Raw genomic sequence first — 62,797 nt, forward strand, 5'->3', positions numbered from 1 at the left:
ATGGTGCGAGCGTAGAGCTCAAATGTTTGTTATTTTTTGTAAAGTGTATGTTCGTTTGATGCCTTTGTTTTCGATTTGTTGTTAGTGTTGGAGTTTGTGTGAAGTAACCCACACAAAGCGGTCAGAGGGCCTGTCAACCCCCTGGGTCCGCTTTAGGCAATTTCCGAGCCCATAGACTCGTTCTCGAAGGTAACCCACACTAGGCAGTTGTGGAGTTTGGAGGCCTATTAACTACGAAGGCTCGTTCCCGGAGGTGACCCGCTAGTAGTGGTTATGCACCATGGTGAGTCTAGAGACTCGGCTTGTGGCACGAAGGTCGGCAAGTAGAGGGACTAGTGCCAGACTGGCTGTGAAGGGGCAAAGCTCGAAGGCCCTGGCCTTTAGCATCGTGGCCAGCCGAGGGACTGGGTTATGGTGCACGAAGGTCGGCAAGTCAAGGGACTTATGTCCGACTAGCTGTGAAGGGGAAAGCTCGGGAGGCTTTGGCCCTTAGCCAATGCATCGCGACCTTGCATTGCACTAAGATCGGCGAGCTAAGTGACTCGTGTCCAACCGGTTGCAAAGGGGTAGAGGCCAGGGGGCTCTGGCCTTTAGCCAATGCATCGTGGCCAGCCGAGGGACTGGCTTGTGGTGCGAGGCGCTTGTCCATGTTGAATTACTTTGCCGGAGCATAGCGAAGGTTGGAGATGTGTTACAGTTGAGGCTTGACTAAAATAGTCCGGATGTGCCCACTGAGTAGAGTCCGGACGTGCCTGTTGGGGAAAGTCCATGCATGCCCGTTGGTCCAGCATATGCCCACTAGCTGAGTTTGGGTGAGCTCGCTGGGAGAGCCCGAGTGAGCCCATTGGGAATGTTCGTTGGGATAGTCCACTGGGTGAGCCCCATGGGAGAGTTCATTGTGTTCAACCGTTGCGTCGCGGCGAGTCCAATGACTCACTTCGGTCACCGCCGTCCCTTCATAGTAGCTAGGGCCTGCTTCGTAGCGATAACGGTCTTTCTCATCGGTTATGCCGCGGACCTCAGCCACCTCTTCGGCGACCATGTGGATAAACCCACAAGATCCCATGCCATCACCTTCTTCATGGTAGGCTTTTGGGTTCTTGACGTCTCCAACAACATGTTGCAGGGCCCTTGCCACGCCCTCCTGGCTAATCTCTACAACAACATGCACAAACCTCAAGAGTTGCTTCTTCCTTTCCATTGTGCTGCTCTAAGCGATAACCATCATGGCTCTCACTTCAGTGAAAGCAAGAGCGCTTTCTTCACAACCAAAGCCGAAGAATGTCACCGAAGAGGAGGAGGAAAGGGTGATGGAGTCAGCTGGGGTACCCTTTTTTGGTGAAATGTGAAGCACTTTCAAGGGGTTACAGAGGCCAATGAGGATTCTACTTCTGGTGACGTGTCTCAATTGGATTGCATGGTTTTCGTTCTCGTTGTTCGACACAGATTCGATGGGGAAAGAGGTGTATGGAAGGATGATCGAGAAGGGTCCGGAGGAAAAATTGTACGATCCAAGGGTGCTAAGCCCGGAATACTAGATTCCCACCGAGCTTAAAAACTCACCAATTGTCATGCCTCAAGCCTCGCTTGTTTACATATGAAATGAAAAATAGTAAATGATAGTAAAATAATTTAAGTAAAATATTTTATGAGAATTTAAAAAATGAGAAGAAAAAAAATTAAATAAAATAATTATAAAGTTAAAAAGAATTAAAGTATAATTTTAACACTCGAGAATACTAGATTCCCTCCGAGCTTAAAAATTCCCCAATTGTCATGCCTCAAGCCTCGCTTGTTATACATATGAAATGAAAAAATGATAGTACAATAATTTAAGTAAAATATTTTATGAGAATTTAAAAAATGAGAAGAAAAAAAATTAAATAAAATAATTATAAAGTTAAAAAAAAAATTAAAGTATAATTTTAACACCTCGAAATACTAGATTCCCTCCTAGCTTAAAAACTCACCAATTCTCATGCCTCAAGCCTCGCTTATTATACATATGAAATGAAAAAATGATAGTACAATAATTTAAGTAAAATATTTTATGAGAATTTAAAAAATGAGGAGAGAAATTAAATAAAATAATTACAAATTTAAGAAAATTAAAGTATAATTTTTTAACGTTTAATTTTGTTTTAAAAATTTTGAAAAACTAAATTATTTTTTATATTTTATTAGAAAGTTTTAAAAACTATAATAATTAATTATCTAATAATTTAATAAAAAAATTAGAATTAAAAAATATTTAAGGTTTTTTTATCCTTTTATGCATGAGAAAGGAAGAATTCAATCTTTGATTCTCTCAGTGAGAAACCAAAATGTTGCCAATTAATCAAAAGGATATTCACGAAAAATATTTATGTTCGAATGGTGTTCAAATATTGAAATAAGATAAGATGAAATAAGATGGAACGAGATAGTTTCCAAGATTTGAAAAATCAAACCAGACCGAACAATTTCATGTCATCACACACTTCTTATGGAGACTAATTTGGATCCTGAGATATAAAAGGAGTACCACCGATACAAGTCATAATCAACAATGAACATTGAATGGTCCAGGTAAATCAGGTTCACAAGCCAACTCAAAGAAACAAATAAAAAAGGGGACAAAAACTGCAAAGACTCGCAAGACAATCTTAAGGATAGAAATAGAACATTCTTCTTCCACCACCACCAGCAGAACATACTACTAACACTATACTCCCTGTAAAGGTGGATGAAAATGAAGATTGAGGTTAACTGGAAGGCTGCGCATCATATTGTCAACCCTGTTCTAAACCCTTTTTTTTTTTTTTTTTTTTGGGTTATAAAAGAAGATAATTTTCATTAGGGTTTTTGGTGGGAGACAGACTGATCACTTGGCCATCATCACCTTGACAAACTCCTCATAGTTTATCTGGCCATCACCATCTACATCAGCCTCCCTGATCATCTCATCGACTTCCTCATCAGTGAGCTTCTCCCCAAGATTGGTCATCACATGGCGCAGTTCAGCAGCAGAGATGAACCCATTCTGATCCTTGTCAAAAACCCGGAAGGCCTCTTTAAGCTCCTCCTCTGAGTCAGTGTCTTTCATCTTCCTGGCCATGAGGTTTAGGAACTCAGGGAAGTCAATGGTCCCATTGCCATCGGCATCAACCTCATTGATCATGTCCTGGAGCTCTGCTTCAGTTGGGTTCTGGCCGAGCGACCTCATCACAGTCCCAAGCTCCTTGGTAGTGATGCAACCTGCAAATCATTAAAGCTCAAAGATAAATTTCAAATTATTCTTGTCAGATTATCTACCACCAAACTCAGAGGCTAACTTGCCAATCACCCATACCACTGTCTGAAATATACCTACCATTTTCAACACCTAATAGAAGTTTCAAAACATAATACAAGTGAAATTTAACAAGAACACCAGTCATCCAAAGTGTAAAGCAATGAAATTGAAAGCGCAAGATCACACGTGCCCTTGAATTATTCATCAGAAAGAGGCACCCAATCGATCATGGAACATCAATTTTTTATGCACAACATCACGCCCGTGAGCGTGTTGTTAAAAATAAATGTATCAGGTTACGCAGTAGATGAATCTGTGAAAATGAAAAACATGCAGCAAGAACAAGGCAGATCACAGTCTCTTCAAATCTTTCGAACACTGCTATATATCAATAAACCACAATACAACAAATCTCGACAGCATAGGAAAAACATGGGTACACTGGCAGATCTCATGTTCCTATAACCGCATGATCTCCGCAACTCTTTCCTCTTTTAAAGAACAAATGCCGAAGTGTCGGCTGATTAAAACCTTTTAGAAAATTGTTCTTCCAAACAATAAACACATCTGAGATTCAATCTCTTACATCGTTGATCTCTTTTATTCACACTCAATTTTTCCCCCAGCTAGCAAACGATGAATAATTATCAATTAAAAAAGCTCAGATCAGACACGGTACAAGAAAGTGAAACATAGAGAAACGAAGAGAGAGAAATCCTTAAGACGGAAATAAAAATTAAGGTTTATTACTATGGAGCCGAATAAAATTAAGGTTAAAAAAAAAAGATAAAGAACATAGACACGAAAGATACATGATACAAAGCGCAGATAAAACGAGATCCACATAAATCCTTAGAAACAACGAACAAGTTCATAAGAACTAGATCTGACACAAACCAAAATGAAATAAACATCAGATTCATCCATACAGGGAGAGAGAAAGAGACCGACCGTCGCCATCCTTGTCGAACAAGCTGAAGGCCTCCTTGAACTCAGAGATCTGGTCATCGGTGAGTTGGTCCGCCATTCTTCTTCTGGAAAATTCGGTGCTTTCTTGTCTTTTTGTAAGGCGGAGGATATTTCTAATAGATGGAAAAGAAAGGGAGGATGAAACTAGAAAAGCTGCCGTTTTATATGCACAAACAGAGAGTTAACGTTTTCATCAACAAAGTATTGACGAAAAGATCTACTAGATGCTGCCACGTAGAAGATCAAGAATGATCAAATAGATCCGAGACCCAGAAGCGTAGGGTTCATGAATGGCCTGTGCACCCTTGGGTATAGTATTATATGCATCATTTACAGTTTCCTTTCGTTCATAAAGTGTAAGAATATATTTTTTTTATAGAATATAAAGATAAAGATATGAGATATTAAATAGTAATTAATGAAAAGAATTTTTTATTAACAAAAAAAATTATCGTTTTTGTGGAAACAGAGCAGCAATTCGCGTTGCGCCTTCTGTTCTTTCGTTTGTTTTTTAACCGTTTCGTTTTGTTTTCGGTATTTATTAGTAATAACGATGAAATTGAAAAGAAAACACGGTTCGTACGCTGTTTGGACGCGTAGAGAGTGGCTCGTGATCTCCCTGTTCTGTCTCGTTGACTGGCACCTTCAGGGCAAGTGGAAGAAGACAGATGTTATGAGAGAGAGATATCTGAAGTCTGAAGTTTTTGCGCATATAAATATATATTTAAAAAAATAGATAAATATAGAACAATAAAAAAAAATTATTTTTATAAAATAAGATTGACTAGGGTTTTTTTTTATATATATAAAATAAGATATTCTGCTCTATCGAAAACAATTATTTTTAAGATTATTTGAATATTTATAATATCTCAGAATATCTGTAAATAGTAATAAAATTATTTGTGAATAGTAATAAAATAGTTTGAATTAACATGTTTTTATTATATTTTGCAAAATGAGAAAAAATAAGTTGAATAAAAATATTATAAAGTTAAAAAATTATTCAAAAATTATTTTTAATATTATTTTTATTTTGAAATTTGAAAAAGTTATATTGTATCCTATATTTTGTTTAGAAGTTTGGAAAATTTACAACGATTAGATGAAAAAGTTGAAGATTTAAAATTAAAAATTATTTTGTATTTAAATAATGTTTGGAAAATAAATATTTATAAATATTTGAAAATATCCAAAAATACTTGTATTCCCGAACTAGCTTAATTGTGGATTTAGGCCAAGCTTGGACACAGTTATTTTCATATTTTTCTTCCCAAACATCATTAAAACACAACGTTTTTCAATTTAAGGTTTTTAACTTTTTTATATAATCATTACCTATATCCCAACACAAAACTCAAGTTACTCCATACAACTTTTTTAAACTTCTAAATAAAATATAAAAAAATAATATAACTTTTTCAAATTTTAAAACAAAAGTTATATTGAAGAATTATATTCAAATAATTTTTTTTAACTTTATATTATTTTTATTCAATTTTTTTCCTCTCATTTTTCAAAATGCAATAAAGCATTCTAATTCAAGCTATTTCACTTCAATTCATAGATATTTATCATAAGTTCCCAAACGAGCCCTTAGTTATTTTTAAAAAAACACAGCATCCTAATTTATACACAAATCATTTTTCTTTTATAAATTGGTATATGAGGCTAAACTTTAAAATGTTTCGAATTAGTAGTTAGGGCTAAATTTCAAATGATATATATTAGTGTAAATTAAAAAAGGTTTATCTTTGGTATAATTGTGTAAATTAAAAAAACACGTGGTGATTATGCCAATTTTACAATAAATTAAAAGAAAATGATAGTATAATTTTTAAATGTGTCTATTAAATATGTTCACTTATATATATTTCTTTTATATATTTTTTTTTTCTGAATAGTTAATGATGTTTACAAATTGTTTAAAAGAAAAAGGAAAAAAAAAACAAAGAGAAAAAAATCCATTTGCAATTGTCCTAATTTAAGCCACACTGAATTAAATTATTTTAAAAAAAATTTTCTTAAACTTTATAATATGAACCCTAAACTTTTAAAACCCTAATGCTAATTATTTAAACTTTTTTTAATTACTATTTGGACCACTGCTACCTTAAGAGGTTATTGCAGTCAAGGCTGGAAAAAATAACTCGATCAAGGTTGATTCAATCGATTCAAATTGAATTGGTAAGAAACCAAAATGATTTTAGTGAACTTTTTGAATTGTTCATTGAATCACTTCAATCGACCGATTCATGCCGATTCAGACCAATTGTAACCGATTGAAAATTGTATTTATTTTTATATTCTTTTACAACTGATTTTTTTTTTTTTAAATTTCTTGTACAAAATGTGAAAGAACTAAACATATATTAACTTTTTCATCATTGTGTTCAATAAGAATCTTAGAAAAATTAAAAGGTGAAATATGTAGTTGTTTATTTTCTTTAGTTGAACAAAAAAATTAAGAGATGAATGTGTATTTTATATTAAATTTTGTATTGTGCATAAAATACCACATTTGCCATGTGCTTATAACTTAATGGTCTTTAAAAATGTGAACAGTTGAATTTAGATTCATATCATATTTTTAAACTAGTTAATAAATTTATATTTTATACTCTTTTGTACATGATTTATAATGGTTGAATTTGCATTATATATGATTTTTAATATTTTTTTTTATCTATATTGAAGTAACCGACTCAAAATTATCATGAATCTTCTGATTGCTGAAACGAATCGCTTGATTCATTGAATCGGTCCTTATCCGATTCCAAACTTGATTCCAGTTTTTGAGTCTTGATTGGAGTTGGCAGTAAGTTGTATCATTCGGCAACCACCATCAAATTTTTAGAAACAAAAAGAAGTTTTGATTGTGTGAGTGATTTTTTATGATGAAAAAGTTAATTTCTTATCTTTGGGTTGGACGGTGCAAACATCTTAATTTTAGATTTTTCTTTTAAAAAATACACAGTCAACATATTAAATAGAAAATAATTTGAAAATAAAATAAAGTTACAAAATTAAAATAAACCAACTTAAAAAAAATAAGATTTTTTAAATAAAATCAAAAGATCTTTAAGAACACATAACTAAAAAAATTATAAAACCAATTTTTTTATTCAAAAAAATAAGTTTAGTTAAAAGTGTTAGAAAAAAAAAATAAACATATTAAATAACGTCAAAAATAAATTTAATTAAAATACAAAATAAATCAATTTATTAAAAAGGAGACAAATAAAGAAATGAGGTTGGCCACGCACAAGGGGTGGCCAGACATGCTCCCGAAGTGCGGCTGCCCAAGCGCCACCACCCTTGGTGGGAGCAACCCACATGATGGTCCTCCCATCTGCCACTTTGAGTGCTCCAGATCCAACGGGTTGGCTATTTGGGGATGGCCTTTGGTGCCCACCCATTGAGGCCCTTGTGGGTGGCCAGCCTCTTCCATTTTTCTTTATTCTTTTCTAAATAAGGCCCAGTTCGGAATTTAGACTCAGTTTAGTTTAATTTTAAGCTTAGTCTAATATCTAAACACTAAATTCTCAAATCACTAAACTCTTTTCAACTCAAAACATTTTTACACGTGGGATCCACAACCTTTTTCTACTCAACACCTCTTTATAGGTGAGACCCACAACTTTTTTTAATTTTTCATAAATACATCTAAACTCATCTTAACATCCAAACATATCTAAACTCATCTTAGGTGGACCTCATAAAACTCACTACACCATCTCAATGCACCACTATTCATAAAAAAGTCCAATTCATCTCAACTCAGCTCAACATTCAAACGGGATGATAATCAAGGTTAAGGATGAGCTCAACTTAGAGAAAAAAACAGAATTAGTCATGACTTGCTTGGAGATAGCTGAGATTAGAAATATACTTTAATGATTTTTTTGCTAAGGCATTTTTAGAAGATACTTGTTATGTTAAAGTATAACAATGAATTTGATACTTTATTACTAAGAAGTGTGATTTAAAGTTATGAATGAAGAAGTTTGGATATTAGTTTTATTCTGGTACAATTTTTAAATGACTTATTTCACTGTGATTTATTGCATATTGCTAGAATATAATAGGTGCATTGCATCTTAACTGTCATGTACGAGGGTATGTAGCTTTGAATTACATGTCTCGACATTTTCGTCACCGTCCAATCCCAAGCAGGAGTTGGGGGAGTCACATCATATGTTGGACAAGTGGTACTTTGTAACAATGCACTATTTTTTACCAAACCAATGAAGTGGTTTCTCATCTTTTCCTTCTACTCATACTTCATTGGTGGTTTGTCCCCTTGCACTAATAGATTTTGGAGTGGTCCTCACACATATAGATTTTTGGATTTATCCCATTTTTTAGGGTACCTAATTCCGGACGAAGAAAGGAACCTGAAAAGTTTGAGTGTGGCCTTAACCCCAGGATCAGTAGCTGACTGATACCACTCAAGATTTGTGATTTTTATGAGCTGATCACAAGGACTACTATAACAACCCGTCCACATAGGCGTTTAAAGCTAGAGAAATCGAATGTCACAAACCTTAAATCATTACACTTTTGTGCTAGGTATAAAAAATTTCGTAACAATTTATAAATAAAATTAGAGTACTTTATTAAAATGAAAGCTCTAGAAAATAACATTGTTCGATAGCACTTCTTAAATGAAATTAAAAATATCACAAGGTACAAAATAATCAAAACTATAAAGTAAAATCAAAGTTCTTTTCTCGATGCCTCAAGCCTAAATGTCGTTGTCATTCTCGTGAACAACATCTTGGCCCTCAACTTCCTCGTAATCTTCTTCATTTGGGATGGGAAAAACATAAAAACACTAAAATGAGTTGAATAATAAATAACAACTACATCATGCATTACATAATATCAGTGTAGGGTTTTAGTTAACATTAACATTCTTAAGAAAACATTACCTTACAACATACAACAATAACCTCAAACATAAAAGAACATTCCTTTTCCTTAACTTCAAAGCATAATCATTCTTTTACTTAACCTCATATCCTTTGTGGCTGTTACACACTATTACCCCATGTGTTAGGGTTAAAGACTCTTGTGGTCAATGGTCTCCTTAGAAAGGGGTCATCACTAGGTGCACAGTTAGTGTGCATTTCGACATCGACTTTGGCTTCTCTTGTGAGTTTTCAAAAATTCTTAACTCTAAAAATGTTTCCTCTCTTGTTTTGAAAAAAATATACAGAACTTTTTAAAGCTCGACTTTGATACCAACAGTAACATCTCGTCCCTCTAAGGCTTGTAAAGTTAGGGGAACCAAATGCTACTTGTGGAGCTCAAGTCTGAAATTTTCTTTAAAGCGTTTTTATTTTGGTGTGTGAGGCCCAAGATTGATTTGAAAGTGGGTTTTTCCTTATTAAAGGGTGTAAGTGGGTGTGCAATTGGCCCAGCCCGTGTATAAGCTCAATTGAAGAAAAACAAAACCCAGCCCCTTTGCAAAATGAAGTCGTTTTGGCCTAGGGTTAAAACCCTAATTTTTCTTTAATCATTTCTTCTATTCCTCCGTGACGTAGGAATGGGACCAATTCAATCACGTTTTCATTCATTTGATGGAGAGAATGCTCAAGCCGTCCATGATTATTGACAAATGGTAAGACGCAACACTCAAAAATCACATCATCATCAAATGACAACATTCAAATTCATCATCTCAAAATCACAACATAAAGGTAAGCGATAAACATAATGAAGAAAATGTACTTTCATGTAAGAAGGAAAAATATACAAAACCCTAAAATTACAACATACTCACAAACATTTATCCCAAATTCCCAATATGGTTGTAGGAGGTAACCTATCTAAATAGTATTCAAAACATTACAGTAGCATTAATGCCAATCATTCCGTCGCAAACCTTGAAGTCCCCTGCTTTCTTGAAGACTCTGACCCGAAGAGAGAATAAACACCTTCTAATCTTAAAATTGAGATTTTGGATTTTGTCTAATGGCCTTTATAGTGTGGAACTATCAGTCCTAGTTCTGCCGTCTATCTAACTCTATATATGCTTGAATGAGAAACCTTCAATCTTGACCTTCAATCTTATAGGATGGCAAAGACTGACGAAGACAAGGTGTGCATGTCCTTTACCGCTTGCCTTGGGTCTATTCCAACAGTCCTTCCCCTAATAAGAGTCTTCTACGTGGCGTTGAACCATACCTCTGAAATAAGACGATATAACCTACAAGTTTGTAATCTTTTCTTTTTTTTGCAAGCTCACTCCAGATGTGACATCTCTTATTGAGTATGGACCTCTCTGTACGACACCTACCCCCCTCTAAGCACCTCCGCGTTATCTCAGAGAGATCCCATGTCTACATTGAGCTTTTCCTTACCCATTGCTCATCCTGGTACAGTCAACACTTTATTTGCCCACCTAGTAGAGGGTGAAAAGTCATTTATTGCCCAGTGTTGAATTGTGTTAATCATGTTTTCTACATAATGCCACTTTTTTTTTTTTTTTAAAGAGCCGGTAGCCATATGGTAGTGGCCCCGTTTTCCCAAGTTTATTAAGCCCTCACTTATGGGGAGGAATACCGTTACAAGCCAAGTATGAGGGACAAACAGAGAAAATAAAAATATATCAAAATAAAACTAAAACTAACAGGCCTATAAAACAAGCCTATAAAAATAAAACATGAAAATAAAACTAACAGGCCTATATCAAAACAATAAAACATCTAAACAAGCCTAGCAAAAAAAAAAAAACAAATAAACAGAAACAACAAAACAAACCTGGAACTCAGACTAACGATGAAAGTACGGAATGCCTAAAAAATCTGGCCACACAATACCTTTTAAATACCTGTGAAAATCTTGGTTGCCGTTATACGTGACATTCAAACCCATTTCGCCTTCTCTAGCAAGAAAATCCGCTGCACTGTTATCTTCCCGCAATTGATGAACCACAACAAAATTAAGCCCCTCAAGTTCCTTGCGCAAAACCTCCCAAAAATCCCAAAGATACCACACAGAGCATTTACCCTTACAAAGCCAATCAATAACAATTTGTGAATCACTTTCAATAATCACATTAACCATATGGAGCCGTTTACACAATCTAATACCATCCAGACTTGTTTTCATTTCAGCGCCATTATTCGTTCCCACCCCATAATGGGCAGAAAAAGTCCTTTTTACCAGACCATTCCAATCTCTAATAATGTCGCCCCCTTCCGAATTACCAGGATTACCTCTACAACTCCCGTCGCAATTAAGGTTCACCCAGCTCGAAGGAGGCTTGGACCATTTAACAATTTTACTAGGTCTCATAGAAATGCGAGGCCTCTCTAAATTAAAATCTTCCAAAATCATCAAGTCGTGCATGGATAAATGACTAACAGAATTAATATTATTCGCCAAAGATTTAATCCACACCCGAACACTTCTCCAAACAATCACAGCCGAATCATACTTTCCATCCATTCTAGCCTTACATCGTCTCTTCCAAAGGCACCAAGTGATGATACAAGGAATTAAACCAACAAGAGTACCTTTAAAAGAGGATTTTTTTGCATAAGAAAACCAGCCAACTACTCTATTTTTCCACGGAAGACTGCGTCTACAAGGGATACCCAAAACAGTACTGGCATACAACCAGACCTCAAAAGCCACAGCCCCCATAGAAAAAATATGGTCAATATCTTCCATACAACTCCTATCACAACAGTCACACGCAGAGGCAAGAGACACACCTTTTACTTTGAACCCGAGCGTCCACAGGCAAACAATCCAACCAAATTTTCCACAAACATATAGAAATTCGTTTAGGAAGAAGCTGGTGCCAAAACCAATTATGCCAAGGTAATTCCTGACCTCTCTTTCTCACCACCTCCCAAGCTGTACGAGTAGAAAACCTACCATCAGTAGAAGGCTTCCACACAAACAAATCCGGACCATGAGTAACATTAATAGGCATCTGAATAATTTCCTCAACAACCTCCTCACTAACCAGCTCCCTAAGTAAGTCCTCATCCTAAAAATTATTGGACCAACAATCTTGAAGACGCAGCCTGTTATTAGTAATCTCTTCCACCCGTATGGAAAGGGGACCTGATGCCAACCATCTATCAAACCAAAAAGAAGCATTACCTCCACGCACAAGGACATTCACATTGTCCATAACTTCCGGAAGCATCTTTACAATCGATCTCCAGAATCTAGAATCAGTTGGCTTCACCTTGTAAGTAGAAAAATGGCTATGACGAATATATTTGGCACGAAAAAAATCAGACCAAAGATTGTTAGAAGACAAAATACGGAAAGCAAACTTCATATAAAGAGATTTTTGAACCTCTTTAAGATCTTTCACGCCCAAACCACCTTCTCTAGTAGGCAAACAAATATTCCTCCACGACCTCCAATGATATTTCCTTTTACCATCATTCTCTTCCCAAAAAAAATTTGCTAACAAAGCTTGAATACGAGACAAAGATATGGAAGGCACACACATAACAGATAATAAGTGGATAGGCATACTATTTAAAACATGCTTAATTAAAATCAATCTCCCTCTCGGCGATAACAATTTAAACTTCCAACCGGCAACTTTTTTCCTGATTTTATCAATTAACGGCTCAAAAACCCGGGTTGTCAATCTACCAGAAACCAACGGCACACCCAAATAAATAGTAGGAAACTTACCTTCCTTAAAGCCCGTAAGACTCAATAAGCTCCTCTTACGTAAATTTGAAATAAGCTTAGAAAGAAAAAGAGCATATTTATCCCTACTGATATTTTGACCGGACCACCTCTCATAAGTATCAAGAGTATGCAGCAAATTTTTAATAGACCCCTTACCCCCATTAGTAAAAATAAGGATATCATCAGCATAAAGTAAATGAGAAACCAAAGGAGCACCAATAGGGTGGCTAAATTTGCCAATCCGACCATCCTGAAAATTACTCCTGAGTAACCGAGACAATACTTCTTCCATGAGGATGAAAAGATAAGGAGAAAGAGAATCCCCTTGACGAAGACCCCTGGCAGACTGGAAAAAACCTTTAAAGGTACCATTCATCATGACAGAAAACCACTGAGACTGCACACAGTTAGCAATAATCTGACAAACAATATCAGAAAAACCAAAAGCACGGATCACATGCAATAAAAAATCCCAATTCACCCTATCATAAGCCTTAGCCATATCAAGTTTAATCAAAACATTACCACCAACAGATTTTTTATGAAGCGACTGAACCATCTCCTGAGCAAGGGTAATATTTTCAAAAATACTACGCCCAAGAATAAACGCACCTTGTTCATGAGAGACCAAAACATCAAGAACAGAATTAAGACGATTCACAAAAATCTTTGAAAAAATTTTATAAGCCACAGAGCACAAACTAATAGGACGGAATTTATCAAAACCAGAAGGCTCAGGCACTTTTGGAATAAGAACAATAAAAGAGGAAGAGTAAAACCTGGATAGGGGAACACCCCTGAAGAAATCTCCAGCAGCCGCTACCACATCCTCTTTGACAATATCCCAGCAAGACATATAAAAACCCGAACCAAAACCATCAGGCCCCGGGCTACTATTCTTTGGAATAGAAAAAACAGCTTGTTTCACTTCCAATTTAGAAGGTGCCGCGCATAACCAAAGATTTTCTTCATTTGAAATTTTCTTCTCAATAAGCCTCGACAAGTCGTAGTGTTCCACCGTAGAGACATCAGAAAGGAAATTACGGAAATAAGCCACGGCCTCCTCATGAACCTCTTCAGCAGTACACAAAACTCTCCCGTCGGCAAGGACCATTTTACTAATATGCCCCTTGTTGCGCCTCTGGTTAATAACCGAATGAAAAAACTTTGAATTTTGATCTCCTTCAGTCAACCATTTCTTTTTAGCAATTTGGCCAAGACGAGAAGCTTCCATTTTCTCCCATATTTCAATCTCGGTCTTAGTAGCCACAAAATCATCCTCAATCTCCTCAGAAAAACCAGATTGAAGCTGGCTATCCAAAAAATCTAACTTCTCTTCCAGCGCATGAATATTCACATCCACCCTACCAAATACATTTTTATTCCAAGCACGAAGCGCTATCTTTGTTCTTTTCAGACGAATAGAGAGTTTTAGAAGACCAGACGCTGTATCCTGCTGGTTCCAAGCTTCCTTCACACACATAAGAAACCCATCATGTGAGCACCACATATTCAAAAAATGAAAAGGAGAGGGGCCATAGGACATAGCTGGATGATCAGAGTATACAACCATCGGGCAATGATCAGAAGATTTACGGCTCAAATAATTGAAATGAACAGAAAGAAAGAGAGTGGCAAAAAAATTATTCATGAGCACTCTGTCTAATTTTGCCCAACTTCTGGACACTCCCCCATGTCCATTACACCATGACATGCGCTGGCCAGAACTAGATACCTCTAACAGACCACAACGATCAATACAATCATTGAATTCTAACATCGAGATAAAAGGCCGAGGATTCCCACCAACTCTTTCCGAGTCCCTGCGAATAACATTAAAATCACCCAAAACTAACCAAGGCTGATCCAAGTCGGTCCACTCCTCTAAATCATGCCATAGTTCTCTTCTATCAACATATGAACACTTAGCATAGACAAAAGTAACAAGAACACGATGAGCATCCCACTTGAACCAACCAGACACGGATTGGGTTGTACAAAGCACAATTTCAAAAATGTTAGGAATATTCCAGAACACCCACAACTTACCACCCTGATTAGCATTAGAAGCATAATAATTAAAATCCAAAAAACACCCAAGAGAAGCCATGCGAGAATCATCAACAAAATGTTCCGAGATAGCAAATAGAGAAACCTTGAATTTAAAAAGCAGGTTCTTCAAAATACCTCTAGAACTGCCTAGCCCTCTAATATTCCAGAAAAAAATGTTATCAGTCATAAATTCAATTTTTGGGAGCGGGTATGAACCCGTTGTGATTTTCTCAGCGCCTTATCCTCCTTCATATTTGATTTCTCATTTGCCGTGATATGACCCGCATCCGAGTCATAACATTTTTCTTTTCCCATCACAGCAGGTAGAGCACCCTCTTCATTTTCAGAGTCATAGAACCGCGCCCTCTCCCCATGGAAAATCAGCTTACGCGAACTCGGCAAATCTTTCTGCGCCTTTTCACCATCAACCTGCACCTGCGGAACACTGTCACACCAAACTTCCTCACAATCATCTTCACTATCTTGGGTGCTAATATTATTCAATTGCTAGCCAGTATCCATATGAGTAACAGCAGTAGCATCCTCGAGTAACTTACCAGCCACAATGTCCTCCACTGAAAAATTAATACTAGGTTCCTGCTGGACGACGCACACGGCAAGATGGTTTTCCATCAAATCCGATGGCTGGATGTTCTCGTCAGAGCAAAGAGGAGATGATCCCCCCAGCCCACTAACACACGCCCCTTCTTTGCTGCCCGTCACAAGAGACTTGTTGACCTTAACAAAAACTTCTTCACCCTCCTCTATTTTTTCCCCTGCATTACTTGTTTCGGGTTTCTCAGGTTGTAGCTCAATATTAATTTTCGCATGGTCATCTTCTTTGGTTATCACCACGGCAGAGTTCTTCCGACCCACTTCCTTCCATATTTTTCCATCATCCTTGATCCCTTCCACTTTCCTGGACTGTTTCCCGACATGCACACGCCTTACACGCTGTCCCATTCTACAAGCCACCTCCGTATGGCCTTGCCTATAACATTTATTACAGCAAAAACCTGGCTTCTCATAGACCACCGACTGCCAAATCTGATGCGAACCAAACATCACAGGAAATCCTTTAATCTACTCGTCTCTGAGATCAACAGCTACACACAACCGTGCCCCTGTGGCTCGGGTTCTATAAACCGTAGCATTGTCTGTTTCCAAAAACTTCCCAAAACGTGTGGCAAAGCTTTGAAGACAATCCAACCTATACAAATGCAAAGGTAAACTAGGCAAAAAAATCCATTGAGGAGAAATGGATGGTTCTCTTTTCAGATCAAAACCCACGGACCAGTTGAACAAATGGAACGGAACGCTTGCCACCACCCTGCCTTCACGTGCCCATGCATGTAAGTAGTCTTTTTCATTTGCAAGGTGTAAAAGAACGTGGAAATCATCCATAAAACTGATCATCGGCACCTCACTAAACCCCCAAGGTTTGATAATATTCTTCTGTAAAACATCTATGGAAGGTCTGGAGGACAAAAACTTAAGGACTAAAGCAAATTTTAAATCTTCGGCTGCCTTTTCCATCTCAAGATCCGAGAAAATGAAACCAAGCTCACCGTTAATTACCTCAGAACGCCGGACTGAAAGTTTGAATTTTGGAGGAGGGATAGGCCGCTGCAACGCCTCCGCAAACGTACGCCTCTCGCCGTTCTCATTACTGGCTAAAAACTCCAACCCCACCAGAGGGGGGCCCTACCGGAATCTTGTCCAGCCCGCCGGTCCCAGAGGCCACCGGAGGGCCACTCATCACTGCCCATGAAGACTAGCGCCGCACAATAAACCCTAGCAGAGCATGCCTTTCTCTTGGACTAGCTGCAGTTTACTCGCCCAACCATCTCCTTGTTGCTCACCTTTTGTCCTCAGGCGGGGATTTCTTCTGTTGTGTTAGTGCGATTCTATCCTCACAGTGACCAGATCCATCCTGACTTTAACCATCAAGTGGGTGACCAAATTCGATAATCCAATGATACCTTGTGCTCGGCCACCACGAGGCAACTAACTCACAGTTGTCAGAGCCATAGCCACCACTTGATGGTCGAAGTCCTAATCTTCGGTTTTTTTAAATGTTTTTGAATAAGAAAAAAAAAATTCATTTGGTGGCTTATGAGACTACCATGTAGCATACATTAAGGGTTTTTTTGGGAATACAAACCATCTCATCTCATCTTATCTCAAAATTTCTCATAACTTCCTTCCCAAATATCACTCACTCTTTTCAATTTTAGATTTTTAACTTTGTCATCTAATCATTTCCTAATCTCTACAATTTTCCTAAACTTCTAAACAAAACACAAAAAATAATACAACATTTTCAATTTCTAAAATAATAATAATAATAAAATGTTGAAAACTTCTCTTGAGAGTTTTCACTCTCGTAGAGGTTCTCCTTTATCTTGGTAAAAGGTGTTTTTCCTACCACTACGGTAGGTCCTTTGAGATATGGGCATACAGAGGAGTCAACAGAAAAGTCATGGAAGAGAACTTAGAGGAGTTATACAAGAAACTCTTCCTCTTTGAGCAAGAACATGAGGATAATTTGGTCAATACCAACCTCCAACCAACTAGAAAATTCAATAAATAGAGGCAAAAAATGTTTGATCGTGTCCCTATTGACAAAGCAACATTACAACAAGGAGGCTTTCAAACAAACAATGAAGAAAATTTGGCAACCAATAAAGAAAATGTCATTTACAGACTTGGGCTCTAGACTTTTGCTAGTAGAATTTGAAGATTATGTAGAGAAAGAAAGGGTGAAATGGGAGGGGCCATGGTCTTTTGAGAAGCACCTAGTCCTGATGAAAGATCTTGAGGGGGGACTTGCAGATAAACCAAATCATGATTATAGAATCATCTTTCTGGATTCGGCTTAATGATTTACCATGAATGAGAAAATTGGGAGTCTAAATTGTGAAACTATTGGGAGTGTGGAAGAGGTTGATGTCAAAAGGGGTGATGTGGCTTGGGGGGAATTCCTCAGAGTCAAGGTTTGCCTGAACATCATGGTTATATTTGTATATGAACGTCTTCCCAATTTCTGTTACGTTTCTGGAAAGTTGGGTCACAATTACAGGGACTATATAACTTGGCAGAACTAAAGGGATTCATTTCAAGACAATTGTCTTCCATTTGGACAATGGATGAGAACAACAGGTGCAACAGAGAGAGGATGGGACCATCGTGAACAGAATGTGAGCACTGGTCGGAATTCCTCACCGATTCGATCCCTAGATCTTGCTTAGCCAGAGGCCCAATCTATGGGTGAGAGTGTGGGTAAAATGGACAGAAAATTGGATTCAGAGAGAACCTGTGGCGAAAATGGTGGAAAACCTCAAAATGAAGAAAGAAGGCAATGGAAACTGAAAATGAAACTGTTGAGAATAATGGGAGCAAGATTATGATGAAATCCCAAAATGGCGGATTGACCATAAATATTGCCTTGGAGGGGAATATACCAGTGCCAGCTGCTAAATTGAATAAGAAAGAACTGTTATCTATAATGGAGGAAAAGGAAAATGAACAACAATAGGAGTTAGGCCCGAAATCACAAGAGGTCCAAATGGATATTTTGGAAAGAGCCCAAGAGGAAGGCCTACTAGCCCAATTCATTAAGAAAGACAAACCAACTATAGGAAGAAATTGGCAACAGCACAAAAAGGAAGGCATGAAGCAACTCCTGAAGGAGAAGAACCAGTTATAGAAGAGGAAAGAGCTAGAGAAGGACCCTGATCCAGAGACTAAACAGAAGGTGGAACTGTATAATGAGGAAGACAATTCTACTAGATCAACTAAGGTTGGCACCCAGCCCTGCCGGGAACAATGAAAATCATAAGCTGGAATTCCCGTGGGCTTAGAAATATACGAGGAATTCGAGCTCCTCGTGACCTAGTCAAGAAAGAAGTTCCTAAAATATTGTTTCGAAAGAGACAAAATTGATGGTAAGGAGGATGGAGACTTTAAATTTTCAGTTGGGGTTTGACTGTTGTTTAGCTGTGGATAGTGAAGGTCATAGTGGAGGCTTGGCTTTAATGTGGAGAAATGATATGCAATTAACTGTAAATTTTTTTTCTAAGCACCACATTGATGCAAGGATATAGAAGCTGGAAGAGAGCAGAATGTGGCATTTGATAGAAATCTATGGGCATCTTGAGACAACAAGAAGATTTAAAACTTGGAGGTTACTCAGATCTGTGAAGGAGGAAGGAAACCAAGCATGGTTAGTGTTTGGGGATTTCAATGACATCTTGAATAGACATGAAAAGAATGGTGGAAGATATAGACCCGAGAAACAAATAGAGGAATTTAGACAAATTGTGACTGATTGTAACATGTTTGATTTGGGTTATGAGGGTGTCAAATATACATGGTGAAATAAGAGAGGAGTGGAAAATAGCATCAGTGAAAGGCTAGATAGGTTTCTAGCCTACAATGAGTGGTGCAGTATGTTTCCAAAGGCTAAAATAGTACATGGATCAGTAGCCCATTTGGATCATGTACCCATAATTATGCAAACTAAGGGTGATTCATATAAGAGAAGGGGAAGAGAACTGTTTAGATTTGAAGCAATGTGGGTGGAAGCGGATGATTGTGAGAAAGTTATAGAAGATTCCTGGAGTAAAAGCCCTGTTTATGGAAATATGGAAGGAATACTTAGTAAAATCTTAGTGTGCAGTCAGAACTTGATGAAATGGAACAGACAATCCTTTGGGAGCGTCCAAACAAAGATATAACAGGCAAGAGCCCATCTCCAACAGTTACAAACAAGTGATCCTCAATGCTCAAGAGTGGAGGAACATTAGAAAGCATCACAAAGGAGGGGGAAGAATTTGGTTGTTAGAATAAAAGATGGAGAAGGGATATGGAGAGAGGGGGATGAAAGAGATAGGGTTATTCTGTAGTATTTTAAAGAATTGTACAATGCCTCCACCCAGAGAAGAGACATGGAGTTCTTATCTGCACTAAGTGGAAGAATCACTAGAGAAAGTAATCGAGATCTTGCAAAAAAGTTTACTGAGGAAAAGGTGGTTGAAGCCTTGCAACAGAAGAACCCAACCAAAGCACCTGGACCTGATGGAATGATGCCCATTTTCTTTCAAAAGTACTGGCACATTGTGGGAAAATATGTCACTTAATGGGTGGCACATTTCCTAGCTCACTCAATCATGCTTTTATTACTTGATTCTAGAAGTAAAAAAGCCTGATAGGGTGATAGAGTATAGGCCTTTTAGTCTTTGCAATGCAATTTACAAATTGATCTCTAAAGTGATGGCAAATAGGCTCAAGAGGGTGCTACCTAATATTATATCTAGATCTCAGAGTGCATTTGTACTAGGTAGACTCATTACTAATAATATCTTTGTGGTTTATAAAATGATACACTTTCTAAGACACAAAAGAGTAGTCTCTGAGTTAATTGGTTTCGCTAACTCGAAACATCTTTTGACATGTGATCTTGTTAGTAATCCCTTCTTTTGTTATTCTAGCATAATTAAGGAACTCAAGCGTTGACTAAGAAATTTAAAAAAAAAAAAATATCTCGCAAAGTTACGTGACATGATGTCATATATCATATTTACTTCTAAAAAAAATAAGTTTTATAGTTTAAAGTACCACATTATTTTATGAGATAATTTATTTGTAAATCTCTTTGTAGATTAATTATTTTTCTTTAATTATTTATTAATTAATGCCTAATTTAGATAGTAAAAGTGTTTCATCTCATCTCATCATTTCAATTTCTCCAAATTCTCACATAAAATTTAATAAACAATTAAACTTTTTTAAATTTTAAAATATAAATAATATTAAAAAATAATATTTTATTCAATTATCATCTCAACTCATCTCATTTCAACTCACTATCCAAACGGCATCTAAGTATTAATATAGAAAGTAGTTCTTATCATGTAGTGTAATAACTTAAAACATATGATAATTATGCTTTTAAATAGACTACTTGAAAAATGATCATAAGAGCATGAAAATAGAAAGAAAAATAGGCTAATCCGACACAAACTCGGCTGACTAGACATGAACCCGGATATTGACTCATTTTATTATTGGAGTCGGATTAGTATTAACCCTATACAAATTTGAATGACATGACATGAATAGGCAATCCAAGAGTCCGGAAGAAAAATGGCCAAAGTGACATAACCTAAACCAAAGTAGTGTCAAGACAAAGTTACGTGGGAACCACATCTCTACGTCTTTTAGCTAACGTCCCACGGCTCCTTCAACTCTTTCCTGAAGGTCGAAAACAAAAGAATTCCCCAAAGTTTCCCAATTTTGCCAGCTGCAATTTTCTGGTTTGTTTTGCCTCGTTACCCTTTTGCTGCAGAGAAATCTCGCATCTCTGCTACTTTCCGGTTTTATACAAATTCCATCAATTTCCCAAAACCTCGGCCACCACTTGATTTGACCCATCAGTTTCAACCCTCAAAATATCTGCAGCCCCTCTGCAAACAGATCCATCTTTCCCAAATACAAAGCTCTCTTTGTCTCTCCATTGCTTAATTATGGTTAAGAATACTAGAATTGGCTCTTGGTAAATTGAATTCACCCTCTGGGCTTCTCTCGTTTGCTTCTGGCCAGGTAAAATCGTGGTTTCAATACCGTTTCTTTGATCTTTAGCTGAAAAAATTCGTTTCGAACTTGAATTTCCGATATTATTAGATTATTTGTTATGTGGTTGATTGGATGCCATTTATCTGATGGTTCTGTTTTTTGGGATTTTATATGTTTTGTTAAGTTTGTGGGAACATGTATCACGCGAAGAAATTTTCGATGACAAGTTTAGTTCCGCACAAAGGTCAGGCTGGAGGTGGTGATACACTTGCGACGAGTGCTGGGTTGTTGGGTGGATCTGCCGTAAAAAACTCAACGCCTGCTTCTTCCGGTGGGGGAACTGGGAAGCAGCGTTTGCGCTGGACTTCCGACCTTCATGACCGTTTTGTCGATGCCATCACTCAACTAGGCGGACCAGACAGTGGGTATTTTATTTTATTTTCTTAGAAGTATTTTTCTACTGCTACTTTCTTTTGTTATATTTTGAATTATTCCCTCTAGAAATTATAAAAATTAAAAAGAAAAAAATTAAACCTTTTCTCTTGTAGTATCTAGAAAAAAGAAAAAAATGAAGATAAGGGATGATGTGCTACTTTTTCTTGGATACCTATTTGCGTTATTCGAGGCATAACAATTCTCTCAGCTTGTTCACACTACACTGGATTTTTTTAGTTTGAACAAGGTTTCTGTGGCATCAATAACTGAGGAAACACGTGTCCAGTACAATCAAGTTGATTTGAACTACCTGGGCCTGTTTCTCTGTGTGACCAAATAGCTATCTGTATTTCCTTTTAGGTGATTCTGATACTTCGAAGTTGCGTACTTATAAAAGCCTTGTTCCCAGTCCCTTTTCTTTCTGGCTGCTCTGAGGTAGGGCGTTTGATACCTGTAGTGGATTTTCACATATAGTTGTAGTTAATATACTCTATGTCCCATTAGTAATACAAAACTTTTGCCTTTTGTATTATCATTTTTTTCAATTTGACATCCAACTGGAATTAAGCTGGTCAAACGTGTTGTGTTGGGTCAATCCACCCAACCTGGATATTAAAGGTGCTCGATCGTTGCTTTAGAGTCATATTGTTTCTTCAGTTTTTATTTTTTTTATCATAAATCTTTTTGGTTTCAACGTGTCAACCGGCCAACCGGCACGTCAACTGGATTATAATTGATTCAGATTTAGATCGACCCATATTGACCTGAACCCGATTATATCCAACTCTAATATTATTATCCAATTGCATGCTTGACGCCCTTCAAGTAGAATGTGTAAAATGTGTTTGTGCAGACTGTGTTCTATTAGAAAGAAATTTGTTAGTGTTCTCTTTGCTTGTTTCTTATCAGCAACCATTTTGGAGATTTTGGAGGACAAACTTGTACTACCCAATGTTCAGGTCCATTTTCTTCTTAGCTCTCTCTACATGGGAGCTTTTCCGAGATGCTTGTCAGGTTCAAGAAATGACATTGCAGATAATATGGATGTGCTGGACATATATGAATACATCTAACTTTTTGTGTTTTACCTCATAATATGGAGGGGCCAGTCTCCTATCCTGGCCTGATCCTAAGTGACTCCTGTCAAGATAGGCCTATAGTCTCTTCAGTCCTTTCTCTGACATCTTAAAACGTGATAGAAGCAATAAAGATGTCCTTGGTTTAAATGCTAACAGAAAATCTCTTAAGATCAGCATTAGCGATCAGCGCTATGTAAATAAAGAAGTTGTGGAGTATTAAGAAATAGAATGTACAACAAAAGGCCATCTCCCTCTTTCTTACACCAAATGAAATGGGAAAAGTAAAGGTTTGAAAGGAAAAGTATTGAAGACAAATTGAAATATAATGAAATAAGAGGAGCAGTTATTCGAAGGGTTCCCCAAGTTCATGAAGATAAGACGAACACATGCTAGTTTCCTTTCAAATTTCATGAATTCATAGTGTAATGGCTTTCTTTTTGGTAAAGGTTCTCTGTTGGTGGTTTAGTGTTGCATTTTGGTCCCTTAATTTTGAAGAAGTTGTCTTGAAATCCTTAATGTTTGGTTGTTAGCCATTTTGAATATTTTTTGTGGGGCCAAATACATTTATTTTTAGTTCTGTTGGGGCAACGAGGTGGAGTTTCCAAAAGTGTAAAATAAATCCTATAACCTATGAAAATACAAGTCACACTCTATAACAAACACCTAAAAACTCATAAAGAAACCCATATTTTCTTCTAAAAAATGTGTTTAGTATCGCCATAATATTTTTTAGTACCACTTATCAAAAAAATAATAATTTTTTTTAGTACCAAATACAAAATAATCTACAGTTTTTTTCCTTTCAAAACATAAAACTTTGGCCAAAAAATTTATCAAAGCCAACAAAAATCTTTTGTTTTTTATAAAGCTATAACGCTCACCTGGCCTAAAAATTTATCAAAAACAACAAAAATCTGTTGATTTTTATAAAGCTATAATGCTTACTTTCCTACGCCTTTCTTTCAATCCCTTAAATTCTTTTTCTCCCTATTTCCACTTCCGCCCTTCTCTACAACTATTTTGAAAGGAAACGAAAAGTTTTAGATTGACGATGGAACCATTGTTTGGAATTTATGATATCAATAACTAGATAAGCGCTCACATCTTGTAATCAATTGATATGTTCATATTATGTTTTGTATCATGAATTGCATTTGTGATATAGGTTTTGTATATTAGCATAGATACAAATGCCATACGAAATGAAATTAGAACATTTAATTATTATGATATTTGTCAGTTGCCCCAGCTTAGATGAATTCTTGGCTCTGCCATTGCTTGCATTCCTTCCAAAAGATCCATTTTGTTTTCTCCTATAAAGGTACCCCCTTAGCTTGAAGTTTTATAGAGAAAAACCTCATTATGTAGATAAAATTCTTTTTAAAATTTTAAAGCGAAAACTATTCTTATTAATACAATTGTTTACTTATAAAATACAAATTATAGTGAAAACGTATTGGAGAAGGTCCTGCTCTAAACCAATTTGGACAAGGTAGTGTTTTTCTCTTCTTGTACGCGCAAAGGAGTGACATATAACACATAACATATAACTTATTTTATGTGGATGTTATATGTTTTTTAACTTGCAAAAAAACATAAAGAAAACACATAATCTCCACATAAAATAATAACTAGGGTAGCAATTATATTTAATAATAATAATAAAAAAAATATATATTTGAGAGTTCCAATGTAATGTCAAAAGTATCACTTCAACTCATTCAATTCATGACATAAATTCATATAATACTCAAATTCAATAAGAAACAACTAACTCTACACCAGCATACTATGCTTTTTATCCATTAAAATTACAACACTAATCTAGCCTAGAACTTGTGCCTCTACTACTCTAATCCTTGTACATTTCTCACACTATCTATAAGACAAGATAGGGATAAGACGTAAAATTATGCTCAGTAAATAGATGGAGTTAAACTATTGTGAAACATTGAGCTTTTATTAGAAAACAAATTTCATCAAATTTTGAATGTTGGTAAGACTTTACTATCCAAAAATAATGATGATGATGATTACAACACCATTCTCATATGCTTTGTTCTTGAAAATCCATTTTTTACTAGTAACATTCAAATCTTCCGAAGAACCCCAACAAACACCCCAAACAAGTATTTACAGCAATAAAGAAAAACAAAGTGGGAAATGGCTACACCTGGCAAGAAGCCAAGAAATTATCACCACTTGGGTGATTTTTAGCTGCTTTTGAGTGCGCCTCTGTTAGATCTGGTTGAAGTAAATCCTGTGGAAAAGCATAACCTAGTTTACTTGTCTACTTCACATATTTGCAACCTTCCTTTAAGTAGATTTGTCTACTTCACATTCTCGGCTAGTTTTTTCTTGTGATTTGAGGTAAATCCCCACACATTCTATTATTTTAAGGGTGCTTTAATCCAGGGGTTAACTTTCAATTTGGTGCACTTGGGAAAAGCATAACCTAGCTCTTCACAAAGGTAGCATGTTGACACGAACTTGCATCTCTCCTCTATTGAATAACTCAGTTTCCTAGCTAGAACAACCTTATCTTTCAGGTCTCGGGAATTCTTCATTTTTGTATCCTAAACTCTATCTTTAGCATCTCTTTTCTTTATTTTATCATTGAAACTTGATACCTTTTCTTTTTTCCCTTTCTGAGTGAAGAAAGAGGTAACACAAGCACACACACTAGGGATGATAAGCTCACAACCTAAGTGGAGAATGTCAATGGGTTACAAAATATCACCACCCAAAGGAGTCCAACAAAGGATGCAGGACTTGGAAATGCTCACCACTCTTAGAATACAATGCAAGGAAATTGGAAAAAAGTTTTATTTATGCAGGGTATCCATCTTATAACAAATATACAGAATTATTATATATCTACTAGTTTTAGGAATTCTTGAAATATGTACCACATTTCTGTGGCCTAACAACAATTTTTTCCAACATGATACTCAGGATCAAAATGAAAGTATACCTATGTAACACCCTGTTCCCGTAGGATAGAGATGTTATTAGCATTTATAACTTAGTGCCCGGTAAAGAGATTCATATCCAGAAATACCTCATTTGTTGAAATTCATCAAAACGTTAAAACTAGATTGAACATGATTGTTTCAACAACTAAACGTAAAATAAAAGAACACAAACTAATCCTATGAATGACATAAAAAGGAATCTAATTCTTGTGTGAATATCACTTATTCATTCCTAAGTCTTTGTACTAGATCTATTCCTGGCCATCCAACTCTGCATCATCATAGACATCATCTGTGAGAATTAGACATAGAAGAAAACAAGAAGACAAACAAACAAAATGAGTCGAATACTCAGTAAGTAGTACATCATACCGTAAAATATAATTTTTGTAACATACATTTCATTTCTATGAGACTCTTCAAAACATACCTACAACTTCATAGATTACAATCAAACACGTAACATGACTTTCTGAAGGATTTTACATACGTATATCATTATAGACTCACATAGCAGATGTTTTAATCATTGACCAAAAGCGGAAGCATACATAATCGTGGCAAACATGTAATCGTGAATGCATAATATCTTATTTATCTTGTCTTATCATGGAGTGAAACACGCTTGGGTCCGTGTTTCACTTAACTTGCATAACATGGAGTGAAACACGCTTGGGTCCGTGTTTCACTTAACTTGCATAACATGGAGTGAAACACGCTAAACACGCTTGGGTCCGTGTTTCACCTAACTTGCATAACATGGAGTGAAACACACTTGGGTCCGTGTTTCACCTAACTTGCATAACATGGAGTGAAACACGCTTGGGTCCGTGTTTCACCTAACTTGCATAACATGGAGTGAAACACGCTTGAGTCCGTGTTTCACCTAACTTGCATAACATGATGTGAAACACGCTTGAGTCCGTGTTTCACTTAACTTGCATAACATGGAGTGAAACACGCTTGGGTCCGTGTTTCACTTAACTTGCATAACATGGAGTAAAACACGCTTGGGTCCGTGTTTCACTTAACTTATGGTTAACCACGCTTGAGTCCGTGGCACCGTAATATTTCTTAACTTCCTTAATGCATGAAAATTTATTAGGTTTTCATGAATATTTCTAACATAGCATATTCTTGTACATGGCATAGCATAACATGGCATAATATGTCATATTCTTGTACATATCATAGCATGGTATGTCATATTCTTGAACATGGTATAGCATGACATAGCATAACATGACACTTCCTTATACATGGCATAACATAACATGGTACTTTCTTATACATGGCATAACATAATATGATCTGAATATTTTATGACATTTCATGGCATACATAATCTAAGTACTACATGAACATGGCTCGCATAATATGGCTATTCTATTACATGGCATACTTACTTGAATTACTACATGAATATCTCATTGCTTTCATACGATTTTTAGTAACATTCAATTAATCAAACAAATTTATTCATTCAAGTATAATCTCATATTCCCTCAAGATCATGAAAGGAATCTAACATTGGCTTGTCTCTTAGCGCAGCGTAGATAACCATCATAAGCACATCATATTTTCATATATGACAATAATATTCACAATACGCATACATTTATATGATCATACTATTTACTACCTCAAGACATATCTAATAAAACAATAACAATAACAATAACAAAAACAATAATAATAATAATAATAATAAATAAATCACACTTTTGGACTCGGGGTGTTACAATCTACCCCCCTTAGAAGAAATCTCGTCCTCGAGATGTAAAGTGTACTCAATACCCGATCTTTATAAAATATACTGGAAGAAATCCAAAAGAAAACTTGCAAAAGCAAGTAAAAATCAACCAAGTTTCAAGTGCTTAAAAAAAAAAAATAAAATAAAATAAATAGCTTATAGGAAATATAGCTAAACGAGCATGTTCCAAAATGCCTATCAGCCGGTGTCGTTCTAACAACACCATCTATTCAATAAGCAAGTAATAATTCAATCATTCAATCAAGCAAAACAAGACAACAAACATCAACTTAATAGTAAATAACTTATCTTGAACTTCAAGCTAGCCAGGAGTCATCCTAGTATTTTCTATCCTAGAATCATTTTGTTTTTAAAAGTCTACAGAATCTCTCGACCTGGGCTCTGATACCAATTGTAACACCCCGTTCCCGTAGGATAGAGATGTTATTAGCATTTATAACTTAGTGCCCGGTAAAGAGATTCATATCCAGAAATACCTCATTTATTGAAATTCATCAAAACGTTAAAACTAGATTGAACATGATTGTTTTAACAACTAAACGTAAAATAAAAGAACACAAACTAATCCTATGAATGACATAAAAAGGAATCTAATTCTTGTGTGAATATCACTTATTCATTCCTAAGTCTTTGTACTAGATCTATTCTGGCCATCCAACTCTGCATCATCATAGACATCATCTGCGAGAATTAGACATAGAAGAAAACAAGAAGACAAACAAACAAAATGAGTCGAATACTCAGTAAGTAGCACATCATACCGTAAAATATAATTTTTGTAACATACATTTCATTTCTATGAGACTCTTCAAAACATACCTACAACTTCATAGATTACAATCAAACACGTAACATGACTTTCTGAAGGATTTTACATACGTATATCATTATAGACTCACATAGCAGATGTTTTAATCATTGACCAAAAGCGGAAGCATACATAATCGTGGCAAACATGTAATCGTGAATGCATAATATCTTATTTATCTTGTCTTATCATGGAGTGAAACACGCTTGGGTCCGTGTTTCACCTAACTTGCATAACATGGAGTGAAACACGCTTGGGTCCGTGTTTCACCTAACTTGCATAACATGGAGTGAAACACGCTTGGGTCCGTGTTTCACCTAACTTGCATAACATGGAGTGAAACACGCTTGGGTCCGTGTTTCACTTAACTTGCATAACATGATGTGAAACACGCTTGGGTCCGTGTTTCACCTAACTTGCATAACATGAGTGAAACACGCTTGGGTCCGTGTTTCACCTAACTTGCATAACATGGAGTGAAACACGCTTGGGTCCGTGTTTCACTTAACTTGCATAACATGATGTGAAACACGCTTGGGTCCGTGTTTCACTTAACTTGCATAACATGGAGTGAAACACGCTTGGGTCCGTGTTTCACTTAACTTGCATAACATGGAGTGAAACACGCTTGGGTCCGTGTTTCACTTAACTTATGGTTAACCACGCTTGAGTCCGTGGCACCGTAATATTTCTTAACTTCCTTAATGCATGAAAATTTATTAGGTTTTCATGAATATTTCTAACATAGCATATTCTTGTACATGGCATAGCATAACATGGCATAATATGTCATATTCTTGTACATATCATAGCATGGTATGTCATATTCTTGAACATGGTATAGCATGACATAGCATAACATGACACTTCCTTATACATGGCATAACATAACATGGTACTTTCTTATACATGGCATAACATAATATGATCTGAATATTTTATGACATTTCATGGCATACATAATCTAAGTACTACATGAACATGGCTCGCATAATATGGCTATTCTATTACATGGCATACTTACTTGAATTACTACATGAATATCTCATTGCTTTCATACGATTTTTAGTAACATTCAATTAATCAAACAAATTTATTCATTCAAGTATAATCTCATATTCCCTCAAGATCATGAAAGGAATCTAACATTGGCTTGTCTCTTAGCGCAGCGTAGATAACCATCATAAGCACATCATATTTTCATATATGACAATAATATTCACAATACGCATACATTTATATGATCATACTATTTACTACCTCAAGACATATCTAATAAAACAATAACAATAACAATAACAAAAACAATAATAATAATAATAATAATAATAATAATAAATAAATCACACTTTTGGACTCGGGGTGTTACAGTGGCTTTAATAATTTAGTTTGTCCCTAGATAACAACCTTATATGGTTAATGTTAAATGTCGATAACATACTTTGCTACTTTAAATATCGGTTATTGTTTACCCTTACATACGACACACTTTACTAATTGCTCCACGCACCAAATCCTAGTTCCAACCCTGGGTAAGAGTATTGGGCATGTAATTTCATTGAGAATGATTTTTCTTTTTCTTTTTCTTTTTTTTTTTTTGGGATATTGATGATTTTGGCACTTTTTACTAATTGCATGTTCAATTTGTTTCTAGTGCACCTGCAAGAGTCAAAGCTATTGGCCAAGTTCTGTCAAAAGCAAGAGAGCAACTGTATGACTGCAAGTTGGTGACGGGGAAGCTGACAGCAATCCTTCAGTCAGCCGATGAACACGTTAGGAGCTTGAAAAAACAGAGCACATTCTTGAGTCAGTTAGCTGCCAAGACCATTCCAAATGCAATCCACTGTTTTTCCATGCGCTTAACTATAGAATACTACCTCCTTCCTCCAGAGAAGCGGAAGTTCCCCAGAAGTGAGAATCTGGAAGATCCAAATCTTTATCATTATGCCCTCTTCTCAGACAATGTTTTGGCTGCATCAGTGGTTGTGAACTCAGCTGTCACCAATTCGAAGGTCGTTACTGTCTTATTCTATTCCGCTAGTCTGAGTGTGTTTGTGTGATGTCTGGGTGGGTGTGCTTCCAGAATTTTGAACGCCCTTTGTGTGTTGCTCAAACTTTTTTGTCCCTGTCCAACTTTTTTGGGCTTGCCATTTCTGGTGGCATGTCTTATTTTCCTTGCCAAGTGCACTTGGTATGTATGCGTTAACCAGCAGTTAGGTTCTTTAGGTGATTTTTGAATTATGAAGTTTTCCTTAAAAATGTGAAGGATAGCCTTAAATCTGATGATTCAGGGGCAATTTGATGTTGCAGCGAGCTTTGCATAATCCTTTTTTTTCTTGGTAGGTGAACTTTGTATAATGAGTTTTCTATAATTTCCTGGTGTTAGCATTATTTGGCCGGAAATGCGGAATGAGCCATGAGGAAAGGTTGTCCCTTATAAATGTGATTCTAAAAGAAGGCAAACACCTCTAAAACTGATATAAGGCCTCCATGTGTGTTTGGGATGTTGAAATGCAACATTAAACAGGCACTTGAAGTTGTTTGATCTTATATTGAAATTGTTTTAAATAGGGATTCTCTTTTGGTGGACTGACATCTTTGGAGATATGCCACGTAATGGAAAACTTGCTCTACTGAACCGAAGCTTAGATGCAAGCGTCTCTGTTTCTTGTTCTTGACTAGATTTGCTTTCTGGCTTGATTGCAGGACTCTTCAAAGCATGTATTTCATCTTGTCACTGATAAACTCAACTTTGGAGCCATGAATATGTGGTTTCTGTTGAATCCTCCTGGGAAAGCTACAATCCATGTTGAAAATGTTGATGAATTTAAGTGGCTCAATTCATCCTACTGCCCTGTTCTACGTCAACTAGAGTCTGCTGCGATGAAAGAGTATTACTTCAAGGCCGGTCATCCAACCAAACTTTCATCTAGTGCCTCTAATCTGAAGTACAGGAATCCGAAGTATCTGTCAATGCTTAACCATCTAAGGTTCTATCTGCCACAGGTTTATCCAAAGTTGAATAAAATCTTGTTTCTTGATGATGACATTGTTGTTCAGAAAGACTTGACTGGACTGTGGTCCGTGGATCTCCATGGAAAGGTTAATGGTGCAGTGGAAACCTGTGGTGAGAGCTTTCACCGTTTTGACAAGTACCTTAACTTTACAAATCCTCATATTGCAAGAAACTTTGATCCAAATGCATGCGGGTGGGCTTATGGGATGAACATTTTTGATCTTAAGGAGTGGAAAAGGAGGGATATTACTGGCATATATCACAAGTGGCAGAACATGGTGAGGCTTCTGTTTGGGTCTCTGTTTCATTCATTGTTCCATTTGCAAACACAGTTTATGCATTTGAACTAATTGAGCAAAAATGCCAGTCGTTAAATCAGCTACTTTGCGTTTCAGAACTGGTCGCTTGTTTCTAACGATCTATTTCACCAAAAAAAAAAAAAAGCTTTAGATTTTTTGGTATAGAAAAACTTCATGTCATAATCATTTTTAATCATTTAACCTCTCTCTCTCTAAATAAAAAAAAAAATTGGTGGCTTTAGAATGAAGATAGAGTACTTTGGAAGCTTGGGACATTACCTCCGGGACTAATTACATTCTATGGGCTGACACATCCTCTTGAGAAGTCATGGCATGTGCTTGGTTTGGGTTACAGTCCTACCATTGGCCGTTCAGAGATTGAGAATGCTGCGGTCATACACTACAATGGAAACATGAAACCCTGGCTGGAGTTGGCAATGACAAGGTATCGGTCATACTGGATTAAGTACATTAAGTATGATCATCCCTACCTTCGAACCTGCAAACTAAGCGAATGAACTGGAACTGGGGTCCCTAAGTCATACGGTGATCTCTCTCTCTCTCTCTCTCTCTCTCTCTGTAATTTATTCATTTCATTCCAATCATCCATTAGAACATGTAACTAATTCTATAGCCTCTCCCCCACCTCTTTCTGGGGTAATTTCATGCCTTCTTGACCTGTACAAAGTCGCAATTGTGTCCTACTTTGGAGCCAAGTCCGAGTTGGACGGGAATAGGGAATTGGGTGTCATTGACTCATTTGGTGTATTCTATGAACAACTTGTTCAGTTTGTACTATAAGTTGTGCGTGGATTATGATATTCATAACCTATATACTCAAGACCATTAAGGAGCAATCTTGCACAATGGAAAAGGTGTTTGCGCTTCAGTCTCCATTTTCAGTTTCCACGCAAATAAACTTACATTGAATGAGCTGGTAGACAATTTCCTGGAGTGGCCGCAATTTAACGTTCTGTTGATACTACTAGGGACCGGAACTCTCTTTGGATGGTTTGATTAATGATACAGACAGAAGTTAGAACTGAGTCTCACTGGTCTGGATGTCTGAAGCCATTCAAGGGGCGCAACATCAAAGCTTGGCGCGAATAATGCGCCCAATAGCGTCGAACCCGTTCTTGTTTTCATCTTGTCCCAACAAAGATGTAAGAAAAAGGATGAGTCATTGAGTTGAGTCTAGACCTGGTCCTGTGTATGGGCCTTCCACAAATCCAAAGCCCGCCCCAAATTTCATTAAAATAACTTGACCGTCATTTCGAACTTTCACTTCTATGTTATATAACCTCAAATATATACGCATGCATGCATACAACTATTTCAAACAGTTGATGATATATATATATATATATATATATTATGATTCTTTTGCTATGTTCGAATCCGAGTTAATTTTAATTAATAGTATTTTGTACTTGGGGCCAATTTTAGTGAATGTCTTTCTTGTATGCCTCCACAATTTTTTTGAATCTCGACTTTATTTTAATTATTGATTATATTCAGTTTGTCTTTTATATTTTTCCCAGTAAATCTATGTTTTTTTTTTTTTCTTCTCCTCCAAGAAGAAAGGATTGATATGGGTCAAGAAATAGTCAATCGACGGCTGTTTATATAAATTCGATACAAGACATGAGATAATTAATAGGTTCGAGTAAGTACGTACGGTACTAAGAGTATTTTAATTTTAATTTAATCAGGTAGCCAAATTAAAGGATCCCCGATGTTGTGGAAGACAAGAAGGGAGTCAAACAAAGCACCGAAATGATCTTCTTCTGATCGGAATTATAAGTAGATCGAGTGACAGAGTCAGTAGACAAAGCATCTCTAATTCCCTATTTGTGAGATTGACTTGGCAAACCACTCTCACTTTAAGTGATGGACACAGTGCAACCAAAACAATATGCAGTATCCACATGATATAAACTACCCACGCATGCATGCATTAAAAGCCCCGGCCGGCCAGTTAAAAGTAATTTGTTCTTCCAACTTGCAGCTCATCATCTCCAAATATAATATATATATGCTTTTCTTCGATTGGAGGTGATGTGATTTTGTTGTGTCCCCGTAATTATTCTAATTCGCTAACATTCCCCATGGCACTAATTATTAAGGTCAGCTAGCCTCTCATTTGTTATCACACTTTTCTACAAGATCTCCTCCACCTTTTAATTTCCTTATATATATATATACCTAATTCCAATCCAAGATCATTTCAGGATCTTCCCTGCCCCCATTATCTTAAGGGCTTCAGTTCCCTAGCTATATACCCTCCTCCTCTACAACCACAACTACCTGTACGGTCATGGTGAAATTTTGAATTATTTCACAACATGAGATCATAACTCTCGCTAGCTCTTCCCATTACTATTTTTAGCCATCACCAAGACTAGTGCTTTTTATCTTTTCATGGAATTTTATTAGCGTTTGACCCATCTTTCACATCCATCGATATTCAAAAAAAAAAAACCTTTCGCATCCAACATGAAAGGCACTAAGTTGATGACTATATACGTGGTCGAACCGTGTTCGTAGAAGAAGATGTTGTTCTGCGCGCAGTTCGGTTGATCTTTCTTTGAAGATGCGCCATGATCATGCATGTATACATTCATCTAATTAATAATTAACCGATCGAGCAGCAAATGGATGCGTTCGGCAGACATATATAACAAGATTAATTAACTTTCTTATAATATATATTATGGATCAGTACAGAACAAGTTTTGATTTGATGAGGATGATTAAATGAACTTTTTAAAAAGGGATTAATTCCAATATTATAATATGGTTCATCTACTTCCACGAGGTTATGTTGAATAAATATATATTCAATAAGAACCCCACTGATTAAATGTCCGTCGTTATGTTCAGTGTATAATATCATTCTATATAACCCATGATATATTCTAAATAGGATATATATCGATCAAATATATATATATATATATATATATATATATATACCGATCCAGGAGGGGAAAGGTCCTGAATCGATACCAATAATATCTAAAGATGGGGTTGACCCACCTTTTGGGATGCTAATTAGGATGGCGAATAGGCTCAATACGTACGTACCTAATAAAGATATTATATTTATGGTCGACAAACCTGGCCTAGTAAAGATATAATTTTGATCTGGTCCTCTATATATAAATTGTACGTTACGGTATGTGCAAATTAAAGTATTCAACATCCTGGCTAGCTCCTCCTTAAAGAATTTCTTTCATTGCGTTTTAGTAGCCTGCCCTGATCCAGATATATATATAGGATCCGAAGTAATGTTAAAGATCATCACAAGTCTCAAATAAATTGCAAATTTTTTTTATGTAGTGGTGCCAAACGGCCGGGTTTTTTTCAACCCAGATATATATATATATATATATATATATATAAATAATTAGGCCGATCGATCATCAATACTTACTTCACGCGTATAAATCATGCATGTACATGTATGATGAAGAATATCAATTCTATTCTGGTATCTATATATATAAAATAAAATTTCCGTTAAGAGATTTTAAACTAGAACAAAAACGACCGTGTGAATTAATGAAAACAAATTAAAGGTGCCAATTAAAATAATCTTATCCATTACAAGAAAATTACTTAATCAGTTAATTTTAATAAAATGGCTATTTACAATTATGTAAATAATATTTTGGTTGGAATGAATTGGTCACAAAAATATATTTTTCTCGTAGTGATCAAACGTCTGATATCATGAGGTCAACCTCGTACGAGCTACGATTTTGGCCTATGGGCATTCCAGTTCAAAATTGACAAACTTCAACTTTCCCGGCCTTTGCTCCGAGTGGCATGCAGAAGTCAATGATATTGGCGACCATATGTCGGCCCTCCGTCATGTCCATATCTTTGATAATGGCCCTACCTTGAAGAATCCTTTGAAACCTCCCCCCCCAAGAAAAAACTAGTCTCAAGCATTGTGCAGCTAGCTAGAACTGATTATCTCTTTCATGTTCTTGAGGATACGATCGAGAATGCATGCGCTTGATCGTGCAACTAATGGTGTTTCCGCATGAGCTAGCTGAAGCCATATATATCAGATGCAGTTTCACTTTCTGTTAAGAAAGTACTTTACGTGCTGATAAACTTATAATCGAATCGGTTTTGGAATTAATGAACAAACTTTTGTTATAATCTCTTCCCATTTGCAAATTAATTAAAGTTTCGGAATATATAATCATTTTATAAATACATTTAAAGAAAAAGAAAACTCTATGCAACTACAAGAAAATTATTTATTTTTAATCAGTTATTTTTGTAAAAATGACTATTTCTTATTAAAATGAGTCTATTTTCGTTATAAATAGTCATTATCATCGTAAATAATCATAATATATATATATATATATATATATATACACGTTTATTATCTGATCACCAGAACGATGATCTGTTTGGTGGCATGCTAATTGGAATCCGGGAACATGAGATCAACCTTTTTCCTGATCATAGGTCGGTCACTCATTTAAATTCCCTAATCCTGTAGTAGTAGTAACTGCTACATCTTGCAAATATACCATACTTTTTCAAGCCCCATAGGCGACAAGATATAAAACTAACTCGTACGTACGTACGTAAACATACACAAACATATCAAGAACTAATATATTAGAGAAAATGGGAAACACCTGGAATTAACATCGTCGATTCATTTCCAAAAGAAAAAAAAAAAAACATGTCAATGTGACAACTTATTAATTTACAGGACCGCGTAAAAAAATTATGTCAAACAATATTCTCTCGATCGATTCGATTATATACATGAGTTATACTATATCTATATATATATATTAACAAAACTAGAAAAAAAGTATTAAATTATGATAACATATTAATGACGGATTAAAAAATTCATAATATAAGATCTCCAAATTAAATATTGTACGTAGCATTCTTATAATTATATTAAATAAGAACCACATTAATTATCTGTCACCAATTTTTTTCCCTCTAACTTTTCAAAAACAGTCGTCACAAAAAAAAAAAATCATCTATTTTTACGGGAAGGTAAACATAAAATCTTGGATATAAAATATATATGTATACAACGCATCAGCAATATTTTTAACCCAGCAAATTCGACCCCACTGATCACCCACCTCCACTTTTCCAGTACTTCGATCTCCCTTTTCTTTCTTTTTCTCCCGTCCTCCCTTTTGTCTCCACTTACTGATCTCCCTCTCTCTCTCTCTCTCTCTGAATTTGTGTTGTACGTCATACGAATTGAAGCTACGGGGAAGAATAGATATTGATCTATATATATATTTGTAGGTCGTTCTCCCAGTAGAACAGCCAGCTTGGCTTTTCTCTCCTTCCCCAAACTTCATTATTAAACTCTCTTATATATATATCCTCCTTACCTCTCGTTATATTAATATAATAACGACCCCCAACCTCACTCCCTCTCTCTCTCTCTCTTAACCAAAGTTCTCTTCATCTTCCAGTTGATCTTATATATACCAGAAAATACTAAGTTCCGCCTAGCTATACGGTATTAATTGTATCTTGTTGCAAGTCAAACATGCCAATGTATCCTCCAACGGTAAACGAAACAAAGAATGAAAATGAACCCGTCAAAACCGGCCTGGTTTTTGATGGATCGATTCTTCAACACGAGTCAACCATACCTTCACAATTCATATGGCCCGACCATGAACAACCAAGCGCTGAGTTGCCGGAACTTCAAGTTCCCCCTATTGACTTGAAGGGCGTCTTCTCTGGAGACCCACTTGCAGTCTCCACTGCTTGTCGGCTAGTTAATGAAGCATGCAAGAAGCACGGCTTCTTTCTAGTTACAAATCATGGCGTCGATTCAAGACTTATAGCCAAAGCACACGAATACATGGACGACTTTTTTGGCATGCAGCTCTCGGAAAAGCAACGGGCTCAGAGAAAGATCGGTGATCACTGTGGATATGCTAGTAGCTTCACTGGCAGGTTCTCCTCCAAGCTTCCATGGAAGGAGACACTTTCTTTCCGATATTGTGCCAGTCTGCACTCTCTAAAAGTTGTCGAGGACTATGTCCTGAATGTGATGGGAGAAGATTTTAGACCATTCGGGTAATTAAGAATATCACACAATACATGCAAATACTTGTTTCGTTATCGAAAATGTTTTCATTTCTGCTTTTCACGTTTTCATTCAGACTATCCTCTATGATCAGTTTATTATTGTTTTGTTCTTATTATTCAGGCTACTCTAATTAGGTAATTATGATGCTTTACTTTTTCTTACACTATCACTTTGTTTTCCTATATATAGGAGTGTGTACCAAGAATATTCTGGAGCCATGAACACTCTCTCGCTATGTATCATGGAGCTTCTGGGAATGAGCCTAGGAGTTGGCCCGAAGTACTTCAGAGACTTCTTTGAGGAAAACGATTCAATAATGAGATTGAACTACTACCCCCGGTGCCAAAAACCGGATCAAACTCTAGGAACGGGGCCACATTGCGATCCCACATCCTTAACAATCCTTCACCAAGATCAAGTTGGTGGCCTTCAAGTGTATGTAGATGAAAAATGGCACTCTATTAGTCCCAACCAGGATGCTTTGGTTGTCAATATCGGTGACACATTTACGGTGAGATTATCAACATATATATATATATATATATATATATATATATATATACACACATGTAGTTAAATTAATTAGTTGTATAGTTATGCATACAAATCAATCGTTGCGAATGGAGTACTGCTCCGTTCAAGATGATGGGTTTGAAAGCGTGCTAGCTATATATGTAAATGAACCATATATATTCTCATTTTCATGGACAAAAATACTTGAGATCGATCGGTACTGTTGATGATCTTATATATATAGAATATTATTTCAGGCTCTATCGAATGGGATTTACAAGAGTTGCTTGCATAGAGCAGTGGTGAATAACCGAGCCGTGAGGAAATCATTGGCTTTCTTTTTATGCCCAAGCAGAGACAAGGTGATCACTCCACCTAGAAGTTTGATTAACGCTGAGAATCCAAGGACATACCCAGATTTCACATGGCCGGCTTTGCTCGAATTCACGCAGAAACATTACCGGGCAGACATGAAAACCCTCGATGCCTTCTCGAACTGGCATCAACCGAATCACAAGGGTATCCAAGAAAACAAAAACAATGATTTTGAACTGTCCGTCACCCGTTAGCTAGGTTGGCATGAAGTCGATCGCGAAGAGAGAGTGAGATGATATTTCAGGTAAGGGAATTGGTGCTCAACTGGTGGTTCTTTGAGGAAAAAGGTAACAGAAACACCAAAAGGGAGGCCCCGCCGCCCCCCCCCCCCCCCCCGCTTTGTAATTTGCTGTTAGAGCGTTAGTGATGGAGAGAATCATGTAAGTGAAGGAAACAATTTCGAGGAATAAAGAGGTTAATGGGCTCCACATGCAGCAAGTAAAATTTCTGGCCCTTCTGTTTATATAATAATATATATATATTCCAATTTTAGATGGATTTATTTACGAAAATATATTTCCTTTTAAGAGTGCCCCTTCAAGCAAAAGAAGCGTTAAGCCATGCATCCGCATGCGCGCATGATCTATGAACCCTAAAAAAAAACAGTGTTCCGTATGAAAGAAATTAAAGACTAGATTAAATGAAATAAATTAAGGTGCTAATTGCTTCAAGAACCAACAGCAGTGTATTATTTAATATTAATATTCGTCCTTCTTCCGACTCATGATGATTCACATTCACTTCCGGCCCCTATATACTTTCACGACTAGCTATATTTGAGAATCTCCATCAGATGATGATCCAATCCCACAATGAGCTCGCTAGCTAGCTAGCTAGATTCTTCTAATTTGATTAATATCTGATCAGGAAAAGGCAATTAATTACTTCGAATATATGTAGTTGCTCAGTTCCCCCAAAATATACTCCCTTCAAAATTAAGAAAACCAGCTCCATTGATCACCTCATAAAATTCAGCAATTATGTACCATAAAATTGTAATCTTGACGACATGATCAAACTCCGATTGACCCTATTTTGATAAGTTTATTTAGAAGGTAAATTTTAAAATTTAAATCTTACAAATCAAATTATATTATAGAGATGATGTGTGGTATAAAGTAATTCTAATATTGATACTGATCATTTTGAGAGAGGGAGAGAGGAAATGAGACGCTTATGGTAGAAGGCAATATGACTTTCGATAAATTAAAATACTTGCACGAAAGGTAAATGTTCCACGTCAATCAACATCTATCTAAAACCGAATTTCTTCTACTGTACGTGTAAAAAAAAACCCACGTTGCCAGCTTCCACATGATCAAAAGATCATCAGAAAGTAGGGTTTGATTTTCATTCCATCAATTTCAGTACTGTTATTTTCCGGTCTTGATCTATTCAAAAGGTTAGAAATCACTGCCACTATATTATTATTATATATGTGACTCATGAAATGAAATGATCATGAATTCGATACTTGATCAGTATATATATATATATAGTACTACTCATATATATATATATATGATCAATCAATATTATTTGTCATGCAGAAGCTTATAATTAAGAAATCATCACTGGCCAACAATAATCTTCACGTCTATTTTCAGATTCATTTAAAATTCTCAACTCTTATATAATTTAGAATATAGAGGGCAAAGTCGGGAACACCCTAGTGGTCTGCATATACGACAGGTAGTAGGACATATATATCGACAGCAAATTAAAGTTTGGTAATCACTGATCTTAATTTATATATAATGGTAGGACAGAAATTAATTAGTTAATCACACATGATCTTTTGAATCAATTTTTAATATATATATATATATATATATTAGTTTTTAATAATAAATTTTACTATTTTTAAAAAAAATACATATCTCATTACTTTATCTAATAATATTACTGTTTTGGCGTACATGCCCATGCAGTAAGGTACTGCTACTTTGGTTGCTTGATCTGTTGCCAATTAGATGTGAGGTGGGGTTCTTGTGGCGGCAGTGTGTCGTTGCTGCACTAATACGCAGTCTAACATGCCTTTTGATTGATGGAAGAGTCTAGATACGAAACTAATTGTTTAATTAATCAATGTTAATGGAAGAGTCTTCGACATACGAAACGTCTTAATAATATTGTTTAATTAATCATGACTCATGATGTGTATACTACTACTACTGTTGTATCATGTACATGATGATGATCTTAATTAAATATTGGCAATAAACTTTCTGGCCTTTAATTAGAGTAAATAATTACGAAAATGTCATTGTCGTGGGTGCTAGCTAGCTCATGATATTTTATACAGTCATCTTCGATTTACCTTGAAGTGATCGCCTCCAATTAATCACTAGCTAGCTAGCTAGCTCGCGCAGTCCACAAGAGCCAATATATATAATGCATGGACGTCGAGGTGTCTTTTTCATCCGACTTGGCCAACATTGTTTAGTTTATTTGCAGGTGATGATCAGAGAAAGATGGAATATTTCGTCTATATATAATAAGAGCCAGTTTCGCCGGTTGTGTCTGATTATATATATATAATATATATGACCCAAACTAGCTTAAATAAATAAATATATTAATAGTAATTCACATATATCAATAATTAATCATATTAAACTTTAGGAATTAATTAATTTCACCTACCACTGCCAGGAGGGAGCTACCTATATAGGCAGGCCAGGCATAATATTGCACCAGTAGTAGTAGTACTACTACTTGGCCAGACAACTTATAAATTTGGACCAAATTTATTAAGATCAAGCCCTAGCTCCCGGCCTCCTGATCATATATACGAATAATTTAAACTGCCTAATCAATTAATTTCGTTAAGATATTTTCTTGCATATAACTGACCTATACTACTGTATATATATCTTATATTATATATATGATTAGATCTCCTCATGATCAGAATTTTATTATATTTTACATTGCAGCTAGCAGCTTCTTTTTCTCCCATCCATGATGATCAAGCTGACCATGATCAAAATAAATGCTACTAAACGTTTTATAAGTACTACTACTATATACTTTCTAATTTCTTGCTGCATGCATGCATATTCCATGCTGCCTTGATGATGATAATGATGCAATGGGGCATAATTAAGCATGCAGCATTGATCATGAGGAACGGCTTATAAATTAATTAGTTAATAACTCAAATTAATTAAGTTTGGCTGTTAATTGTGCAGGATATAATATGTACACGAAAGAGACACGATCGAGATAATATATATATATATATATAATATATAATTAAGTAGCTAGGTGCTAGCTAGCGATGATCTTCGCAAAGTCTTTAATTTCTCTTTCTCTAACGGCGTAGGATAACAGACTAACAGTACTAGATCTAATCGCTATATATCGAAGACATTTCTGTACTAGAATGGTTGTCGCGCTGCAATCCCTCTCTCTCCGGTTTATATATTTTAGGTCTCATTAACATGAACTCGTTTTAATAGAATATTATATGATAGAAAAAGAATTGAAGGTTAACTTGCCAATATTGAGAGAACTCCTTTGGAGGATGATTTGTAAGTATATACTTGTACGTACTTCGTCCTTGTGAAAAACACACTCCATTTAAAACATAATTATATAAAAAATGGTAAATTACTCACACTGCTCAATAGGATCTGCAATGAAAAACATTTGATCATTTTGTAAGTAACATTTCATTACATCACACCAATTTGGAGAATCACTTGCAGAGAAAATGGGATGATAAGTTCAATTATTCAAAGCGACGGGAGATAGTAAGGGTTTGTTTGAGATCAAGAAAGCTTCAAAATTCCCTTTCACAAGTTCACACATTGCTATCATAGTCTCTGCAGTGTGAGCAGCCCTATGTGGTGATAACACAACCTTATCTAAAGCGAAAAGCTCTTCAGGAACATTAGGCTCATTTTCAAACACATCCAAACCAGCTCCTCCCAGCTCCCCTTGCACCAAGCACTGCACCAGTTCCTCCTCCTTGATTATCTCCCCACGTCCTACATTAACGATGACGCCTTCCATTCCCAATGCTAACATGACATCCTTATTGATCATCTGGTGTGTCTGTTGGGTTAAACTACAACAGACAATTAGCACATCGCTATCTGTGGCAAGTTGAACAACACTAGAATAAAAAGGGTATGAAACGTATGGCTTCTTGTTCCTTGAGCTGTATGAGATTCTGCAGCCAAAGGCCTGGAGCCTTTTTGCTACTTCTTGGCCAATGCTTCCTAAACCAACTATGCCAACTCGCTTGCCTCCCAACTGGAATTACGGATCACTAACAAACGTTAGTCAGAATTCGGAAAATGAAACATTGTAACTAGTTGCAGCCATGGTACTGATAGCTGACATCAATCTGCTTTTTAACATTGCCCATGCAGTAATAATGGTGACAAATGTTTTCAGGTTAAAATGAAACATAATAGCAAACACAAACATTAGGGGTGTGCATTTGGACTGGTTTTTTTTTTCGGTCCGGTCCGAAACCCGAAAACCCGGGTGCATCTGGGCTGTTATCCGCCAGGATTACACCCGGGCGGTTAATAATATCCCGGATCCGGTTACGGATCCAGTTATGTGACCCGGTTATCCGTAACTGGGTCATTTAAAATGAAAATATCCGCCCCTTTCTAAGTTTATCGTCTTCTCGCATCGATTGGGGTCTGCATCCGCCTTCTCGAATCCGCTTTCTCATCTCGATGTCTTCTCGAATCTGCCTTCTCATCTTGACGTCTTCTCGAATCCACCTTCTCTCTTGGTCTCGAAGTCCCTTCTGGCCTTCTCTCTCAAGTTTTTCCAATCCCCGAATCCGTTCTGGTCTTCTCTCTCAAGGCTCTGTTCTCTCTCAAGTCTTTCGACCTCACCAAAACAAGGAAACAAAAACTTCGAAGTGATTTGCGCATCTAGGTGAGACACGCGGAGGCTACCATCCATATTCTCTCTCTCTCTAAGCTCTTAAGGTATTTTCATTTGCTCTGTAAGCTTATTTCGATACCTTATTAGTGGATTTTTTTCTTTTCTCTGTTTTTCACATGAGATTTAGTTTTAATCACTTTTTTATGTAATACTCTATTTGTTTGGTTTATATTATTTTTCATTTGCTCTGTTTTTCACATGGGATTTAGTTTTCTTGCCATTAGTGGGTCTATGGCATTATGCCTTCTATGAGAATGGAAGGGGACCATATCTAGGTTTTGATGAATGTTTCATTGTAATTACATGTAGGAGTATGAATAAATTGTATTTCTTGCTTTGAATCTAGATCGAGCTAACTAAGACTTCATGAGTACCACTAGTACCTACTTGTCCCCAGTCTTGCTTTGAATCAGCTGGCACATGATTTTTATTTTTTAAAGTGAACATAACAGCACATATAATGAGACTCAATTATGTTCTAGGCCACATACAAATGCCACATGAGAGATTAACTGTTGTGTATGTGTATGTGTATATGAGAGATTAAGTGACTCTACAAAGGCCAGATCCAAATCATTTATAAAAACAAACTCTAGTTTTTTCCCTAGATGAAGTTGAAGAACAAAAGGGATCCTTTTAATGGTCTAAAAGGACTATATGAAATAAAGGATAGAGGTCGCTTACTAGTGAGGGATTATTGAAGAAGAAAAATACTACAGTTTAGCTGAAGAATATTATTTTGATGAAAGATAAGGGTTGGAGGGTTAGTGCAGGGATTGACTGTGGGGAAACAGCAGGAGCTCCTTTTGGTGGAAAAAACAATGTCTCGACTCTCAACCGTTATTAGGGTAGATAGATTATGTTGTAGAACTGTAAAGATGTTATTACATGTAATCCTGAAAGCTTTACAAGAGTGAAAACCCTTCCATAATACTGTGTAAGCTACAATGGTATGACTGATTGTGTCAGACAAAGTAAATGCTTTCTAACATGGATCTCATTTATATTATTTCATCTTACTGTGATGGTCCCTATTTGCCACATTTGACATATTTAGAATGTGAGAAATAATACATGAATTTTTAGTATCCTTTTCAGCTTCTAGATAGGTGTGTCTCTTGTATACTTCTTGTGCGTTTGGGTTGCACATATTGATGAAGATTTATTACTTATCAAAAAAAGGATCCTGCATTTTACTATAAAATAGAGCTAAGGAGTACTTGGTTTCAGAATGAGAGAGACAGTTTTTTAGAACATGGCTACTTCTGTTTGTGAAAAATCAACAACTATTGTATGTGACTATATATATATATATAGGAGATTAGGCAGATGCACGGTTTTGATCTTTCTTATTTCCAGTGATTGGAAGACTCCACAAACAATGCTATAATCCTAAAAAATTTATTTTCTAGGATATTTGGGGAATAGACCCTTATCTCTTATACGATTTTGATGGAAGGTATTTTTCTCCTTTGCATCTGCTGCAGTCCAAATTAGAACTTCTAGGATCAGAAAGTTCTTAAGACTGATGTCACAATACCATTTTGGAATGGTGTTAAAAGAGACAATGCTAAACCTGGGTCCTGCCTTTATCAAAGGTAAGAAAAAATATTGTCTACTTGAAGTTTTCGTTTCAATGTGAAGGGTTGCTTTCCTGTGTATTTGTTTGTTTTTATCAATCACTCTTTCTGCTTCCAATTTTTTTTAAATTATATACTGGACCCTTTATTTTTCTTCTACAGTCACAAGATTACCAATATACTAGTTACATGCCTTTGCTTGCTGATGCAGTTGGTCAATCACTTTCTACAAGGCTAGATATTATTGGTCCTTTGATTTCCAAGGTTAGAATGAAGAGATCTCTCTCTCTCTCTCTCTAAATTTATTAGTATTAGTTTTTGCCAGCAATCTGACAGGGTGTTTGCTGTATTTTAAGTTTTCAACTCATGTAAAATATTAACATCTACAACATTATTTACTTCTGGAATGAAGAGACTCAATCTCTTTCTTCTCTTTCTGGTGTTATCCTCATATTTTAGAGGTGTGTAATAAATTCACTTGTACCATTTTCTTCTCATCCACTCACTTCTGTTTCAGATCAACATTTCTTGATCTTAGGATCCTAAACAGGCCTTACATTTAAGCCAATGCGATATACTATATTTTAGCATAAATTATTAATGCACATGCATTAGATGGCATTGGTCCATCACTTTCTCAGACTTATTTAGAGTTCAGGCACTAAGGTGATGAGAACTGATATTTGTTCCCACCAATTTTTACATGTGATAGGATTGTAGAAAGTGTAGGGGAGGGCGTAGATGAAGTAATTGAAGGAGATAGCGTCATCCCTTTTTTCATGAAGGAGACAACCTTTAAAAACTACCCGACTCTGCAGCGGAAATGGGAAATTACTGAAAGTATGAAGAGGAAGAAGTAAACCACCTAAGGAAGTTTGCTTAAGAAGACAAGAAGTGTATTAGATTGTTCCATTCAGAGGATACCACTTCCATTTCTGGTCATAACATCCCATACAATATTTATTTTGTAACAACAATATTATTTATTTTGTATTTTTATTTATTTTGTTATTTATTTTTTTTAAATTAACTTTAGAAAGTGTTTAAATTATTATTTTTTTTTAAAAATGGACAATTTAAGTATGGTATTAGAATTTGTTTTAAAAAAACCTGCTATAAATTTTTTTTTAAAGATATTAAAAAAAAAAAAAACGGATTAAATCCGGTTATTATCCGGATTTCCGGATTTAACCTAGATATCCGGTTATAACCGGATATCCGGATTTAACCTAGTTATCCGCCCGGATTAAATCCTGATTAATCTAGGCGGATAACCGCCTGGTTTTTAAAATCCGGATCCGGTTGTGGCCTGATATCCGGATCCGGATACACACCCCTAACAAACATATATATCGCTCTTGTCCTCGGAACCATCTTCTCAACTCACCATTTACATTAATTAATTGCATGATGTTATTGTAGTTAATTATTTTACCCAGCATGAAATCTAATCACTCCCTCCAGCACAAAGCATCTTCTAGGTCACGTGGTATGCTACGGATTTTTCTTTTAATCTGTGTCTAAGTATAGAAATATTAATTTCTCCCTATAAAGGATCTAATAAGAGGAGTTGAGTAACTCCTTATAAAATCCATGATGAGTTTGTTTTTAAACCATGTGGGACTTCTCAATAATCCCTCTCATGTGTGGACCGGTATTTTCGGTACCATCATCTTGGGTAGGTCGCATGAGTCCATCATCAGTTATAGGTTAATCTGCTCTGATACCATATAGAAATACAAATTTTTTCCCATAAAAAGCCTAATATGAAGAGTGGGGTAACTCATTATAAAGTTCAGGATGAATTTATTCTTAAACCATGTGAGACTTCTCAATACTAAGCAATGGAATCAGGTTCCTCATCCCCACAGATAATTTGAGTACTATATTGTGGCTAAATTGATGTGCTTAAATTCACCGAAATATCACCATGCATTAACAAGGTTCAATCCACAAATAATTAAGATAAACTACTGGCAATCTCTCGAAGTTTTAGCTCCGAGACTAGAGTACTACTTTCACTCTAAACAAACAAAGGAGAATTATCAAGACATCATGTGAAGATGATGAAATCATGGAGAAGATTACCTTAGAGCCAAGAGGAAAGTCTCCTTTAGTAGGCCAAAGCCCTTTCCTCACAAACGAGTCAGCAGAAGATATCTTCCTGAACACATCAATCAATAGTCCAACAGCTATATCAGCAACATCTTCTGAGTATGTATCATTGGCATTGGCTATGGAAATTCCACGCCTCCGGCACTCTGGCAAGTCGATGTGATCAAGGCCAGCGCTGGCTGTAACCACAAGCTGCAGGGAGGGGAGCAGCTGGAGGATGTTGGTGGTGAGCTGTCGGGGGGACATCAGGAGGGCTTGAACCGACTTTGCATGGATGGTCAAGAACTGGTCTAGAGGAAGTTGTGACTCCCATGCTTTTAACACTCTAAAGTTTTTCAAGAACTGGTCCCCATAGAAAATCATGATTGGTGGTGGTTCAAGGACTAGGATTTGTGGGAGCTCTTTGTGATTTACTTGACGATTATCATGAGCTGCCATTGATGTTCCTTGGGTTTACAACTGAAGTCCAAAGGTACGTAGGTGATCAGAATTCTGGGAGGAGAAAAATCACGATCTTCACATAATTTGTTTGATAGTTCAATATCAGATGATCTATGGGTTACCAGCTTTTCTCAAGCCGAAAATTATGTCCCACTCATTCGTCTCGATAAAAGTTCAATATATATGGACAAACAAAATATGACAATGCTAGGCCGACAAAATTTACCTCTCCATTGTACTGATAGCGCAAAATGCTTTTTTTTCTTTTTTTTAAATATTTGTTAAACTTCTTTAAATATTTAAAAAATAATTCCTTTATCATTAAATAAATAATAATAATAATAATAATAATAATAAAAAAAGACAAAATGGGTCACTTGGGATCCTTTCTCGGTGGCCCAAGCATTTTCCAATAAAATATGACGCTTTTGTTTGTTCTGTCTTCAATCTAACAAATTCTCGCTCTTGTTATTATATTGCCTAAGAGAGCCATACTTCTATGTGTTAGAGTATCTTAATTGGTTTGGTTAAATTTATTTTTAAAATTTAATCAATATTATATATTTTTTTATTTATCTATTTCATTTAAATTCAATCTTCATATTGAATTGATTATTTATTTTCTATATAATAATAAAATATTATTAATTTAATAATTTTTTTATTTAATTTATTTGTATCACATTTTATGATTCTACCAATTTAATATTAATAATAATTATATTCTAATTAAACTAATATTAATATTTATCAAATCTATTAAATATTAAATATTAATATTAATAATATTTATATTATAATTAACTTATCATTATAATTAACTTAGTAATTAATATTCTAATTCATATTAACTAATTAATTTATTTTTATCACATTTTATATTTAATAATAATAAATCGAACCAAATTTCTTAATTATAAAAATACCTACATATTTTGTGAGAGGAGTGAGAATTGAATATTTTAGTGTTTGGCTAATCTACTATTCATTTACAAATTTGGAGAATCACTGTAGTTGAAGTCTAAAATTTTATAGCAATGCCTAATCCAATGTGGTGGTTTTTTGACACATATTGGCTAAAGTTTAGCTATCATTAGACTTTGGCCAAAGTCAATAAGGATGCTCTAAGAAACTACTGTTTTAATTGAATAATTAGTTTTTATTCAATTATGTTACATACCACACCTTCATCTTTTTTTTATTTATTCCATTATATAAAAATATAACACTTTTATCACTTTTGGATCATCTTTTATTTTTCTTAAAGAAAAATCGATTAACTTATATAAATATCTCTTGGTTTCTTTCTTTACTCAAAACACACTAATGCTCACATTGTTTTTTAGAGGTTGTTCTATTTACTAGATAATGTCTATAGGCATGCTGACTTATGCCTCGTTTGGATGTTGAGCTGAGTTGAAATGAGTTGAGTTCTTTATAAATCATAATGAATTGAGATTGTGGAGTGAGTTTGTGTGGCCCACCTAAGATGAGTTTAGATGTATTTAGATGTTAAGATGAATTTAAATGTATTTATGTAAAGTTGAAAAAGATTATGGGTCCTACGTGTGAAGAAGTTTTGAGTTGAGATAAGTTTAATGATTTGAAAGTTTGGTATTTAGATGTTAGACTCAGCTCAAGTTCTAAACGGTGCCTTAGTTGCAGAGTAACCTTTTTTTTATTTTAGTAAATTTTCTTAATTCTTGCGGCTAATCTATATCCCATAAAATTTTCAAAGCACAAAACTCTATTTTTATGAAACCACCACACCAACTATCTCACTATATTGTTGTTAAATTCATGCTAGTACTATAAAATTATAAATCCACGTCATTATTTATGATGTTATTCTGAATACTTTAAATAGATTTTGGAAGGTTTCTTTAAATAATAAAGAAACCATTTGCACATGAAAGTTAAGAGATTTAAAATGAAAAATATAGCAAGACTAGGGTCTAGGAGAAGGAAATTACTCATCGAAACATTTAGCCTTTAGGTCTCGTTTGGATACAAAAAGAGTTCATCTCATCTCATCTTATCTTATCATAATAATTTTTTCAAATTTTTCATACAAAATATAATAAATAATTCAACATTTTCAAATCTTAAAAATTTAATAATATTAATATATATATATATATATATATATATTTGATCATCAGCAATATCGGCTAATTAATCACTAGCTAGCTTGCGCAGTCCACAAGAGCCAAAATAATGCATGGACGTCGAGGTCATGTCTTTTTCATCCGACTTGGCCAACATTGTTTAATTTATTTGCAGGTGATGATCAGAGAAAGATGAATTTCAATTTTCGTCTATAATAAGAGCCAGTTTCGCCGGTTCTGTACGTCTGATTATATATGACCCAAAGCTAGCTAGCTTAAATAAATAAATATATTAATAGTAATTAACATATATCAATAATTAATTATATTAAACTTTAGGAATTAATTTTCTTGCAGCATGCGCATGCATATAACTGACCTATACTAGTGTGTATATATATATATATATATATATATATATATATGACGCATCCATGCATGACCATCAATAATATATGTAAAGCATGCAGTTTCAGCACATTAACATGATACATCCATGCAACTAGCAAGCTGCTAATTGCGTGTTTAAGTAGTACACTTGGGCTTTTCTTCACCATCAATAAAGAGATAGATAAGTGATCAATATAGATTATTAATTCCATGCCAATTCCCCTATTAATTGATTCCACATGATAATTAATAAGCCATCCACTCGAATTTCAGATATGAGCTTGAAACCCAACAGCGCTATTCGCTGGGCCCAAATACCGGAACCCTCAAAATGGCTTTCCGCCCTATATGCCGACCAGAAAAGGCCCGGCTCTTTTTTAGGTAAAACAAGTCCATTTTAAAACACGACAAAGAATTTGTCACTCAACTTGACCAAATTATTTTGAAAAATACTCTAATTATAAAAAGATTACATAAAAATAATCCTATAAATTAAGGCCAGGGGACTTGATCAGGAGGCCGGGAGGGGGCTTGATCCCACAAAGTACACATCTCTTTAAATGATAATATTTTTAAAATCAGTGCTTTTGTAATAATAATATTTTTAAAAAATCATATTTTTACAAATAGTCAATTTAAAAAAAAATAATAATTGGATCATTTCAATGGTGACATTTTTTTCAAATCTTAACTATAACAAATATGAATATGAGAGAAAGTGTAAATGATTGGAAGAAGAACTTATTTTATTTGTTAGAATAAAATATATATATATATATATATTTATATTGATTTAGGGATGAACAATAGCTCCCCAAATATAGAGAGCCAATGTTCACATCTTTTTTTTTTTTTAAATAGGGAACCGATAGAGATGTACTTTTGTCAAAAACTTAAATTTATTTTCTAATATTTAGAGATTTGGAGAATTTAAGGAAGTGGATTCTAGAACAACTCCAAGACTTTGTTGTGAACTTGTTTGATTGCTTTATGTGGGAATTACGTACCTTAGGGGAGAACAAAAAAAAAAAAGAACAATTCTTCTATATACAACCACCAACGCAGAACCGAATAAAATATGCAGAAGTGATGGAAAATGAAACAAAAAGAAGAAGTTGAAGCCCCTGCTCAAGCTAAACCTAGAGTCCCATCCTCGAAACGATTCCGTCTGTGGTCGCCGCTATGGACTGAAGAACCGATTGTTGCAGTCGCTGTTTGTCACACATTCCGGATCTGAGCCACCGTCGATGAGGGTTTACTCTTGATTTCCAGATCTGCATCTTCCACTGCAAAGTTGAGTATTTGTTTCTCTTCTTTTAGATTTGATTTTCTGTTATTCTTCACACATTCTCATGTATATGTCTTTTACTGGCAAGTAAAGATCCAATGAATATCTTGACACCTGATGTTCCAGACGATGAGATATACTAGCTTTGGGTATATGTTACAGTTATAATACTCAGAGCTATTCTTTTTAAGTGCCTTTTTTCTAGAACTTCATGTTTAAGTTGGTGTTCTTTACAGTTAGATTCTACCACTTTATTGTGGGAGTCTTGTTGATTTTTAAACTATTTTGAGTGATTTGCTTTAATTTTTGACCATGTAAAAAATCCTCAAAAATAATTCTTGAGGTTTTTTGGTTTGGGGACTTCGCCCCCATGTGACTTGCTTTGGTAATCGCTACTTTTTTGGGTAAATTTTACTGGATGAGATTGCAGTGGTACGGTCCAGTTGTCCAAGTAGATGATCCGGGGCAGACTGGTTCTTCAGTTTTCTTATTAATGGGCAAACTGGTTCTTCAGTTTGTGAGCAAATGATGTTCCAAGTCTGAACCTTAGGTTTGCTAATGTTGATGTTTAGTTTTGGTTGGGTGATGGCTACTTGAGACACCAATTAATAATAGTAATACTATAAAATAAACTTTTGTGCCATCATTTTTTTCTTTTTCTTTATAAAGATTCTATTTAAGAATTTCCCAATTTCTTTTCTAATGGGAATCTTACTGTTTTACTTTATCATCCTTGAAACAAAAAGAAAATAGAGACATATGATTCACACCAGTATAAAATTCAATTGAAGTGGGTGGCACCACTTTGTAAATGGCCTGGCAAAAGTAGCAGCCAAAATACGTTTTTATGATATATTACTTCCATATTTTGCTGTTTCTGGGATCAATCTGTCATATGGATTAGATCTTCAAAATTTTGATTTATTTTCCTTATCATAGAACTAACTTGAGTATTTTACGAAGTAGATGAGTTGTTCGTATTACATATGCAATTTTCCTTGTAATAAATTATGTGCATTTTCTTTCTTCGATTCATTCATTGTGTTTTTTTACCTCTGGTTGATATGTTTTTTTCCCCTTTTGGTTGACATGTTCGAGTTGTATTTGCCATTTGAACTTAGACTACTTCTCGACTTTTTATGCCTGAGATTTAACAGTCTTTTTTTTTTCAATAGTCTCGGGTTATCACAAAAGCCTTTCAATGCTGAAAGATGTGCTTGAAAGCTGATAATTCCTTCTTTGAGGATGATGGGGTTGTTGCTCCGTTTGGTCTGCCCTTGTTTATATAACCAAGCAATTTTGAGTACTTGATGAGCCAAAGTAGCATATAGCTGGGAGTCATGGCTATGTGTATGACTTGTATTATAATGTATCCAAGCAGTTTTGAGCACTTTCAAGAATTATGGCTATTTATATGACTTGTATTCTGATGTATATAGAATTATGCAATCTTAGAACTGAGGTCTGTAGGTTCATATAGTGTGAAGAAACCGCTCTAGGACGTCTGTGCATGATTACATGTGCATTTTACTTTTAGCTTTGATTTTACGTGGGAAATTACATGGGAAATTACTCCAGGACATGCACCTATTTGTTATATTTTTGGATACCATTCCCACATGTTTTTTTTTATTGCCAGAAAGTTCAAAGATACGTGAATACAAAACAAAAGAAGAGATATTCAATAGCACTCCATATATAGGATGGACATGGCTTTGATTATTCATTCAATGCAGGCAATATTAGGACCATAACGTTAGTGAACACCTATCAGTAAAAGAAACCAAATGAATAGTCACAATGAAAAATATCAGCAGTACAACACCTTTCACAAGTAAATAAATCTCATGACAGTTTGCCCATCTGATAAGCTCTGAATTCAAATACTAGCAATATGTGTTCCAACATTTCCACCAACATTTTCAGTTCATTAAAGCAGTACAACACCCTTCAGTACAAAACATATAAGCAAAGTCTCATTTTTACACAAGTAAGTTTCACAAATAATTTACAAAACAAGTTCACAAGCAAAGTCTGTTTTTTTTCACAATAGCATATAAGCAAAACAGAAACAAACTCAAATAGATGGTTACTTAAACCAGTCAAAATGAACCTCTACAATTAATGATCTAATCCAACAAAAGGACTTTTTATGTGAAATTTATCCGAACCAAGCAAACACTATTAGAAAGGTGACAACCCAATACAAACACAATAACTTTCACTTTTCATTTTTTAGATTCTTCGCCATCTCTCTCACTTTATCTTCCATTTTGTGAACGGCATACTCATACTTTAATACATCATCCTACGTCTTCCAAGCCATTGTTTTTGGTACCGTACCATACTGGCGACTCGCCCGGTACCTGTAATATACACATTCCATACCGGGCGAAATACCGGGTGTACCGGCCATGTTTCGGCCGAAACATATATTTCGGCCGGTACGAGATTCATTAGCTTCCGTTTGATGGCATTTTCGAAATTTTAGTAAACACTTAGGGGCAATTTTGGAATTTCACGTAACAACATTAGGTTTTGCTTTTCTCTTTTCGGTTTCTCATTTTCAGCCTCTTTTCGGTTTTCATTTCACTTCCAGTTCCAGGCTTCCAGGTGGCAATAGCACAACTACACTCGAGTCCCAGACGACCAGCCAGCAGTCCGTCAGCTCCACCGTCAATCGTCTCCTCTGTCTCGTCACACGTCGCCCAGTCGCCATCCGCTGTCATCTCGAATTCTCGGAATCTCGAATTCTCGATCGATATTTTTTTTGTTTATTTTATTTTATTTTATTTACTTTTTTTTATAAATAAACCAGAATTGTATTTTTATAGATATTTTAGATTATATTGTTATAGTGTATTTTTATATTTTTATAGATGTTTTAGATTATATTGTTATAGTGTTTGTTTGTATTTTTATAGATATTTTAGATTATATTTTTATATATATTTTAGATTATATTGTTATATTGTTACAATGTTTATTTGTATTTTTATAAATGTTTTAGATTATATTTTTATAGTATTTGTTTGTATTTTTATAGATATTTTAGATTATATTGTTATAGTGTTTGTTTGTATTTTTATAGATGTTTTAGATTATATTTTTATAGATGTTTGAATCTCTGATCAGTTCAGTAGCTTTAATCTAGTTTTACTAAAAAATAGTTTTTTTTTTCCAAAAGAGAATGCTAAACTAAGTAGTTTTAATTTTTAAGAACCCTGTTTGAGTCTAGGATGCATATATGCCTGTTTTTTTTTTAAAGCTAATCATGTTTGGATTTGATGAGTTTCTTCTTAATGGCTTACTTATAAGTGTTAATTTTTTATACTTTAATAGTTAAAAATGTCTAGTTGTCAATCAACCGGTGGTATGACTTCAACTCCAACACTTGCTCATGTAAGATCAGAAGATCTAGCATGGGCCTATGCACGTGTTGTGCCAGGGGCAAGAAATAATACTGAATATTTATATTATAATAAAGTGATTAGAAGTGGTAGGATCACTCTGTTGAAGTATCATCTAGCTAGGATTCCAGGCGATGTAGAAGCATGTAAAAAGGTCTCTAGAGATATAAAATGGCAAATGAATGAGTTGTTTGATGAAATAAAAAAAAGTAAAGAAAAGAAAAGAAAAATAAGGTCAGAGATTGGAGGCGATATAGATTTAACATTTGATGATATTGATGATAGTAATAGTATGGATGGACAGTCTCAGCTTTCAAAAGGTGAGGGGAAGTCAAAAGAATCTGGAACTAGAAAATCAGTGGGGGGATTGAGTAGATTTTTTGCTCCAAGAAAAACTCCTGGGGCCCAACCTTCAATTAAGAGTTCTATATGTTCAAATGAGATGATTGTAAAAGCAAAGATAGCTATAGCACGTTGGTGGTATGATGCTAATCTGCATTTCAATGCGGCTCAATCCAAGTTTTATTAACCAGCTATCGATGCCATGACTGCCATCGGGCCAGGATTCAAGGGCCCATCTTTATATGAGTTGAGAGGAAATTTGTTAAAGAGGACTGTGGATGAGGTTCAAGATTATTTGCAACAAATTAAGAAGGTTTTGAATGAGACCGGTTGTTCACTAAAGGCAGATGGCTGAACAAACCAGAAGCAACAATCAATAATCAACTTTCTAGTTTATTGTCCAAAAGGTACAATATTCTTGATGTCTGTTGATACATCTGGCCTTAGAAAATGTGCTGAAACATTGTTTAATATATTTGATGAGGTTGTTCAAGAAATTGGAGCTGAGAATCTTGTGCAGTTCATAACGGACAATGATGCAAGTTATAAAGTCGCAGAAAAAAAGTTACAACAGAAATATGGCTATTTCTACTGGTCTCCATGTGCAGCTCATTGCATAGACTTAATGTTGGAAAATTTTTCTGATCCAAGATATTTTTCCCTTATTGATGATACTATAAAAAAGGTAAAAAAAATAACAAAGTTCATCTATAACCATGGTTGAGTTTTGGCATTGATGAGAAAAGACTTTACCAAAAGTCATGATTTGTGTCGTCTTGCAATTACAAGGTTTGCGACAAATTGTTTAAGTATCCAATGCTTGCTCTTGTTTAAGAAAGAATTCAGACAAATGTTTACTTATGATAAATGGATTGCATCAAATCATTCTAAGAGCAGCATAGAAAAGGAGATAGCTAAGATCGTTTTAGAAGAAAAATAGTTTTGAGCTTAATATCAATTTATTGTTAAAGTTAGTGAGCATTTGGTTCGTGTTCTACGATTTGTTGATGGGGATGAGAAGCCTGTGATGAGATACTTGTATGATGCAATGGAAAGTGCCAAAGAGAACATAAAAGAAAGATGCAATAACAAAGTTAGTTTATTCAGTCCATTCACCATGATCATTGATTCTAGATGGGATAGACAGTTTCACAATCCATTACATGCGGCGGATTATTTTCTTAACTCTAGAATTTACTATAACCCCAACTTTAAAAATAAAAATGATGCTGTAAGAGACTTCAACAGCTGTGTTATGAAGATGGAATTTGATCTCGATAATCAAGACAAGATCATTGCAGAACTTGACTTATATAAGAATGCAGTAGGTAAGTTTGGACATTCTTTAGCAATCCGCCAGCGTGATAAGATTAATCCAGGTATTATCATTTATCAATATCATTTGTTAAATAATGTGACCTTGTACTTTAAATTTTATCTTATTTTATTTTTATTTTTATTTTTATTTATTTAATAATTTATAGTTGCATTATTGTTATAGTTGCATGGTGGACCCAATTTGATTGTGAGGTTCTAACGCTTCAAAGGTTTGTTGTTCGAGTACTAAGTCAATGTTGTAGTCCAATTTGATTTTATTCATTCGAAGAAGAGAAATAGATTAGTGCATAAACATTTGAATGACTTAGTATTTGTTCGTTATAACTTGAAGTTGAGAGAGAGGTAAATTTTTTTAATACTAATGTTTTCACTGTTGAAAAATATATAACATTTTCACTTATGTTTGATTTTATTTTGACAGGAGCATAAAAAATGGAAGAGATGCTTTAGATCCAATCAATCTTGAAAACATTGATTTGATGGAAGAATGGGTGGGTGAAGAATCTAAGCTTCTTGATGGAGAAGATTTTGATTGGGCAAGTATTGAGGAGCCATTAGCCTCACTAAATAAGGAAGACAATGATAATGTTGGTGTTGATGTTAATGACGGTGATGACGTTGATGAAAATATTTTGATTAACATATTGAATCTTGATCCTTATTGTCTTTTTGATGAGGATGGGTATCTTTGATGACGTGGTGACGTTAATGATTTTATCATGATAATGTTGGTGTTTATAACTTTATGTCAGTTGTAACTTAAAACTTAAGACTTGTATTGAGAAGTATTGAGTTTATAACTTATTTTGTTATTATTTTGGAATACAGTTAATGCTTGTATATATATAATTTATCAAGGTATAAATTATTCCAAAACGGTATACAAAATGGTACCGGTACCGAAATATTATTCTGGAACGGTACATGAAACGGTACCAGTACCGAAATATTTCGTTCCAGTGCCTTGACCGGTATAGCTTCCGGTACGATATTCAAAACATTGTTCCAAGTCTTATTCTATCTTAATAAAATGTTCTTCTCTAGCAACTATAGTATATCTATCCATACAAAGAATTCACACATCACATCTCATTGTACACAGCACAAACTCTCAATTAACATGATAAAGTACACCCCGCAACCAGCAAATCGATATGCAAATCTGACAAATATAAAGTTGTTTTACCTTATTATACTTTGGGCAGGCAAAGTATAACTGGCAAGAAAAAGCAACAAAAAAAATTAGATTTAAAAAAAAAAATTGTATTTGCTCAAAGAATCAACTAGGCAAAGCAGATTTGAAATCCATTACTTGTTCTTATAATCTACAAATCTAGTTAATACATCTATAGTTCGTATTTAGATCATTTCTATTGTTAATAACCAAATTACTAATAAAACTACATACGTATGTACATATAGGCTTGGATGTGTGCATACATAAATAAAAGATCAATCAATGGCTTATTGTCACCACTGAAGAAACATATTGGGTTTGCTCCTGCACATCATTGGACACGATATAGGATACAGAATACCTATAAGACAGCAAGTTCTTGCCAACTTCTTATCACTGAACCTCTGATCATGAACTTCCAAGCAGAGATAGAAACCTTGGCCCTTCAAGGAAGAGGTATATCTTGCTCAAGTCAAAGGACCAAGTATACAAGACATATATAAAAGCATCGTCTGTGCATGCTAGTTTAGTGTATTCAATCACTATAACAATTGGAATTCTTGGAATCATTATAAATGGGAAGAGTTTCTCCATCCCAAATAATGGGGGGTCCCATTTCGCATTCACACCTTCCTATACCCAACCCAAGGTATTAAATTAGAATTTTTATTCTTTGAGACAAGAAAATAAAATCACATGAAACCAAATAGATTCATCAATTCATCGCATGAAATTAGCCTAGTAAAAGAGAACAAGGATACCTCAAGTTCGCTGTGTGATTGTATTTGTTTTTTAAACCGCTCCTGAAAATCATTCACCTCTTTCAAGAGCTGCTCTTGTTGTGCCTGTTCACGCCCTTTTGCTGCAACAAGTTCTTGTTCTGAGTATAGGAATCAATCTAAAATTTGACCTCTCAGCTTCTGTTAAGATCATAATTGAATTAGTGGATAGAAGCTTACACCAATCCCCCCCACACGCACACATCTATGTATGAATGCATGTATTCACATATGCGTGCAAGCAAGCATGGAGAAGCTTAAATCAAATTCTCAATGACAATTCAAAGAATTTCAATGGTGCATACAATGATATCTATTTTAAAAAAATGAAAAAGAAAACTGCAAGTCATACCATTTAACTCATAAAGCATTTGCGCATGACTCATGTTACAATATATAATGATAACTTAGAAAATATCATTCCAAACAAATTATTCTATTTTCTATCATTTTCCCAAGATTATTTGCCTCTCGAGCACTATGAGATTAATACTTGCAACAGAGAGAATAAAATATAGAAATAAAACCACATGGAAGTCTCGAGCACATAGTGAAAATTTAATGAATGCAAAAACTGATTGAATTTAATTGAGACAATCAACTAGGTCAACTTTTTTTAGGAAATGCAGGTTTCAAAGTAAAAAATGTTGAGAAATATAGTGGAAGATTTCTTCAACTCACTAACTTTGCTAAAATTCTCCTCCAAAGCCTTCGATCTGGACTAGTAGTCGTCAACTTGCTTCTCTGCACAGCTTAAGGCGTCAAAGAAATCTGATTGACCCTACAATAACAAAAGCATAATCACCACAAGAGCAAATTCCATTCTAGAAGCCATAAACCGATTCATATCCTTTACTCGATCCATTAAAATTTTCTAAATAATTAAATAAAATATCCATGTTGTAAGAAATTGATTTTTCTTTTATCGATGAACTCTACAATTCCAATACACATCCTTTAGAATCCATTGCTCATCAAATAGAAATTCAGTCCAGTACTTCTAATTTTTCTTATGATTCTTTACAAGAATTCAAAGTGAAGTTCTTAATCGGAGCTCAAAAATAGAAAAGCAAATATAACAATCAGAGAACTAACTTGATTTTGAAACTCGGCCTAATTTATGATTTTGCCAAATTTTTTGAGGTTAAGATTCGGGTTAGGGTTTCGAGTTAGGGTTAGGGTTTCGATGCTCTGTGGGATTCACATTTCAGATCTGGTGTTTGAACATGACAAGGCTTCGTGGGTTCAAATTGGGTTTGTGGTTCGGTAATGTAGTACGAGCCTGAGATAACAGAGTTTATGGATCTAGTGGAGAAGACGAACCGGCTTCGTGGCTCTAGTGAAGAATGTGTTTGTGGCTCCGGTGGAGAAGAACAAGAAGCCTTGAACGAGTTTCGACACTGAACCAGAGCCACGAAAGGGAAGACAATGGGAATGGGGAGAAGAGGGCAGGGTCTAGATCGAAGTGAAATCTGAAACTTGAACGAGTTTTGACGCTGAACCAGAGCCACAAAGGGAAAGACGATGGGAATGGGGCGAAGGGTCTTAATCGAGCAGGAGAAAGTGAAGTCTGTCTGTGAAAATGAAATATGCCTGAAATGAGTTTCGGGACTTTGATTTCAAAACGCAAACGACACTGTATTGAAACGTAGCCACGTAGGATACAGTTCCACGCCGGTTCCCTAAACCGGTTGTAAATAGATTTTTTGAAGAAAGATACTTAAAAGGAGGGACTAATAAAGACACAAATACAATGCCTTGTAACTACAAACGGATATTCTATCTTACGTAGGGGAAGATAGTAAAAGCTGTTTTCTAGAAGAACAGTGCCTATCAAAGTTGCTTATGACAAGAGTTTGTGTACCTCAAAAAATGCCACTGCATAAGTTTAGCTAAATATCAATAAAATGATGCGTATTGTAATAGTGTCAAAATGAGAAAGTTCTACATATGAACTACAATACCACTAAAATTTTCTCCAAATTTAGAGATACATTGTTCATCTTCAAAAGAATTATTTTATTCTAAAAATATATACCAACTACATATTGGGACATTGCTCATTTTCTTGCTACTCGGTTGGGCCTTTCACATTGGAATGTTGGATAAAATATTAGGTTATTAATTTATTATTTTATTAATTAACATATGATTAGTGTAGTTGCAAAATATAAAAAAGAAAATTAAAAATATTATTATTAAAAAATTATATTATATTATTATTTTGACTAATCCAATGTTGGCTTATATCTTGAATGGTTTTGATTTTATGCAAAACACGTACTTTTAGCTAAATTTTAGATATGACTTTGAAGAAACCACTGCCAATGCTCTGAGATAGACAATTGAAAAATGTGAACTATCAGAAGAAAATCCAACACAACGATAGATTCACAGAATGGAGAAAGTATTCTGTAGATTCTATTGAGATATGTTTGAACATAAATATATTGATATATGTGTTTGAATGTATGGAGTTGGTTGAGATGTGTTAAGTTTTGATGGAAAGTTAAAAAAAAATAGTTGATCTTATCAATGATTAGTTTGAAATAGGTTAAGGTAATCTTGACATCCAAATATAGAAATTATTTTAAAAGAAAACTTTGGAATTCCTAATGGAAGTTCATATAGAGCCTACATGTGTATCGATAGATGACAGAAGGAAAAATATTTGCATCAGCCCCACACCAGCACACACTCAACCTATTGAGTGTAAAAAAAAAAAAAAAGTGATGTGAAGTGTGTGCTGGTGTGGGGCTGATGCATAGCATTTCCCATGACAGAATGACCAGTGCATCCCCACTTCAAATATTTACACATCCAAACAAACCCAATCTCTCATTGCACTGAACACTACAGAAATATCCTCCAAAATAGTCTAACAAGCTCAATGGAGAATGGCTCGTTACTTCCACATTGTTGGAAACGCTTTTCTATAAAATGTGCCTTATTTTCATCAGTTATTCTACACATAACGAAAACAGCCACATTATCTGTGACAGAGATGTGTAATGCCTCTAGTTAGTAAAAATTATACCATCTTCTCTTGTTCAGTAACCACAAATATTATGAGATTAAGAGTGAGAATGCCTCCGCCATTCATGAGGAATGCATACATATATCCTCCTACATTTATGTCTGGTTTGGATAGTGAGTTGAGATGGTTTGAATTGAGATGAGATGAGTTAGAAATGACTTAAAATGTTTTATGAGATTTTTAGAAACTAGAGAGAAAAAGTTGAATAAAAATATTATAAAGTTAAAATATTGTTAGAATACAATTTTTTTTAATATAATTTTTATTTAGAGATTTGAAAAAATTGAATTATTTTTTAGAAATGCTTGGGCTACCAAGATTGGGTCTCAAGAGTGTCTACCAACACTTTTTTTTACTTGGTGATTAAGTAACTGTTTTTTAATGATGTATTTTTTTTAAAAAAACTACTTGTTTAAAGATATAAAAACAATGTAAAAAAGGCATTTGGCCATCTCGGGAGAATTTGTCGCTCTACACCATTGGTGAGTGTAGCATGACTCATTGTTTTTTGTGTTTTGTTTAAAAATCTGAGAAAATTATAATAATTAGGTAATGATTAAATGAAAAACTTGAAGTCTTGAAATTGAAAAATTTTGTGTTTTTTAATGTTTGAATATTGATATGAGATAGAATGAGATGAGATATGATGAAATGGAAGCATCTCTATCCAAACAAGGCCTAATCACGTTCATAATAGTTGCAGAAAATTGTATGCAGTAAGAAAATTGGCAAAAGTTCTCAGAATTCATGCTATGAAATTTAGCCCCTACACATTATGATAAGAATTAATTAAACATAAAATAACTAGAGCATAATGATAAGCAATTAGGTGTTTCAATTCTCTTACACAAATAGCGATCACTTTAAGGTATTAATAATTTTGGTTACACATATGAGATGAGAAAATAATAAATAGTGACGATATAATTTGTGAATAGCAAT

The 62,797-nt window shown here is 35.1% G+C and overlaps 4 protein-coding genes, 1 long non-coding RNA gene and 1 pseudogene across 5 annotated transcripts; 4 read left to right on the forward strand and 2 right to left on the reverse strand.

Moving 5' to 3' along the window:
- The first annotated feature begins 883 nt into the window (after nt 1–883).
- Nucleotides 884–1,538, forward strand: LOC108992557 (annotated as a pseudogene).
- Nucleotides 1,539–2,488: 950 nt separating this feature from the next.
- On the reverse strand, nt 2,489–4,588 carry LOC108992563 (calmodulin-7). Its single transcript, XM_018967153.2, has 2 exons — nt 4,226–4,588; nt 2,489–3,237 (listed from the first exon to the last, which is right to left on the reverse strand). Exons 1-2 carry the CDS (start codon nt 4,299–4,301, stop codon nt 2,864–2,866), a joined length of 450 nt encoding a protein of 149 aa, XP_018822698.1. The 5' UTR covers nt 4,302–4,588; the 3' UTR covers nt 2,489–2,863.
- Nucleotides 4,589–21,148: 16,560 nt separating this feature from the next.
- Nucleotides 21,149–22,366, forward strand: LOC118349041. Its single transcript, XR_004802020.1, has 3 exons — nt 21,149–21,574; nt 21,732–21,968; nt 22,343–22,366. It is a non-coding gene; the product is annotated as an uncharacterized LOC118349041 (long non-coding RNA).
- Nucleotides 22,367–22,985: 619 nt separating this feature from the next.
- On the forward strand, nt 22,986–32,822 carry LOC108980247 (polygalacturonate 4-alpha-galacturonosyltransferase-like). The gene is made up of 4 exons (XM_035691580.1): nt 22,986–22,996; nt 30,273–30,630; nt 31,325–31,912; nt 32,176–32,822. Exons 1-4 carry the CDS (start codon nt 22,986–22,988, stop codon nt 32,449–32,451), a joined length of 1,233 nt encoding a protein of 410 aa, XP_035547473.1. The 3' UTR covers nt 32,452–32,822.
- A 4,578-nt stretch (nt 32,823–37,400) lies between these two features.
- On the forward strand, nt 37,401–39,256 carry LOC108980245 (gibberellin 20 oxidase 1-D-like). The gene is made up of 3 exons (XM_018951107.2): nt 37,401–38,032; nt 38,235–38,556; nt 38,816–39,256. Exons 1-3 carry the CDS (start codon nt 37,494–37,496, stop codon nt 39,125–39,127), a joined length of 1,173 nt encoding a protein of 390 aa, XP_018806652.1. The 5' UTR covers nt 37,401–37,493; the 3' UTR covers nt 39,128–39,256.
- A 3,409-nt stretch (nt 39,257–42,665) lies between these two features.
- Nucleotides 42,666–47,983, reverse strand: LOC108980243 (glyoxylate/hydroxypyruvate reductase HPR3-like). The gene is made up of 2 exons (XM_018951104.1): nt 47,519–47,983; nt 42,666–43,196 (listed from the first exon to the last, which is right to left on the reverse strand). Exons 1-2 carry the CDS (start codon nt 47,981–47,983, stop codon nt 42,666–42,668), a joined length of 996 nt encoding a protein of 331 aa, XP_018806649.1.
- Between the last annotated feature and the right edge of the window lie 14,814 nt (nt 47,984–62,797).

This window comes from Juglans regia, chromosome 7, assembly GCF_001411555.2.
Source record: "Juglans regia cultivar Chandler chromosome 7, Walnut 2.0, whole genome shotgun sequence".
Lineage (NCBI taxonomy): Eukaryota > Viridiplantae > Streptophyta > Magnoliopsida > Fagales > Juglandaceae > Juglans > Juglans regia.

What these genes read in the sequence shown, in the direction of transcription:
- LOC108980243 (XM_018951104.1), bottom strand. Translation starts at nt 47,983, where the DNA reads ATGGCAGCTCATGATAATCGTCAAGTAAATCACAAAGAGCTCCCACAA. An exon ending in ACTTTCCTCTTGGCTCTAAG is followed by an intron (nt 43,197 to 47,518) that starts GTAATCTTCTCC and finishes CCGTAATTCCAG; the next exon opens with TTGGGAGGCAAGCGAGTTGG.
- LOC108980247 (XM_035691580.1), top strand. An exon ending in CAGCTGTCACCAATTCGAAG is followed by an intron (nt 30,631 to 31,324) that starts GTCGTTACTGTC and finishes GCTTGATTGCAG; the next exon opens with GACTCTTCAAAGCATGTATT. An exon ending in ATCACAAGTGGCAGAACATG is followed by an intron (nt 31,913 to 32,175) that starts GTGAGGCTTCTG and finishes TGGTGGCTTTAG; the next exon opens with AATGAAGATAGAGTACTTTG.
- LOC108992563 (XM_018967153.2), bottom strand. Translation starts at nt 4,301, where the DNA reads ATGGCGGACCAACTCACCGATGACCAGATCTCTGAGTTCAAGGAGGCC. An exon ending in GTTCGACAAGGATGGCGACG is followed by an intron (nt 3,238 to 4,225) that starts GTCGGTCTCTTT and finishes AATGATTTGCAG; the next exon opens with GTTGCATCACTACCAAGGAG.
- LOC108980245 (XM_018951107.2), top strand. Translation starts at nt 37,494, where the DNA reads ATGCCAATGTATCCTCCAACGGTAAACGAAACAAAGAATGAAAATGAA. An exon ending in GAAGATTTTAGACCATTCGG is followed by an intron (nt 38,033 to 38,234) that starts GTAATTAAGAAT and finishes TCCTATATATAG; the next exon opens with GAGTGTGTACCAAGAATATT. An exon ending in ATATCGGTGACACATTTACG is followed by an intron (nt 38,557 to 38,815) that starts GTGAGATTATCA and finishes ATATTATTTCAG; the next exon opens with GCTCTATCGAATGGGATTTA.